Source organism: Sciurus carolinensis, chromosome 1 (genome assembly GCF_902686445.1).
Source record: "Sciurus carolinensis chromosome 1, mSciCar1.2, whole genome shotgun sequence".
NCBI classification, from domain to species: Eukaryota; Metazoa; Chordata; class Mammalia; order Rodentia; family Sciuridae; genus Sciurus; species Sciurus carolinensis.
In genome coordinates, this window is record NC_062213.1 from 89022564 (window position 1) to 89094652 (window position 72089).

Consider the following 72089-nt stretch of genomic DNA (forward strand, 5'->3'; position numbering starts at 1 on the left):
GATTTTTTTTTTTTTTTCCAGTACTGGGATTTAAATCTAGGAGTACACTATACTGAGCTACATCCCCAGCCCTTTTGATTTTTTGAGACAGGGTCTTGCTAAATTGCCCAGGCTGGCCTCAAACTTGGCGATCCTCCTGCTTCATCTTCCCCAGTAGGTAGGATTACAGGTATGCACCATCATGCTGGCTCAGGCTGGTTTTCAGAGACTCTGTGTGTGTGTGTGTGTGTGTGTATGTTACTAGGGATTAAAACTAGGGCTTCAGGAATCTTTTTGTTCTTAAGTAGACCTTCCTCCTTTCTAGACCAGACCTTTGCTCACCATTTCCTCTGTTTGGGAAACTTCCAGTCTTTAGTACCCTCTGACTTTCACAAGAATTACAAGAATGTATTTGGCAGGAGATTTGCTGGTCTCATCAAGAGGGCTTTTAAACTCAAGGAGAAGGGAGAAAAATAGCAGATAAAATTATATAACTGGATTCCATGAAGAACACAAGATGCAGGACAGTAGATAAAGCACATACCTCTAGTGTAGTATTTATTGCACTATATTATAATTTGCATTCTCCTCTAGACTGAGCTCTTTAAGTAGAGAGTTTTTTTATTTTATTGTTATGGCCAACAATGAAACCAGAACGTCTCACATATGAGATACTCATAGATGAATTTTTAGTGAGGCATTTAGTAATTCCCAAGGGAAAACGTGAGGTGAAAATTTGAAAATGGTACTCAGCAGTGCCAGCATGTTACTATGGAAAGACTAAAAGTTCTGAGAGAGTTCTGAATCTCAGTTCTGGTTTAGCACAACTGAGGTGACTTCTAGTACTTTAAACTATTTAAACTCTCACTATTCTTACTTGTAAAATGGAACTTGTTAGACTTAGCTGGATGTTGTGGAGTATGCCTGTAATCTCAGCTACCTTGGAGGCTGAGGCAGGAGGATCGCAAGTTTGAGGTTAGCTTCAGCAACTTTGTGAGACCCTTAGCAACTTAGCAAGACCCTGTCTCAAGAAATAAAATAAAATAAAAGGCCTGGGATGTAGCTCAGTAGTAAAGAACTTCTGAGTTCAATTTAATCCCCAGTACTGAGAGACAGAGAGAGAGAGAGAGAGAGAGAGAGAGAGAGAGAGAGAGAGATATTTCCTCAGATTGTTGTAAGAGTTTAATACCTATCATATAGAACATATGGATTTATAGATATATATATAAGCATATATATAATAAACAGAAAGGTAAATGCAGTAGCATAAATATCAATGAAATTTGATGGAAGAGAGCATATGATTGGTAGTGGAAAAGTATGACATAATAAAAGTAAACTATGTTTAACAAAACATAACTTGTCACAATGGCACACACCTGTAATCTCTGCTACTCAGGAAACTGAGGCAGGAGGATCAAAAGTTCAGGGTCAGCCTGGGTAACTTTTTGAGACCCTGTCCCGAAATACAAATTTAAAAAAGAGCTGGGGATGTAGCTCAGTGGTAGAGTGCTTGGTTAGCATGTACAAGGCCCTGAGCTTAATCCCTTGCAATAAAAAACAAAGTGTTGAGACTTGATTTGTGGCCATTTTTTGTAAATGGTCCATGAACACTTGAAAAGAGGGTTTATTTTGCAATTTAAGGTATTTTATATTTGTCATTCAAATTTATACTGATTTTTTGGTCTACCAGTTACTCAAGAAGGCATTATTGTCCTTTTTTTCCCCTCAGTACTGGGAATTGAACCCAGGGGCACTCTACCACTGAACTATATCCCCTGGCCTTACTTTATTTTAGTTTTGAGACATAGTCTCAAAAAACTTCCCATGTTGGTCTCCAACTTGTAATCTTCCTGCCTTAGCCTCCTGAGTAGCAGGAATTATAAGACTTGTGCCACAATGCGTGGTTCAGAGAGGCTGACTTGCTTAATTAATTAATTAATTAATTTTTGGTACCAGGGAATGAACCCAGGAGCACTTAACCACTGAGCCACATCCCCAGCCCTCTTTTTCTTTTTTTTTTTGGTGCTGGGGATGGAACCCAGGGCCTTATGCTTGCAAGGCAAGCACTCTACCAACTGAGTTATCTCCCCAGCCCCCCTCTTTTTCTTTTCTTCTCTTTTCTTTTCTCCTCCCTCCCTCCCTCCTTCTCTTTCCTTCCTTCTTCCTCCCTTCCTTTCCTTTCCCTTTCTCTTTCTCTCTCCTTCCTTCCTTCCATCCATTGCCGAAGCTGGCTTCAAACTTGTGATCCTCCTGCCTCAGCCTCTGGAGTTATTACAGGCACATGCCAACCAAGACCAGCAAGAGGCATATTTAAATCTCTCATTGTGACTGGAATTTTATTTCTCTTTTTAGTTGTCAGTTTTACTTTATAGTTGCTATGAGGCTATGTTATTTGATTGTTATTAGACATATACAAATTTAGATTTGTTGTGCTTCCTCCTGGGTAGATCCTTTTCTCAATGTATCCCTTCCCTGACTTTTTTGTGATGCTGGGGATTAAACCCAGGGTTGCTCTACCACTGAGCTACATCCCCAACCCTTTTTATTTTGAAGCTTGCTAAATTGCCCAGGCCAGCCTTTAATTTACAATTCTGCATGAATTTGCAATCCTCCTGCCTCAGCCTCCCAAATTGCTGGGATTATAGGTGTGCATCACTGCACCCAGCTGTCCTTTATTTCTAGTGATGCTTCCTTAAAATTTATTTTGTCTTATATTAGTACAACTATACCAGCTTCATTTTGGTTAGTGTTTACTTGGGGAATAGTAGATCATGCCTCTTAAATTCATATTAACTGAATGAGTTGGGAGAATTCACTAGGCACAGTTAGACACAAGAAGTAGACTATAGGAAAGCAGATTTTTAAAATCCAAAGAAAATTTAGGTTGAACTCATGGAGAATATCAGTCAAGAAAATGGAAAAATTCTCAGAAACTAGACCTGTTGGTATTTCCTAATGAGAAATCTCTAGGTTACCCATTCTACTAGTATTTTTATTCCTATTGTATTCCTTCATTTGTCATGTTCTCTAATTAATTTGCTTTATCAAAAATTCACTATTTAAGGGACTGGAGTTGTGGCTCAGTGGTAGAGCACTTGCCTGGCATGTGTGAGGCTCTGGGTTTGATAATTAGCGCCACATACAAAAAAATAAAATTGAAAAAAAGATCCATTGACAACTAAAAAGAATAAATAAAATAAAGGTATTGTGTCCATCTACAATCAAAAAAAGTTGAAAAAAAATTTCACTATTTAAGCCCAGTGTGGTGGCGCACGCCTGTAATCCCAGTGGCTTGGGAAGCAGAGGAAGGAGGATCGCAAGTTCTAAGCCAACTTCAGCAATTTAGCGAGGCCCTGAGCACTCAGTGAGACCCTGTTTCTAAATAAAATACAAAAAGGGCTGGGGATGTGGCTCAGTGGTTAAGTGCCCCTGGGTTCAATCTCTGGTACCAATAAAATAAAATAAAATAATTTATTTATTTATTTTACTGGGGAATGAACCCAAGCCTTCATGCATGTAAGTACTTCATGCAAGTATTCTACAACTGAGCTATATCCCCAGCGCATTTTTAATTTTTATTTTGAGATGGGGTCTGGTTAAGTTGCCATGGTTGGCCTTGAATCTGCAATTCTGCTTTAGACTCCCAAGTCGTTGGAATTATAGGCATGTTCCATCATGCCCCACCTTTCAATGTTTATTACTTTCTTCATCCCCTTATTTTCCTTCTAATCCAGTTTAGAGTCTAAGCACAATTCATCATTATCATCATCTTGCATACCTGTGAAATATACTTATCAAGAAAAATCAAGATGGGCACAGTGGCTCACCCTTTTAATCTCAGTTACTGGGGTGACTGAAGCAGGAGGATTGAAAGTTTGAGGTCAAGCCAGGTGCAGTGGCACATGCCTGTAATCCCAGTGATTCAGCAGCCTGAGGCAGAAGGATCTCAAGTTCAAAGCCAGCCTCAGAAACTTAATGAGGCCCTAAGCAATTCAGTGAGACCCTGTCTCTAAATATATCTCTCTGTGTGTGTGTGGGCTGGGAATGCGGCTCACTGTTAAGTTCCCCTGGGTTCAAATCCCCAGTACCAACAACAACAACAACAACAACAACAAAAAAAAAAAAAAAAAAAAAAAAAAAAAGGAAAAGAAAAGAAAGAAAGAAAGAAAGTTTAAGGCCAGTCTGGGTAATTTAGTGAGACGCTGTCTCAAAATAAAAGCTGGGCATGGTGATACACTACAATCCCAGCAATTTGGGAGGTTGAGGCAGGAGGATGGCAAGATTGAGTCCAGTCTCAGCATCTTAGTGAGACCGTGTCTCAAAATAAAAAATGCTGGGGATGTGGGTAAGTGGTTAAGCACCCCTGAGTTAAATCCCTTGAACCAAACAACAGTGACAACATGAACAAAATGGGGTGGCACACACCTGTAATCCCAGTAACTCAAGAAGGGTGAGGCAGGATGATTGGAAGTTCAAGGCCAGCCTGGGCAATTTAGCAAGACCCTGTTTCAAAATACAAAATAAAAAGGGCTGGGAATGGGGCTCAGTGGTAGAGCATCCCTGGGTTGAATCCCCAGTATTAGAGAGAGAAAAAAGAAAAAAAAAGACAAAACAATGAACAAACAAATATCCCTGAATGAACAGGTAGATGGGTTCTATACCCCATATGATATATGGGGTAAATTTCTTTTTATTTTGTAACATGGAACACTTCGTGAATTTGTGTGTCCTTGTGCAGGGGCCATGCTAATCTCCATAGCATTCTCATTTAATATATATGCAGCCAATTTTTTTTTTTTTTCTGATTTTGTCCTTAAATTTTTTCCCCCCCGTTTTGAGACTTGCTAAGTTATTCAGGCTGGCCTGGAACTTGAGATCCTCCCTCCTCAGCTCCTGAGTTGCTGGGATTGTAGGCTTGTGCCACTATCCCAGCTACAAGATAAATTTCAAATGGATCAAATATTAAATGAATGGAAACTACCAGGAATTCTTTCATTACCTTTAACTGGTGAAAACATTTGTACAAAATGTACAAAACAAACAAGCCCAAAGCATTCTTCATGATGCATGCAAACACAGGCAGGTGCTCCCACAAATATACCACTTCAGTCAAAAGACAAACAGCAAACTGGAGAAAAAATGTAACTCAGCACACATGGAGGGTTAATTCTTTGAACATATAAAGAGCAGTTACAAATAGATAAGAAAAAGACAACTTTGGTTTGATTATGGTTTGGGTGTCCCCCAAAGGTCCGTGTGTTGGAGACTTGGTCAACAGTGTGTCAGTATTGGGAGGTTCTGTGGGCCTTTAAGAGCCTGGCTTCACTTGGGGGCCCTCAAAGGGAATTAAAGTAATTATAGTATTTATCCTGTGACCCCTTGGTAATTCTGGGGAGAAGGCTATTATAAAAGGAGGAAGTCAGCCAGGCACAGTGACCCACACTTGTAATTCCAGTGGCTCAGGAGGCTAAGGAAAAAGGATTGCAAGTTCAAAGCTAGCCTAAGCAATTTAGTGAGACCCTGTCTCAAAATTTTAAAAAAGGGCTAGGAATGTGGTTCAGAGGTGAAGCACCCCAGGGTTCAATTGCCTGTACCAATAAATAATAATAATAATAATAGTAATAATAATAATAATAATAATAATAAATAAATAAATAAAAGGACAAAGCCTAAGACTGGGGAATATAGCTCAGTGGCAGAGTGCGTGAGCCCCTGGGTTCCATCTCTAGCACTGGGGAGACAAACAAAACAAAACAAAACAAAACAAAACCAAACCAAACCACCACAGTGGCACACTCCTGTAACCTCAGCTACTCTGCAAGTATAGGCAAGGGGTCTTAAATTTCAGACCAGCCTGAGCAACTTAGGCAGACTCTCTCAAAATCAAAATGAAAGGGGTTGTGGCTCAGGGCACTTGCCTGGCATGTGTGAGACCCTGGGTTCAGCCCTCAGCTGAACCACATATGAATAAAAAAAAAAAGTAAATAATAAAATTTTTATTTTTAATTTATTTTTATTGTAAACGAATGGGATACATGTTGTTTCTGTTTGTACATGAAGTAAAGGCATACCATTTGTGTAATCATACATTTACATAGGGTAATGGTGTTTGATTCATTCTGTTATTTTTTCCTCCTCCCCACCCCTCCCACCCCTCTTTTCCCTCTATTAAAATTTTTTAAAAATCAAGATGAAAAAGGGCTGGGATGAAGCTCATTGGGAGAGCACCCCTGGGTTCAAGCCCCATCACGGGGGTTGGGGGAGGGGAAGGGAGGTGGAAGTAGGACTGTCAGAAATTTTGTATAATGACAATAAGCCGACTCATATATATCCCAATAAATAAATGAGCAAAGCCTATGAAAAGGCAATTTCCAGAATACAAATTGTTCTTAAACCTAGGAAGATGTTTATCTCACACATAATGAGACAAGCAAATTAAAACCAAACTGAGGTATCAATTGCCATTTATCATATTGGCAAAAAATTAATGTTTGATAGCAGTCTTTTGGCAAGATTGTGGGAAAAGAGGCATGCTGATAGATTATGCAAATGTAAATGGTATAACCCCTAGAGAGGGCAATTTTTCAATATGAATTAAAATAATAAATGAGTGTATTCTTTAACTCGGCATTCACACTTCTGTAGATTTATTCTACAAATAAGTTATAACCATTTGTGTGAAATATATGTCTTTATTTTATTATGTTAGCAAAAGATTGAAAGTAACAAGTGTTTATAAGTTAAAACTGGCTAAATAAACATTGTAAGCATAATATAGAATATTATGTGGTTGTTTAAAAAAAAAAAAGAATGAGTAAGCTCTTGTTGTACTCATGAAAGATCTCCAAGGCACATCGTTAGGTGCAAACAATATAGTATGCTACCTTTTGTGTAAAGAAAGAGTAATATAACATGGATATATATTTGACAGTTGCTTGTATTAGCATAAAGAAGGACACAGAGGATAAAATCATTCCCTTGCAAATCTTGTTAGCATCCTTGCTGCTCTCTCCAGCACTATTTTAGACAATTCCCAACTATGATCAAGTCCAACTAACCACTTACTCTATCCTTGTGACCAAACAGCTAGTGTAAAGTTCACACTGGTAGCTCTTTAAATTTGTGTTCAAGATATCTGGTAGGAACTTAACACTACTCACCAGTTCTTTTTTTTTTTTTTTTCTTCCATCCTGTGGTGCTGGGGATTCCAACCCTGGTCCTTCCCCATGCTAGGCAAGCCCCGCCGAGATGGGCTATATCGTAAGCACTACCCACCAGTTCTTTACTTTTTATTTTTGGTACTGGGGATTGAACCCAAGGGAACTTTACAAATGAGCCAAATCCCCAACCCCAGAGTATCACTAAATTACTGAGGCTGGCCTTGAATGAATGTGCATCTCCTAGCTCAGCTTCCCAAGGCAGCTACCATGCCCATCTACTGCTCACCAATTCTAATACACTGGTCTAGAGTGTTCCTTTTTAGTCTTCACTTCTTCCCACTCTTCAGATTTCCTAAACTTCCTCTTCCTCTGTATTGTCAGCTGATAACTTTCCCTTAATATTCTCCTGAGAACAGAAGAAATTAGACTGAATTTCCAACATCTTCCCACCAACAAGGGTACTGATCACAGGACCTACTTCCTTTTTGTTATGGCATGTGGGCATTTCTGTTCTCTTTTAAGGCTAACTGGAGCTCATCTCTTTTCTGCTTGATCTTGGTACTGCAATTACCTACTCTCTTTCAAAACATATCATTAATTTATTCTTCTTTATTAAATTGTTGCCATCAGTAATACAAGTATTTTCTTCTAAGCAAAAATACCTACCCTGCCTTCTTCCAACATTCACTTCAGCTGCTGTTCCTTTGCTATGCTGCCCTTCTCAGCAAAATCTCTATAGTCATACTCTTTGCTTTTTTAATGAGGCATTCAATAATGTCTTCCAAAATTTTCTATGTTGCAAACTCACCAGTCTGTATTTTTTAAAAATAAAGTTGTAGGTGGTCACAATACCTTTATTAAATTTATTTATATGTGGTGCTGAGGATCAAACCCAGTGCCTCACACGTGCTAGGCAAGGGCTCTACTGCTAAGCCACAACCCTAGCCCTACAGTCTGTATTTTTAAAATTCACTTTTTTGAAAGACTAAAGAAAACAAATATCAATACCAATGAAATTTAAAAATTTATTCATTTAAGCAACTTTATGGGAAAATAATTTGAATGTCAAATTATTTGAATATCAAATTATTTGCAGGCTCTAAAATTACTTTTATGTTTGTAAATATGTACACAAATGTTTTATATAATAATAACTGGAATATATACTAATTGTATTTACTTTTTACCATTTAATATTGATAATTAACATTTCATGTATACTTGTCTTAATACTTCATTTTCAAAACAAATATGAAATTGAATAAATATAAATACAATATATATTTTAGTTTAAAAGCAGCTATAGAAAGCTGGGGATATGGTTCAGTGGTATAGCATTTGCTTGGCATGTGTGAGGCCCTGGATTGTAGCCCCAGCACAACAACAGACAAAAAAAAAAAAAAAAAGTACAAGTACAGGATGTGAAAGGTCCTTCACTTTTTTTTTTTCTTTTTCCTGTACTAGGGATTAGAACCCAGAACTTCACTGGTCTTAGAAAAATGTTTTACCCTGAGCTACATCTCCAGTCCTGCTCTTTGCTCTTTATACTTCATCTCTTTTCCAAAGACTTTAAATTCCTTTCAGAGTAAAGAACAGCTTTGCTTTTGGCAGGCACCCAAATACTTGTTATAATTTACTAACAAAGTATCTCTTTGGGTTACATGTTGTCTTGTTTCCTGTATTGGTCTTGGAAGTAGATGGCAAGTGATGAAGTCAAAAATTGTGGGTTCTATTTATTTGTATTTCCCTATAGCACCCAGTAGGTGCTTGATAAACATTGCTTTAAATTGGTTGGAACCAGAAGTGGAAACTGGTTCAAGAGATATGGACAAAGAAATGAAATGTAAAACGTGGCAAAGATAAAAGAGGCAAAAGTTAAAAAAAAATTTTTTAAAAAAAATCCATCTTTTAGACAAAAGTGTGGACTTTCCACTTGCAATGAGGTTTTTCAGATTGTCCCTGCCGCTAACTGGGATATACTTAACATGGTAAAAAAAAATCAAATCACTGTAAGATAGAAACCACAAATAGTGAAACTGCTGGGCAGGAATTTCAACTAAAAACGATTTAACAATATAAACATTAATAGAAAGTTTGGGAATCAACATGATCTATAGAAAAAAGGAGGTTTAGGAGAGCTGGATGTGGAGGAACACGTCTGTAATCCCAGTCACGTGGGAGGTTGAGGCAGGAGGATCGTAAATTGGAAGCTAGACTGGACAGTTTAGCAAGAATGTATCAAAATAAAAATAAAAAGGACTGGGGGTGTGGATCAGTGAAAAAGCGTCCCTGGGTTCAATTCCCAGTATTGGGGGCAGGGAAAGAGGCTTAGTCAGCACCCAGTTATTAGTCCATTAGTCACAATGACAAGCTAAATAATTCTTAAACGTAAGGTCCTGCTGACGGATCAAATATGTGTAAAGCACATATCCAGAGTCACAGAGATGTGTGTACAGCATGTGTAGCTCAGTTTCTATAAGGTTTTTTTTTGGGGGGATGGGGGAGTAGTACCGGGAATTGAACCTAAGGGCGCTTAAGCACTGAGAAAGACTGCCCTTTTTGTAATTTATTTTGGAACAGGGTCTCGCTAAGTTGCTTAGGGCCTCGCTGAGTGGTTGAGGCTGGCTTTGAACGTGTGGTCCTCCTGCCTCAGCCTCCCAAACCGCTGGGATTACAGATGTGCGCCAACAGCGCCTGGCTCTGGGTATGTTTTGTGTATATACCTACTTAATGTTCTTGAGATAACGTAATCCCGTTTTTTCCAATTTGGAGTTGAGCGCTCCCTTACCCTTTATTTTCTCTTTCCTCTCAAAGCCTAACACATAGTGAATGCGCTATTTGAGTGAACAGAGGAACCCGGTTCTGGAATGCTATCAAAGTTATCTTTCCACTTTCCCAGTTCTCCCCCGCCCCCCTATCATATTAATATGTAGTCTTCACTTGCCGAGGAATAGGATCGAAGTTTCAGCAGCAAGAAGCAATTTACATTCATGTGAACATGGGGAAAAAAAATCCGAAACAAGCCATTCTCTTGACTACCCGTGAGCGACTACCCTTGCCTCCGCCTTAAAGGTAACACTCTCATCTTCCAGCTTCAACTAAGAACCCAGCCACTCAGAGAGTCCCTACTTCAGGAACACTGCCCAATCAGGGGTCCTTTACCTGTAGCAGGTGAGGAATTCGTTGCCTTACGTGACAGTCTCCCCCGCCAATCAGAGGCAGCTGGAGCAGCGAAAGGAGCTTTGCGTCCTCAGAGGGGAGTAATGGGCGGCGTTGCACCTGGCGACGGTGAATCACTCAACGGAGCGGCGGCTCTCTTCACCAATCAGAATGTGTAGGGGCGGGGCGCCGACCAATCCGGTGTGGAGGGAAGGGCCGGGCGGGGCTCAACCTGGCGGCTGGAGTTTATCCCGGCGCTGCAGTTCCCGAAGCTGTGTGTTTCCGAGCTCTTGCTGCTGCTGTCGTGTAGGGGTCCTAAATCGTGATGGGGATGAAGGCGAAAGCCGGAAGAAAACAATTGCTTCTCTTTACATCGGCGATCCTGTGTAAGTTCCCAGAGTTTCGGGAGGAATTAGTGGGTCGGTCAGAGGTTGGAGGAAGGCGTTCCCCACGCCTCTTGCCCGCGGGGAGGGGTGGAGTTCAGAAACCTATTTGCCTTACCCTCCCAGTTCTCTTCCACCTCTGGCTCGTCCCTCTCTTTCCCATCCCCCGCCTCTTGAGAGTGGCTGGCTTCCTTCCCCCACATCGGTGGATGACCCCTCCCCTCACACAGTGGGTAGGAGCTGCCCTTTCCTCCACACACCAAAAATAACTGGTAAGGCTGACTCCACTTTCCAGCCCTCACCTAATGGCGAGGGCAGTAGGAGGCGGGCACCTTTCCCACATACATCTACCCAGCCATCCCCCTCCACACGCACCTGGAAAGGGCCATCCTGTCTTTCCAACATCCACGAAAGAGAAGCCATGAGCCTTTTAACCTCCTTATTCCCTTGGCTCCCTTAAGGCCCTCGGAGGAAAGCTAATGAAGGTGGGTGAGGTGGAAGCCTCCTTCCCTGCCTTTTGCAGAAGCGGGTCTCTAGCGCTTCCTAATCTTTGGATTCCATGGTTGCTCTGGGAAAAGTGGGTGTAGAGTCTGAGCAGAAAATGAAATCAAAATCTGATATTTTGCACAGCACAGTATTCAAAATCCCTTTCTGGAATAACTACCGAGGAATCCTTAATAAATGTTGACTAAGTGACTGTTCCCAGGGGGAAGATGTATCTTTGGTTGGCTGGCTTCTCAGAGGGCCAGAACTTTGCCCGCCTTCTGGCCGGTTATGAGAGTTTTTGTTTCCTTTGTAAACTCCCTTTCCTGAAGAACAATGAGGCTCACTTGCTGGGGCAGGCCTCTGTCTCTAGGTGTGTTGGTGTGGGGCTGAGTGTGTAGTTGGAGGTTTGTACCTTAGTGAACCTGTGTCAGCATCTGTATGTTTATCTGTCTGATTTTTTTTTTTTTTTTTTTTTTTTTTAATGTGGTGCTAGGGATCATCTCAGGGCCTTGCACATGCTTATGTCTGATACCTGTGCATGTACTTGTGTGGGTGATTGTGTCAGTATTTGTTCTGTATGAGTCTGTATTTACCCTGGAGATTCATGTTTTAGGAAATGAAAGAAAAACAGACTGTTAAAATTGGTATTGGTGTCATAAAGGAAATTCATTTTGCTCAGTTTTTGAAGAGCAGGAATAGATTTCCTGCTGTAGATGGATAGATCCACTCCTTTGTCCCTTATCACAAAAATATAAACCCTTAGGGTGGAATGGACCAGAGGGAATTGTAATTCTCTCCATTGTGCAGATAAGGAAACAGGTCTAAAAAGAGGGGAAGTGATTTTTTCAGGTTAATAAGGGGTGGAAAATTGGAATGGAACCAGTCTCCTGACTCACTTCTCTTTATTCCACTCCCAGATCCAACATTTTAGGCACCCCATGGCCCAAGAACTATCTGGGATACTGCTTGAGAATCTACTCTTTCTTGTCTCACTAGGTTCTTCTTGTCTCACTTCTCCATTTCTCTCTTTCTCTCTCTCTCTCTCTCTCTCTCTCTCTCTCTCTCTCTTTCTTTTGGGTACTGGGGATTTAACCCATTGGTGTTTAACCACTGAGCCACATCCAGCCCTTTTTATTTTTTATTTTGAGACAGGGTCTCATCAAGTTGCTTAGGGCCTTGCTGAGTTGGTGAGGCTGGCTTTGAACTTGAGATCCTCCTGCCTCAGCCTCCCAAGCCACTGGGATTACAGATGTGTGGCACTATTCCTGGCTCACTTCTCTCTTTCATTCTACTCATTTATTTCCCCTTTTTCTCAATTTCCTTTCCTTCTACTATTTTATATCTGTCCATATTTTAGAAATGCTAGTAATGGGGCTGGGGATATGGCTCAGTTGGTAGAGTGCCCGCCTCGCAAGCACAAGGCCCTGGGTTCAATTCCCAGCACTGCAAAAAAAACAAACAAAAGAAATGCTAGTAATGGCCATTTTGTGATTCTGTGTGGTACTTAGAACTTAAGTCTTGCCAACTCTTGCACTGTGTAAGTACAAACCAAATCCAGAAATTTCTTCTGGGTCAGTGACTATTAGTAACAGTTTTTGTCAGTGATAGTAGTTCTTAGGCTTATAAATTTCCTCGAGCTCCTTTCTTCTCTGTTCCTCTAATTTCCTATATTATTTAGGGTAGTCCACAATCACCACATATTGGCACTGAAAGGATTGTGATAGTACTACTTTGGCTGAGGGTGTCTTCAAGGAATAAGAAACAGCTATTCAAAATGAACCTGGAGTGATGTTGTATTAGCTTGAGTGAGAGACAGTGAGTCTCAGGAAGGAACATGTCCAGGGGATGGAGGAATGGACCTTGCAATTCTTCAATCAAGATAGACCTGGGCAAGGGGAGTGATTTGGTTTGTGCAAATGAGGATGGAAATGACAGCCAGGACACCTCATTTGGGTACTACCTTAATTTCCTCCTCTTCCTTGTTTGTGACTTTAGGCTAAGTAGCTCAGTCTTCTCATCTGTAAAAAGGAGTAATGTGTGTCTTATCCTCATTATGAGGATCATTGGGGATGATAGCTACATTACTTGTACATGAAGGGATTATTGTTGAGCAGTTATTATACCCTTTGGGTTTTGCGAGGATAAAAGAATGCTATCCCCAGCATTCAAAGGAAGCAAGGAGATTTCAAATGGCAAGAGTCAGAAAACAGGGGCTCTTTCAGTTGGGCATAGTGGTGTTCACCTGTAATCCCAATGACTTGGGAGACTTGCAAGTTTGAGACCAGCCTGGGCAACTCAGTGAAGCCCTGTCTTAACATAAAAAGGGCTGGGGATATAGCTCTGCAGTAGAGTGGCCTGGGGTTCAATCCTCAGTACTGGGGGGAGGAGAGCCGGGGCGGGGGGGGGGGGGGGGGGGGGGATGGGCACACCTGCAATCGCCGTGACTCAGGAGGCTGAGGCAGATTGAGTGTAAGTTTGAGGCCAGCAACTGAACTACATCCTGTCTAAAATTAAAAAAAAAAAAAAAAAATGTTTTTAAAGGATTGAGAATGGCCAGGTGGGGTGTCAAACACCTCTAATACCAGCAATTGGAAAGGGTAAGGCAGGAGGATCACAAGTTCCAGGCTAGCCTCAGCAACTTAGCAAGACCTAAGCAGTTTAGCAAGACCCTGTCTCAAAATAAAAAATAAAAATGGCTGGGGATGTGACTCAATGGTATTGTGCCCTGGGTTCAACCCCTGGTAAAAAATTTAGGGGCTCTTTCTTTGGTTACTGGTCTGGGTGTTTGAAGCATATGTGGGTTACTCCTGTGTTCTCCCCTCCCTCTAGGACTGTTCCTCATAGTGGGCTCTGCTATCAGGAAGGAATAAAAAGGACAAAACAGCAGGGAAGTGAAAGTCAAAGTGAAGTCCTAACACTGACCTGGGGAACTTGATGGAAAGGAAGGCCTGACCCTGCTGGGCCAGGGATCTGGAGACACCGCGAGAGCTGGGCTTGGGAAAAATAAAACTGGTTATCCATAGTACCAATTTCCCTTTCCCTGGAGAACCTGTTCTTAGAAAAGTTTAGGCTATCTCCCAGGCAGGAGAGGAATTTCTGCTTAGTAGGGTGGCCATGGCCAGTCGATGTATCAACTTTTGGTGTAATCACCTGAGATGGAATCCTGTCCTCCCCACTCCCCTGCGCTTTCCCCCTTATTCCAGTGTGGGGTTCTTACTGAGGTGTTCCAGGTGGGTGGAACTGTTGATCTGTGTCTGGGTCAATCTCCCAAGTCCTTATGTTTCCTGCTGATGTTTCTGACTCAAGCTCTTGTAAATACTTGTTTTTTTACTATTCAGGGGCAGACTTAACTGTAGATCTGTGAGTCACTCCTACTTTCCCCTCCTTCTACTCTAAGAAAAGAAATTGTTCTTTCAAACTAGAAACTAGTGAGTAATGTCATTTGGAAGTAGGAAGTGAGTGGTGTTGTGATTCTGGTATGTTAGTTTTTTTGGTTCTGGAATGCTTTTACCTTGTGATGTTTCTCTTTATCTCCTTTGTGATTAGGGCTTGTCTGGGGTCTCCAGCCTAGTACTAGGTAGAGGTACTGTGATTTAAAAAATCATTTAAAACTGGGACTATAACTCAGATATATGTGTATATATAAAATGCTGAGCATGGTGGCACATACCAGTAATCCCAGTGACTTGGGACACTGAGGCAGGATTGCCAGTCTCAGCAATTTAGCAATACCCTGTCTCAAAAAAGGGGCAGGATTGCCAGTCTCAGCAATTTAGCAATACCCTGTCTCAAAAAAGGGGGCTGGGAACTGGAGATGTAGCTCAGTGGTAAGGCACCCCTGAATTCAATCCCTAGTACTGCAAAATAAAAAATACAAATAAAATAGACAAACAAAATTATTTAGAATAGGTCAGTTTATTGGGATTTGAGATTCAAAGAGGTAGGGCATCTCATTTCCCCCTGTTATTCACCTCATTACCATCCCCCAAGTTTCTTATGTATCTTACCATTGTTTTTGTTAGGCAGATACATGTATATGAATATGTATTTAAAAAAGTATATATTTGTCTTTTGTCCCTTTGCTTACACAAAAAGAAATGTGCTGTATATATGATTACATCTTGCTTTTTTTTTTTACTTAGTGTATCCTGCAGGTTTTTATACTGCTATTATAGGGATTGTAACATTGACAATCAGTATTCACCCAACTCCATCCCCAGAGTCAGCTGGAGTTCAAGGCTCTGTTCTGTAGACATAGAATTGTCTGACCCCCTCCTAGAGATAGATGGAAGTGCTGCACACATTCCATGTAATAGATTAGGAAATGATTGGGGCTTGTTTTTCACATCTGTTAGTTTCGAGGAGAGACCCCTGGGGATCTCCACACTCAAACCTGCTTCCTTTTCAGAGCCTTCGGAAAGACCTGGATGACAAGGGCAAATGTAATTGAGGAAGAGGTTTCAGTATTATGAGGTGGTTGTGGGAGACAGTGTGAGTGGATGTAAACTGGGGTTTTCCAGGCATTGAAAACCCAGAGTCCATCTGCCTGGTACTCCCTGATAAGCAGAGTGTCTGTCTAAAGTCCAACTTGTGTTATTTGTTTCACAGTGTGGGGGTGGGATAGGAGGAAACAGCTGGCTGACAGGAAGTGGATGCCAGGCCCCTGGATTGAGTCCTGGACTGGCAGGCGTGACCTTCCCTTGCAATGGGGAGATGGGGTGGTGGGGGAGGCGGAACTAAGCAGGTAGAACTGGAAAATCTGCCGAGAGAGGGCAGAAGGGAGTTTTGGAGTGAAAGCTTTCTCTTCCACTGCCTTTTCCTTTTTTTTTTTAGAGGACTGAGCCTGCTCATTCATGTCACTGAAAGTGCAGCCAACTATGGCTGTTTAGCTATAGCCCAGCCTGTTGTTGGGCTCACAGAGCCTTCCTCTCACCCCTGTGTTCCATATCTATTGCACTCCAGCCTCAGGAAGAGCCTGCCAACTGTGGATCTTTTCTGGTGGGGTGTTACCCCTGGTTTTTACTAGTATGGCTAGTCCTTACAGGAGTTAGTTCAGCTTCTCTGGGTTTAGTGGTAGGGAGGAAAGGGCTAACTGGGATGGAAGCCCTAGGTCCAGGTTCAAATTGTATTGCAATGTCCATCCAACAAGCATTGGTGATTAGTGTGTTGTGAGCACTGTGCTAGCTAGAGATGGGGGGTGGTGTATAACACCTGCTGTCAATAAGATCTAAGGGACCTGGAGGTGTTGGTAACAGCATATATTAAGTAAACTGTGGGTACACCATAGCTGGTGGCTTCTTTAAGGTGCTTTAACTCCTTTACAGCTGGAGGGTCCTCTGAGACTCATGTACCTAGATGGGAACTTTGGATGCATTTTTAGAGAAACCGGTTGGCTAGTTTCCCTTCTATTCCTTCCTTCATTTTCTTTTTCTTTCTTACTTTTTTTTTTTCTTAGTACAAACAAATTCATGATACAAAAACAACTTCAGGAACATTCTAATAATTAACAGGTTACATACAGGAAACAAATGGTTTCCTCGTAAAGCAGTGGAAGGAAGTGTCATTTCTGTTGTGACTGGGCCCTTTCATGTACAAGGCATCCTTGTAGATGGTATCTGTTCAGTGTCCAGAGGTCTCCAACATTTGTGACCACCTTCTCATCCCAACAGTGCTTCAGAGCATTTCAGGGTCTATTTCCCCTAGGCAAGCACAGAAATAGGAACTGGGGAGGATGCAAAGGATCTTATTTGTTCCCAGGGAAGTACAGGCACATTGACTAAGAATACAGAGCTGAGTGTGCCAGGGGCTGTCATCAAAGCATAAGGGGAAGGGAGTAACTTTTTAAAGAGGTTCCCCCAACCCAGAACCAATGTTAAAGGGATACATATTCATGTAGGAAAATGGGAAAATACCAAGGACTATGGAGCAAATATAAGCACATGGAATTTTATTATCTAGAGTTAAACACTTATTACTGGTGTTTCATTGTTTCATTTTATTTTATTTATTTATTTTTTTTGGTGCTGGGGATTGAACCCAGGGCCTTGTGCTTACAAGGCAAGCACTCTACCGACTGAGCTATCTCCCCAGCCCCTTCGTTTTATTCTAATTTTAATTAATGTTATATGCCCATACTTTCAATAGTATATATGGCAAAATATGCTTTAAATAATAATATTTATTCTATAATCTTTTGTATGCACCATAATTTACGTAACTGTAAAACGGGCATCGTGGTACATTCCTGTAATCCCAGCAGCTCAGGAGGCTGAGGCAAAAGGATTACAAGTTCTAGCCCAGTCTAAGCAGTTTAGTGAGACCCTGTCTCAAAAGAAAAAAGAAAAAAGGTTGGGGATGTAGCTCAGTGGTAGAGTAGCCCTGGATTTGATCCACGAAATTAAGAAAAAAAAAATTATTTAACTATTTACCTTTTGTGGGGCATTTAGTTTTTTTTTTTTTTTTTTTTTTTTGCTTCTTTGCTGTATTAAATAACATTAAATTGTCCATGAGTATTAATCTTTACACCTACCTTTGATTATTTTCCTACACTATATTCTTAGAGATTGGGAAAAGAGACTAATTTTAATTGGGGAAAGGCATAATGGATCAAGGGATATTTGAACAGAACTTTGAAGAATGAATGGGGTTTCCTTGCTTGCCCAGTGAAAATGCAGTATAGTAAAATAGTTTTGGAGCCTCAGAATTGGGCAGACTTGAGTCAAGACTCCTACCTTGCAATTTGTATCCATGTGAATTGAGGTAATTGTTCTAAGCCTCGGTTTTCCCATCTGTAAAATGGGATTATAAAAGTTTTGTGAGAATTTAATGAGAAACTGCATATGAAGCACTAATTTTAATATATACGGTATCACTCCTAACATTGCTCTTGGCAGTCACAGAACCCTGTTTAGATTCAAGGGGAAGGAACTTAGACTCTCCTTGGTCACAAAAAAAAAACATGTAAGAGGAGATAAATGTATAGATAATTATGACCATTTTTGAAAGTACAAAGTTTTATTATTCTTTATTATTATTCATATACATGGTGATTTCCAAGAATTATAGCAACATTACAGATTTATATAGTAGTCCCTTATATCCTTGATTTCACTTTTTTTTTTGGTACTGTGAATTAAACCCAGGGTCCTTTACCACTGAGGTAAATCCCTAGCCCTTCTTATTTTTTATTTTTAGGGTCAACTAAGTTGCTGAGTCTGACCTCCTTGTGATTCTCCTGCTTCAGCCTCCCTAGTACCTTGGATTACATGCCAGTTTGAAAATATTAGATGGAAAAGTCCAGAAATAATTCACAAATTTTAAATAACTTTGATTACAGTATATTGTTATAATTGCTCTATTTTATTAAGTTATTACTAAAGTTTTACTAATATTTTGTTTCTACTTTATAAAGTATCATAAATAATTATGTATAGGAAAAAACATAATTTATATGGGGTTCAGTCCTAGCCATGTCTTCAGGCATCCATGGAATGTCTTAGAATGTATCCCCTCAGGATAAAGGGTGGTAAATGCTACCAACCCTCTCTCTTTTTCTCTCTCTCTCTTTTTGGTAGTGCTAGGGATTGAACTTGGGAACATTTTACCTTTCAGCCCCATCCCCCATCCCTTTTTAAAATTTTTTGAGACAGGTCTTGCTAAATTGTGGAGGCTGGCCTTGAATTTGATCTTCCTGCATTAGCCTCCCAAGTAGCTGGTATCATAGGAGTGTGCCACTATGACTGACTCCCAGCTGTTTTTGAAAACATCTCTTATGAGCATCTGTAGGGATTGATTTCTCTGTCAATGTCTCATGCTTATTTTGACCCATTTCCTCTTCTCTTTAAGCTCACTTTCTCATTCACATTCTCCTACCCTTGTACTGTTTCACCCACCTACCTCCTCAATCAAAGAGTCTCCAAACTATCTGTACTCTGATTTCCTTCTGTCTTTTTTTCTCCTTGAAATTTATCAGACACACATACATGCTCCAGGATCTTGATGGTGTATTCATCTCACAGTTCTTGCTTATCTATTACCTCATTTCACAAATAAACTTTTAAGTTTATTTGAACATTTGCTTCCTGGTGTACAACTATTTGGATATTTGGATATTTTGTGTTATTCCCCCCCCCCCCCCCACACACACCTTTGTGATACTATGCATTGAAGCCAGGGCCTTATGCATGCTAGGCAAGGCTCTACCACTGAGCTACATCCCTCTCCCCTTTTGGCTATTGTGTTTGCCTTTCCTTTATGACTTTGTTCCTTCTTATGATCTGTCAGATATCCTTTTTTTTTCTTCTTCTTCTTTTTTGTGGTACTGGGAATTGAACCTGGTGTACTCTGTGCTGAACTATATCCCCAAACTACTATTTTTTATTTTGAGACAGAATCTCATTAAATTGTCCAGGCTGAACTTGAACTTGCAATCTCCTATCTCAGCCTCCCAGATAGCTGAGATGACAGGCTTGAACCTTTGTACCTGGCTAACTTCCTCTTTTTAAATTCTTCTTTCCTTCACCCCTTTTCTTTAAATTATATTCTTTTTTTAAAAAATAAATATTTGTTTATTAAATTTCTTACTCTTTGTGATAATTTATAAAGAATACTATTTTGCATTTTAAAAAATTTCCCAGTTCAGTGTAACACTCTTAAGGTTACCAGTCCCATAAAATGTCGGCTGGTGGAGCAAGAGGGCAGAGGTCACCTCTGGATGAATGGTGGCCCTCCTTGACTAGATGATTACATTGGCTCTTCCAAATTTGTACATGGCACTTGGGCATACAGAAAAAAAAAATGTAAAATTTTTCCTTAAAGGTGATAAATCAAAATTAGAAGTTAAAGTTTTTTTTTTTTTGTACTAGGGATTGAACTCAGGGGCACTTGACCACCGAGCCACATCTCCAGCCCTGTTTTGTATTTTATTTAGAAACAGGGTCTCACTGAGTTGCTTAGGGCTTTTTCACTTTTGCTGAGGCTGGATTTGAACTCATGATCCTCCTGCCTCAGCCTCCTGAGCTGCTGAGATTACAAGCGTGTGCTACCATGCCCAGCAGAAATTAAAGTTTTAAGAAAAGACATTATGTGGCCTTTTGTTAATGACGCTGCTAAATTGTTTCCTTCCCATAATTAATTTTGCAATATTTGATACACTAAGACATGAGTTAACATATATTCTTGCTTATGACAGAAATAAAAGTTGCCCATGTTCTCATCTCTCAGATAATAGGTACTATCAATTGTTTGGAGTGTATTCTTACAGATTTTTTGTTTTTCGTTTTGGTACAGGAAATTCACTGAGCTACATCCCCAGTCCTTTTTATTTTTATTTTTTTTTTATTTCGATACAGGGTCTCTCTAAGTTGCCCAGGCTGGCCAGAAATTTGTGATACTGCTGCCTCAGTCTCCTGAGTCACTAGGATTACAGGCAAGAGCCACCTTGCCCAGATTCATCATGCCTTCTTCTTCTTCTTTTTCTTTTTTAAAATTTTTTTAAAGTGTAGATGGACACAATACCTTTATTTTATTTATTTGTTTTTATGTGGTGCTGAAGATTGAACCCAGTGCTTCACACATGCTGGGCAAGCGCTCTACCACTGAGCCCAACCCCAGCCCTCATCATGCCTTTGTAAATTAAGGCTGTAGTCAGTGGTGACGCCACCAGAAGGTCCACTGCTGCTTCAGAGCTTAGACCATTGTGTTAGTTTGCTAGGGCTACCATTAACAAAAGACCACAGGCTGAGTAGCTTAACAGAAGTTACTTTTCTTACAGTTCTGGAAACTAAAAGTCTTAAGATCAAGGTGTTGGTAGGATTGGTTTCCTCTGAGATTTCTCTCCTTGGTTTCCGGATCCCCCTCTTGCTATTCTTCTTATGGTCATCCCTCTGTGCAAAAACATACTCCAGTTGTCTCCCTGTATGTTCTAATCTCCTCTTCTGATAAGGACACCAGTTAGATTAGATTGGAGTATGCCCTAATGGCCTCATTTGAACTGAATTACCTCTTCAATGATTCTATCTCCAAATAATCATATTTTGAAGGACTGGGGCTTCAACATAAGACTTTAAGGGAAACAATCAGTCCATAACAATCATATACCATTTTGAAGTTTACTTCTGTAAAAGCATTAATGTTCTTTAAAAAAAAAAAAAAAAAGGAGCAATATTCCACAGGGCATTTGGTGCATGCCTGTAATACTAGCGACTCAGGAGGCTGAGGAAGTAGAATTACGTTTGGGGTCGACCTCATCTGTTTAGCCAGACTCTTTCTCAAAATATACTACTACTAATACTAATGATGATGATGATGGGCTGGGGATGTAGTTCAGTGGTAGGGTGCCCCAGGTTCAACCCCCAGTACAAAAAAAAGAGTGAGCAATGTTTTGGCCAGGGTTGTCCTTTTTAATTGACTTGGGTTTACTTGAGTTCCTCTTCTGGTCACGAAGACAGTGAAAATGTTTGAAATGGATTCACTTCTTTCCCCTACTTTCCTCCCTACCTAAATAAACTACTAATTGAGGAAAACATACACCAGAGTAGGAGGGCAGGAGCTCTCATTTGTGTTTTGAAATCCCAAGTTATCGAGTGTGATGAAATGTTTTTGCTGGCACTGGCTTTACCTTATGTGGCCAAGTGGCACTAACTCTGAGTTCTTGGTGGATCCCCCAGCCCTCACCTAACTTCCACCCTTTCTCTTTCTATCCATTTGTAAGAGTCCCTGTTGAGGTGCCAATTACAGGAGTTCTTCCCATTTCTTGCTGCCTTCTACCTTGCTTTAGAAGACCTCTTGGCACATTTGGCTCTGCACACTTTCTCTGGAGGGTCTGTAGGTGTCTGTGCACAACCAACCTGGATGCAGGAAACCAATCTCTACCATTATGCATGCAGACATCTATAGACACATTGCAGCTCTGGTGCAGACACCAGTACCATTTGCAAAATAGCAAGTGGGAATTGCTCATGTGCAGAGAACTTTGATTTTGTTTGTAAGTTGTAAAGCAAAAATGCTTTTTAAATATTTATTTTTGGCAATGTGAAGTGAAGACAGTGACATTTTACCACTGGACTATATCCCCAGACACGGTCTGGCTGAGTTGCTGAGATTGACCTGAAACTTGGGATCCTCCTGCCTCAGCCTTCTGAGTAGCTGGAATTACAGACATGTGCCACTGTGCTTAGCCTAAAAACAAAAGTAAGTTTTTAATAAAGGACTAATCGAGCCTTCATTTTTTGAAAACTGGAGAGTTTTTTAAAAAAACTATGCTAGGCTGTGTGTAGTGGCACATGCCTGTAGTACCAGCCACTTGGGAGGCTGAGACAGGATGATTGCCAAATTCTAGGCCAACCTCAGCAATGTAGTGAGACACTGTCTCAAATAACAAGAATTGGAGGTTTAACTTAGTGGTTAAACTGCCCCTGAGTGTAATTCCTAGTGCTGAAAAAAACAAACAAAAACTATGCTGGTGTTAAAAATTTTTTAAAGCTTAAGTCCAGAATCAAGGTGTTTTTTTGTTTGCTTGCTTGTTTGTTTGTTTGTTTGTTTTTGCGATACTGGGGATTGAACCCAGGGCCTTGTGCTTGAGAGGCAAGCACTCTACCAACTGAGCTATATCCCCAGCCCTTGTTTGTTTGTTTTTTTGTTTTGTTTTCCCCCCTCTTTATTTGGTCATACTCTTATCTGCCAGTTTGAAAATTGAACTTAACCTTACAAATCAACTTTAACAAGTATATATTATAGTTGACGATCTACTGTGACCTAATTTCTTAATGCTCAGTAACTAATGTTCAGCAAACATTTACTGAATGTCATCTTGTACAAGGAATTATGCTAAGGATACTCAGAATAATAAATAGCATGTGGTCTCTGCTCTCTGGGGCTTTACTATCTGGTAGGGGAGACACATGTACACAGATGATGTCAATATAATGTGGGAAGTGCTTTGACAGTGTTTTGCATGGAATAATGAAAGGCTAGGAAAGAGGTCCTAAGCTGGCTATAGTAAGGATTGAGGTGTGGTAGATCATTTCCCAGAAAATAAAGTTGATAAATATGCCAGCCAGATGAAGAGAAGAAAAGGGCATTCCACATAGTAGAAATAGCATTGAGCAAAGGCAGAGGCTGAAAAACAGCCCAATCTTTGCTGGGAAGTATAAGTAGTTTTGTATTACTAGAGGGTAAATCACAGCTGCATAGTGAGTGAGGAAAGTGATAAGCTTAACACAGGGCAATCAGTGCTAGAACTTTCTTAGTGTGCATAAAAATTTGGATTTTATAATATAGGCAGTGTGGAATCATCAAAAACTTGAAGCAAGCTGGGTACAGTGGTGTACACCTATAATCCCAGTGATTTGGGGAGGCTGACGCAGAAGAATCACAGGTTTGAGGTCAGCATGGGCAATTAGCAAAATTCTGTCTCAAAATGAAATATAAAAGGGACTGGGGATACAGCTCAGTGGTGGAATGCTGCTGGGTTCAATTCCCAGTACTACTACTACTATTACTACTAAATCTTGTAGTAGTCAGATTTGCATTGTTAGGAAAGTTGTGTAGTATAGTATAGGACAGCCTTTGCAACTGGACTGCACTGTTTTGAATTTCTACTACTACTATTTGGCCTTTAGCAAGTTTAACTGCTCTGGGCCTCTGTTTCTCCATGTAGGAAATAGGGGCAATAATAATAATACCCTTACCCACTTTTAAAGGTTGTTGAAAGGATTAAATGATAGTAAGTGTCCTGTGCTTACAACAGTTTCTGGCATATACTAAGTGCTCAGTAACTGTTAGCTCTTCATCTGGCAGTGGAATGAAAGATGGATTTTCTATACATGGACCCAAAACCTAAACATGCCAAAAAAAAAAAAAACCTGTTGATGCCTTTAACTTTGTGGTTTTTCTCATTGTGAACTTAAGAGTAAATTAAACTTCACAATGGAAAGGATAAAGTTTCCTTCTGTCTTGGTTTACCACATGCATTAGTAGGACATTTGTATGTGTGTACATAGTATGGCAAATATAGGTGCAAGGTTAAGTGCAAGAGGGGAGCTTTGGTGAAGCCAGGTAAAATATAAAATAGATGAGGAGAATGGGCAGGGAAATAGGCTGCCTTGATCTAGATGGGATTCCTTGAAGAAGAGCCCCTATCCCTGATGGTCTATCTATGAAGATTCTAGAGAAGTCAGCCTTCCCAAGGCAGTTCAGATGATAGGAGAAATATGGTTTAGCAGGCTAACATGTAAATACTTTTCAGGCACTGTTTATTACTTATTTATATGTTTTGCTAAAGAAAACTTTGCAAGGGGCTGGGGTTGTGGCTCAGTGGTAGAGTGCTTTACTGGCATTTGTGAGGCACTGGGTTCGATTCTGAACACCATATATAAATCAATCAGTCAGTCAATCAATCAATAAAATAAAGGTCCATCAACAACTACACACACACACACACACACACACACACACACACACACAAACACAAACATTTAAGTTAGAAATACATATGGAAGGGCCTATAGATTAGATGATGATAATAAGACATAATTCATATTTGGCACTTCCTGTTGGTGAGACATTGCTCTAAGTTTATTTCTATTAGTTTGTTTAACCCTCACTGTAGCCCTTTGATGTAGAAACTGTTATCGTCCCCATTTTACAGATGGGCAAACCGAGGCTCAAAGTGGCTAAGTGGCTTGCCCAAGTCGTACAGTAACACAGTTGGGATTTGAACACAGGCAATGTGGTTGTGGAGACATGTTCAGGAATAAGAGGTGAATACAAAAAGCATGGTGATGAGGCTGGACTTGCCTCAAGTGATATGCAGGCACATTAGACTTTTGAGCATTGACACAGTTGGGCCACAGCAGACAGGCAGTCTCGCATCAGAGGAAGGTGGGTGAACATTGAGGTGGAGGTCCCTGTCAATCCCCACCTCCCCTAATACTAAAAATCAAACCCAGTGTCTCATACATAGTGGACTAGCCCTCTACTACAGAGCTACATCTCCAGTCTTTTTGTTTTGTGTTGCTACTGGGAGTTGAACCCAAAGCCTCATTCATGCTAGAGAAGCACTCTGCTATTGAGTTGTATCCCCATCATTTTTTTTTTTGTGTGTGTGTGTGTGTGCTGGGGATCGAACCCAGGGCCTTGTGCTTACAAGGCAAGCACTCTACCGACTGAGCTATCTCCCCAGCCCCCCCATCATTTTTTATTTTATTTTTTTCAGATTTTGAGATAGCATCTTGCTAAATTGCCCAGGTTGGCTTCGAACCTCCAATCATCCTCCTTCAGCCTCCTGAGTTGCTCCCCTGCCTTTTTTTTTTTTTTTTTTTTGTGATACAGGGTCTCACTAAATTGCATAGGGTCTTGCCAAGTTGCTGAGGCTGGCCTTGAACTCTTGATCCTCTTGCCTTAGACTCCTGAGTTGTAGGGATTACAGGTGTTTGCCACTGCACCCAGCTAATCTGTATTTTTAACAGAAGAAAAGTCCAGAGCAGCTAATGAAGTCAGGATTAATGAGGAGAAGTGGAATATGCCTGTAGCCCATGTATTTGTGTAATTACTAAATGTGTTTTAGATCTTGTGACCTCAGTGTCCTCAAATAAGAACTTTAGCCAAAGTCAGAAGTGACAGGAATAACCATCAAATTCATTTGTTGTGAGTGTGTGTCTATTTCAGAGGCTAGTTTTTAGTTTAATTAGATGCTGCTTATTTTTTGGGTGGTGTCCCAGGTTGGGTTCCTGGGGAGCTGACTCTGAAATATCAATTATCATTCAAGACATTTATTAAGGAGTGTTCTTAGGATTCACACCTATGGAAAAGAGGGGAAGAAAATAAGATTGGACAGAGAAGTTGAGTTTTGCTGTGGTTTTAAGGAGGCTTCAGTCTACCCCACAGGGAGCTTTAGAGCAAGAAAGACCCTTCAATGATGTCTAAGGTTGGGGATTTGGGCAAGAATGTCCATAGATAAAGAAAGATTTATCTGAACCTAACAGATCTGCTTACATTGTACATTGTTATGCATTTATCTAAGAAGACAGGACTCTAAAGCACAGATGGTAAATTTGAGCTTTGATAACATGAATAAAGATCATTGTACAGGTGGCAGTTTGTGCCCCTTCTGTGAACTCTGACCACCTCGCCCCATTAATTAGCTTCTTTATTCCTCACTTCTTCCACTTGTATCCCATACCACCTTTTCTTTCTCCATTTAGTTAAGCAGGAGGTTCTAATGAGGTCATCTGAGCCCAGATCTAGTCCTAGCCCCATCTCAGCATGGGCTGTGTGATCTTAGGCACGTTTCTTTATTTCTTGTAGTCTCAGTTCCTTGTGTAAAATTGGGATAATAATACTTGTCCTGCTGATATATCATGCTTATTTCAAGGATCAAACGATGGCAATATATCTGAAAACACTTTAAAAAGCACCAAATGCTCTACAAATGTCAAGTATTATTATTATCCTCATTATTGCTCCTCCCTCCCCCTCCCTCCCTTGCCTCCAGCTTTCTGGCTTCCTTCCAGGATTGTCTTGACAAGTGGCTGCAATCCTTTGTTGAGGAGCTTTCTCTGAACCATGAAATGTCATTCTGGAAACTGCCCTTGGACTAGTGGGAATTTAATTAGATTATGGGGAGTTACAGAGGGAACCATAAAAAAAAAAAAAAAAAAAAGAAAGAAATTGCACTTGAAAGAGATGCTTTATTTCCATTGATAGAAGAAGGATTGACCTATAAACATACACGTGTGCATGCACACACTCAGAAATGAAAAGAAGGATTTAGGATATTGGTCAGAAGATGCAGCAGAAGCTGAGCTGGGAGGAGCTTGAATCTCCCTTCACCTTAGGATCTCAACCCCATCCACTGGGTCTGTTCTTCCCTCTTCATGGTGTTCATCCCTTTCTGATGGGGCCTGTCTCTTTCCTTTTCAGGTCCCCTGGTGCTGGGCAAGGGTACAGTACACATACCAGAACCTGAAGTTCGAGTTCCTGAGAATAACCGTGAGTGGAGCTGGGCTGTGTAGGGTGGGCAGGGAGGGTGTAAAAGTAAACAGGTATGAGATACCTGGGGGCCAGTAGAACATGTAACCCAGACTGTGGTTTGGGGCTGTTACCCACCTTCTCCACGTGTCACTGTTCCTTCCTCCCTCTGATTTTGATCCTCTCTTGCAGCGGTCAAGTTGCCCTGCTCCTACTCTGGTTTCTCCTCTCCCCGTGTGGAGTGGAAGTTTGTCCAAGGTGACACCACCAGTTTGGTTTGCTATAACAGCAAGATCACAGGTAAGTTGTTCCACCTCCTTCCTGATTACCAAGGTTGTGGAACAGTTGACCTGGGCCTGGATTCCAGGGGTGGGGCTCAATGCCATGGCCTTCCCATTCCTCTTTCAGGAGGAAAAAGGTGCCTGTATACTTTGGGTATCAGCTTCATCAGCGTCTCTTAGCTCTCTGTTCACTGTCTTTCTGCCTCTGCTTCCTTTTCCTGGTAGCTTCCTATGAGGACCGTGTCACCTTCTCACCAACTGGCATCACCTTCCAATCTGTGACCCGGAAAGACAATGGGATGTATACTTGTATGGTCTCTGAGGAAGGTGGCAACAATTATGGGGAGGACAGCATCCAGCTTGTTGTGATTGGTATGTGTCTTCCACGTGGGCCTGAAATCAATTGCTTCCCTTAACCTTTAGCAGACTCTACAGATGGTGAGGGGCCAGTGGCTTGGGTTATTCAGAGTCATAGTGCTAACAAGAGCAGGGATGAGGGATTAGGTGGAAATTAGGGGCATAACTGAGGGCAGCTAGAGCTAATTGGATGGGGGTGTCATCATGGTCTATTACACTCAGGCAACCAGCCCTTGTGTTCCGTGCCTTTCCCCCTCTTTCTTTGATCGCTCATTCCTAACTTGGATTCACAGGTTGGATAAGCATAATAAATTTCTTTTCATTTTTTGGTACTGGGGATTAAACTCAGGGGCACTTAACCACTGAGCCACATCCCCAGCCCTTTTTTTATAGTTTATTTTGAGACAGCATCTTGCTAAGTTGTTGAGGCTGGCTTTGAACTTGAGATCCTCCTGCCTCAGCCTCCCCTGGGATTATAGGCTTGTGCCTGGCTTGGATAAGCATGATTTCTTTTCTTTCTTTCTTATTTTTTATGGTGGTAATGGGGTTTGAGTACCGGTGTGCTATACCACCGAGCCACATCCCCAGCCCTTCTTATTTTGAGACAGGGTCTCACAAAGTTGCTGAGGCTGGCCTTGAACATGATCCTTCTGCCTCAGCCTTCTGAGTTGCTGAGATTACAGGTGTGCACCATTGCAATATACTTCAGAGCCTTTTTTCCTTCTCTCTCTCCCCAGTTCCTCCATCTAAGCCTACAGTCAACATTCCCTCCTCTGCTACCATCGGAAACCGGGCAGTGCTGACCTGCTCAGAACAAGATGGTTCCCCGCCCTCTGAATATACCTGGTTCAAGGATGGGGTACAGATGCCTACGGATCCCAAGAACAACCGTGCCTTCATCAATTCTTCCTATACTCTGAATCAGAAGTCAGGGGAGTTGGTATGCATAGGGTGGGAATAAAGATGTGCAGGGAGGGCACTGTTATAGAACTGTTGATAGTGGGGAGGAAGAACAAGCAACAAGGTGAACTTGGAGTTAAGATCAGGAGACATAAAAGATAACTACTTGATTTCTTCAAGTAGGAAGCCAGCTAGGCGAGGTGGTACACTCCTGTAATCCCAGCTACTCAGGAGGCTAAGGCAGGAAGATCTCAGCCTGGGCAACTTAGTGAGACCCTATCTCTAAAAAAAAGCTGTGGATGTAGCTCAGTGGTGGAGTGTCCCTGTACTGGGGGAAAGTGGGGGGAAGGTGAAGCCATTTTATTTTCTTCCCTCTAGGTCTTTGATCCTGTGTCGGGCTCTGACACTGGAGAATATACTTGTCAGGCACAGAATGGGTATGGGACACCCATGAAGTCAGAAGCTGTACGCATGGAAGCTGGTGAGTGAAAACATGGGCTGGGGACTGGGGGCTGCTCTGTCCTGCCACTGGCAGCATTGTCAGTACCTTGATTGAACATCCATGTGCCTGACCTCTCATTTGTATCTCACAGTGGAGCTGAATGTGGGGGGCATTGTAGCAGCTGTCCTTGTAACACTGATTCTCCTTGGAGTCTTAATTTTTGGCATCTGGTTTGCCTATACTCGAGGCTACTTTGACAGTAAGTATTTGCTTTCAGAGATTCTCCTTTGCATTGTCCCCAAATCAAGGCATGGTTTGTGAGTGCCATTGAAGTATAAGCCCTGATACTGCACCCCTATGTGCTGGGGCTTTCCCCTTCAGGAGCATAGATTATTTGATCTAACCTATATCAAGTGTACTAGTCCTGGGGCTGGGGATGTAGCTTAGTTGGTAGAGTACTTGCCTTGCAAGGCCCTGGGTTCAATCCCCAGCACCATGAAAAAAAAAAAAAGTGTACTAGTCCCCCACCTTCTTATGCCATGCTGTGTCCTATCTTGCTAATACTCATGGTATCCTTTTTTCTCTTTCAGGAACAAAGAAAGGGTGAGTGAGGTGCTGTTCCATGTGGTTTGAAACTGAGATGTGCCTGGGGGATGGGTCAGAGGTAGAGGTGACCAACTCTTGGAGGGAAGACAATTCGATTTTCTATTTCTTTTGCTTTTCTTTCTTTCTTTCTTTCTTTTTTTTTTTTTTTTTTTTGTGCTGGGGTTTGAACCCAGGGCCTTATGCATGGTAGGCAAGCATTGTATCCCTGAACTACATCCCCAGCCTGACTGACAACTATATTTCTACCCCTGTTCACCCTGGGCATGTCCTTTTTCCCTCTGCCCACCTACACCTCCCTACCATACACTCTGTGCTTCTGTGAAGTTTTCAGTTCTGACCTCTAAAATGGGCAAGGAGAGGTTAATGAGCACCTAGGGGACTGAGTGTCTTCATCTTCTGGCTTGTCCACAGGACTTCAAGTAAGAAGGTGATTTACAGCCAGCCTGCTGCTCGAAGTGAAGTGAGTAAGCCTGCCTGGGAGGAGAGGGGTTCCAAGCCTGTGTTTATATGGTTGGGAATTTATTAGCTAAACAAGACTATAGAATTGACCAGATCCTTTATTTCCCTAGGGGGAATTCAAACAGACCTCGTCATTCCTGGTGTGACCTGGCCTGGCTCATCACCTGTCCTCTGTGCTTGCCCTACTCAGGTGCTGCCAGACTCTGGTCCCTAGTGTCAAGTTTCACAGGATGCCTTATTAGTCCTCTAGACCCCACAGGACACTCTACTTTTATCTTAGTTAGAATGTGATTTTAATAACGTCAGCTATGTGCCCTCCCTCTTTCCTGTCTTCCCTACCTTTCTTACCACTGTTGAGTGGCCTGAGACTTGTGTAATTTTTAATTCCCTGTCCCTAGCAGGGAGCAGGCAGAAATTCTTGGCATGCCTCTGTTGACCCTCCCTTTCTAAGTAGACAGCAAGAGTGGCATGGTTTACAGGAATTTGAAATCACTACCTGGCTTGTAATGGCCTTTGAATAAGGATCTTAAGCCTAATTCCTAGGCTTTCTCCTGCCATAATGAGAACTGGTGCCAGCTGCTCTGGAGTGGGGACAAGAGAGCAGAGCAACTGAAGTGGTTGTTTGGTGATGATATTCTCTTTCATCTCTGGAGCCCACTCTTCTGTCTTCCCACGAAAAGTGCCACTGGGATCCTCCTTGCTGCCTCCTCCTCCTGAACACAAGCAGACTGACACTGTGTCTATAGGAAAGTGGGAGGGCATAGTGAACTTTCAGGGGACTTGGAGCAAAGACTTAAAATCACTGATGGAAACAAAAGAAAGCTGTTTGTGCAAGCCATCACCTTTTCCTGAGCTGGAATAACTGGACAGACCCTTTAAAGATGTCTGTAGAGCTGTGAGGGTGTGTATGTGTATTAGTCTTGGCTCTTTGCTGAGTATGTGTGTGTGTGTGTGTGTGTGGTCTAAGCTGTATGCTGAAATCAGGAGATGTGTTGGAGGGCTATCTAGCTCCTCTGTGAGATTGTGCTTCTGTGTGTTCGTATTAACCAGATGTTACTGGAAATAAAAACTTGGTTTATCAAAGCTTCTTTTTGTTGGGGATGGGAGAAATTAGATCTTGGAGGGTCCCTGGGCTCCTTCTTTGTACATAGAGGAAAATGGCCTCAAAACCCTACTTCCTAGCACATTAGGGCCAGTCCCTTGGGCCCTCTCTTGTCTCTGTATGCTACCCCTTCCTGGTTCTTAACTCAGGGCAGAGCTTCTGGATTTAAGATTTTCATTCCAGAGCATCCCGTGGCCAGGACTTCCTCTCTTGTGGGAGGGTACCTAGGATGAAGCTGATACCGTGCTCAAGGGTTGTACTTGGCCCAACTAAGAGGACAAAGTGTCCAGCCTCCTGCCCAACTGGGTATTTATGTACTTTCCTGAGACTGTAGGGAAAGAGACTGCCAAAGGGGATTTCTCAGATCACTGGGAGAATCCCTTCTTCACTAATAGCTTCAAGTAGTAACTATTACATTATTTAGCAAGTGGGTTTCAGAGAAGGTATTTTGAGACAGGAGCAGAAATGAGCAAGATCGGCCTGGTGGTCATCACTTTCCTTCTCACATTTGGACACTTTTCTGCCCTTAAATTTCTCTTTGTCACATAGCACAATCCCCCAATCTGTTTATTAACTAGCAAGAGGGCAAAGAAGGTACCTAGGTTTGATTTTGCTTATTTCTATCTTTGGAGGACAGTGTCACTTTGTCATATTCTGTCTTCTTATGTAAAAGCTTCTAACAATTATATTTTCTACCAAGGATCTAAAGAAGAAAATAAAACCATTAGTTAAGGGTCATGTACCAGTAAAAAAATTTTCCAGAGGAAATAAAATTCATTAGATAATAAAAAATTATGAGACAGTTCAGTACAGATGAAATTTTTGAAGTATGTTTCAGTTCTTTGTCATGGTTGGAGGACGTGATGGGAGGAGTATGGAGGAAAAACCACAACAGAACTGGTGATTTGTGGCCTCTGTAGGTTTGAGGTGAATGTTTCCTCACTTAGCCACTTGTGATGAGTTATCTCTCCAGCTTACTAAAGCCCTTTAGAATTGGAAAACACCGTGTCTGCTTTCATTTTAGAAGGTCAAAGCTTATTTTTCTAATAAATGTTTATTTTTCAAGTCAGGTTTGTTTAAATCTGGAAGTTCTACATTAAGAAGAGAATTGTGACTCTTTGAGGGCCTTCAAAATTCAAAATCTTCCTGATAGTCTTGTTAATTGAGATTAGGGGTCTCTTTCCATACAGCTGGGTGGTTAACATTTTATTTTTAGATATTTATTTATTTGGTACCAGGGATTGAACCCAGAAGCACTTTACCATTGAGCCACATTCCCAGCCCTTTTTATTTTTCTTTTGAAATAGTGTCTCAGTTGCTGAGGGCATCACTAAGTTGCCTGGACTTGCCTTGAACTTGTGATCCTGCCTCAGTCTCCCCAGTTGCTGGAACTATAGACATGCACCATAGTGCCCACCTCCCATGGTATATTAATCACAGAGCTACCACTTGTTTACTACGATGGTGTAAATTTTGATAAGTTTCTTAGCATTTCTATGACTACTTTTCCTATATGTGAAAAATAGTACCTAGTAAGTAAGTTAGAGAATAAGAAAAATGTTTCATTAGACATCAGATTTTCACAGTACCAGAGAAGAAGGGGTAAAGCACTGGAGGAGCTTGAGAATTACAGCTGTTTTTAAAGCTAAAAATTGTACTTTTTCTTCATTCATCCACTTTAATAAGCTGTCATATGCCCGATGGAACATACTTTTCCTCTCTATTCAAAAAGACTAACTCGTACACCTGTAATCCCCACTACTAGGGAGGCTGATGCAGGAAGATCACAAGTTTGACACTAGCCCAGGCGAATTGATGAAACCCTGTCTGAAAATAAATATAAAAAAGGGCTGGAGCTGGGCCAGGTCACATAGGCCTGTAATCCCAGTGACTCGGGAGGCTGAGGCAGGGGGATCATGATTTCAAAACCAGTCTCAGCAATTTAGGCCTAAGCAACTCAGCAAGATCTAGTCTCTAAATAAAATATGAAAAAAAGTTGGGGATGTGGCTCAGTGGATAAGTGTCCCTGGGTTCAATCCCTGGTGCCTCCCCCCCCAAAATGGGGGGGAGCGGCTGTAGTTCAGTGGTAGAGCATCCCTGGTGTCCATTACCAGTACTTCCCCTTCCCATCCCCCCAAAAAAAGAAGGAAAGAAAAAAATAAACTAAATTTTCTTCCACTATTCCCTCCTCTGGCCTAAATCTGCAGATCCCATGAAGACACTAGCTATGGTCAAAGCAAGTTCTGGGTATCTAAGATAGAACATAGTGATCTGTCTTAGATGTCGAATGTTAAGAGGACTAAAACCAAATATGTTTAGAGGGCTGGGGAGATAGCTCAGATGGTAGAGCACAAGGCCCTTGGTTCAATCCCCAAACCGCAAAAAAAAACAACAAAAAATATGTTTAGACAATGTTATCTAGGTGGGAAGGGACCTAAAACTATGCTACATAGAAACTTCTGAAAGAATCAGTGTCAAAGACCAGGCATGGTGGCACACATCTGTAATTCCAGCAATTCAGTAGGCTGACGAAAGAGAACCACAAGTTAAAGACCAGCCTCAGCAATTTAATCAAGCCCTGTCTCAAAATGAAAAATAAAGGCTGGCGATGTAGCTCGGTGGTAGAGTACCCCTGGGTTCAATCCTTACTACTGCAAAAATGGCAGGGGGGTGGGTTGTGGCAAGACAAAATTGCAGCCTAGATATTTGAAGGTTACAGTATGGATGACCTCAAGGGAGACAGAATGAATGGATGGATACCCAAGGGAATTTGGTCATTCATAATCCATTGTCCTCAAGTGCAGGCCATAATCCCTTGTCCTCAGAGGCTTGGGGAGAAGGTATTGCACAGTGTGAAGATTTCCAGACTCTTCTGTGACTGTGGGAAAGTTTTGTCTCAGCCTCAATTTTTTTCATCTAAAAAATGGCGATAATAACTATCCTATGAAGTTTTGATATATAAATTGATCAAGATTTTAAATTGCAATATGTCACAAAAAAAGCTGTTCATGGTCAATTTCAAACAGGAAATTATAGGTGGGGAAAAAATTACAGGCAGAGGTTGGCAGGTTTTCTGTATAAGTCCAGAGATTCTTTTTTTAAATTATAATTTTTAATTATTTTTATTGAGGATTGATTCCAGGGGCGCTCTATCTCTCGTCCTCTCTATTTTTTATTTTGAGATGGGATCTCACTGAGTTGCCCAGGCTGGCCTCAAACTTGCAATCCTCCTGCATCAGCTTCCTTAGTAGTTGGGATTACAGGTGTGTGCCACTACCAGTTTCTCTTTCTAGTTGATTCTCAGAGCAAATAATGTGGTAAAAACAATATAATAGCCCTCAAGGATACATCTGGTATTACTTATGGCTCCTTAATTGTTGTCACTAACTTTCTTGAGTGCAGGGGTCTTGTGTTCATTCTATCAATAATTAAATGAGAAAGAATAAGTATCAAATCCCAAACTCTGAATGAGACAAACTGAGATAACTAAGGAGCTTCTCTGTCACCAGCATTATCACCTGTTATTGGTATGCAAGCCTAATGAAAATAAGCATGGGCATAAGAATGCAGTTCTCTACCATGGAACAACATCCTTATCCCTTCAAATCCTGAATATTTAAATCTCGTCACTGAAGGAGTTAGGGACATGCATACCATCTCAAAATATGCTAAATTATTACATTGAGTATTTTAAATCGAAATCATTTTAAGGTATTGTGATTTTTCAAGAAAGGGCCATTTGACTTGTCTTACGTGCAACAAGATGTACAGGTTTTTTTTTTTTTTTTTTAAGTTGGGAGCCCCACCTAGGCATATTTAAAAACAAAAAACAACAAGGTGTTTGATTACAGGTGGCACACAACTGTAATCCCAGTGACTTGGGAGACTAAGGCAGGAAAAAAAAAAAACAAGTTCAAAGTCAACCTCAGCAATTTAGCAACATCCAAAGCAATTTAGCAGGACCCTGTTTCAAAATTAAAAAAAAAAAAAAAAAAAAAAAAAAAAAGGGCGGGGGATGTCGGGGATGTGACTCTGTGGTTAAGCGTCCCTGGGTCAATCCTGGTACAACAAAACAAACAACACAAAGAACTGTCCAGTTTTCAAAAAATGAAGACTCTAAACAGGTGCAGGAAGGAGTCTGGAATCGTCCTCAGCTCTCTGGTACATGCTGGTAATCCCAGCAATTCCAGAGGCTGAGGTCTGAGAACCACAAGTTGAAGGCCAGTCTGGGCAATTTAGTGAGAACTTGTTTCAAAATAAAACATAAAAAAGACTGGGGAAGCAACTTAGTAGTGGAGTGTCCCCGGGTTCAGTCCCCAGTACTGCAAATAAAGTAAAAAAGAACAAACAAATGTAGATGCTGGCCCCAGAAATTCTAAGTTTCCTTTGATGTGAGGAGGAGTGAACAGAGACTCAAGAGTGGGAGGCACTCTTGAAAAACATGACCCCCACCTGGCACATGAATTTCCTGCTTTGGGTGCAACTGTACCCCCTTTTCTTTTATAAAGGCTTTTAGTGTCCCTGAGCCCCCTGAAGATGGTGATTTGATAGGGTTGGGGATGTAGCTCAGTGGCCAACTATTTACCCAACATATACAAGGCCTTGAGTTCAATCCCTAGTATAAAAAAATAAAATTGGGGATTTGGAACGAAAAAGTTTCCTATTTTCCTCTGTACTAGCTTTGAATAAACTGTTCTTCCACCAGCTTCTGTATCAGTTTTGGTTGAGTGAGAGCCGCCCAACTTCTGATTCAGGTAACATAAAGATATTTATTAGGTTGGTATGTCTAGTTATTTGCAATTTCATCAAGTTTGAAGTGTGGTTCATGCTGCAATCCAAAAGAAAGGTGTTAGGATACTGTTTTTTTTTTTTTTGTTTGTTTGTTTTGGGTGCTGGGGATCAAACCCAGGGCCTTGTGCTTACAAGGCAAGCACTCTACCAACTGAGCTATCTCCCCAGTCCCCTGGTTTTGTTTTAATTTAGGAAAAAGGGGGCAGGAATTTTAATAGGTAAAAGTCAATACTGTGAAGGGAACTTTTCTTGCAATCACATGTACTACCTGCAGGTGGAACTAGATTCTTCTGGCATCTAAACAATGATGCTAGGTTACTTGCCTGATTTGCTGGCAGTTAAGTATGGGGTTGAAAATAACATCACCTATCTGATTGGCAAAAATTCAAAAGCTTGACAATGCACTCTATTGGCAAGGCTATGGGGAAACAAACAAGCGCTGTCATATATTGTTGGAAGGAATACAAAAAGATATAACTGATGAAGGGCAATTTGGCAGTATCTTAATAAAAGTACACACACATTCAACATTTGACCTGGGCAATCTCATGTCTAGGAATTTACCCTGAAGATATACCCCTACCAATATGCACATTGGTATGCATATGCACAAAGTTACTTGCAACATTTATAATTACAACATATTAGAAACTAAAAATTTTCAAATACAGGAAATTAGTTCAATAAACTATGGTATATTCTCAATGAAATACTGTACAACTGTAAAAATAACAAGGAAGGTCTCTACAAACTAATTTGAAATATTTCCCAGGATATATTGTTAAAGGTAAAATAGCAAAGCAACCTGTTTGATAAGAAAAGAGGGAATGGGTGCAGTGGTGCATGCCTGCAATCCCAGAGATTTGGGAGGCTGAGGCAGGGGGATTGCACGTTCAAATCTAGCCTTAGCAACTTAGTGAGGCCTTAGGTAACTTAGGGAAATCCTGTCTCTACATACACACACACAAGGGCTGGGAATGTGACTCCAGTGGTTAAGTGCCCCTGGGCTTAATCCCAGATACCAAAAAAGAAAAAGAGAGATACATGTTGGATTCTCACTTCTCTGTATCATTTTGTCTAGTTAAGACTTTTGGAAACATGTTTTATACATTAAAAAATTAACAAGAATGCAATGCCGCCTGCCTATAACCCCAGCTACTCCGAAGGCTGAGGGAGGAGGATCCCAAGTTTGAGCAAGTCCAGCCTGAGCAAATTAGCAAGACTCTCAAAAATAAAAATAAACATTTTATTTATTTTGCTATTTTTATACATTATTTAAAAAATAATTTTGAAAAAATGACAAGGTGTCAGATCTGGCACACACCTGTAATTCCAGCTATTTGGGAGGCTAAAGCAGGAGAATTTCAAGGTCAAGGCCATCCTGGACAATTTAGTGAAACCCTCTCAAAAAACAAAACAAAAACTTTAAAAGTGCTGAAGATAGGTTGGGTGTAAGTGCAAAAGGACAGGATGCAGACCTCAATGGATTCAGAAAGGCCTTTATTCATTTAAGGACTCAGGCACCTTTGGCCTCATTTTCCGAAGGTGAAAATGACCCTCAGTTACAGAGGGGATTTTGGTTTTATAAGGTGCAATGAGGATGACATAATCATTGGAAGTTCTGCGCATGCAGTTTTGATCATCAGGGGCTAGTTGTAAAGGTTAAGACTCTAATTTAGGAGGGTAGTTATTAAAAGGTTGAAACTTGTCTGGAGAGATAAGGGTCCAGATCCCAAGGGATGAGTACTCAAATCTTGCCCATTGTTATTTGCTGTGCCTCCATTTAGGACTAATTTGCCATGGGGAAGGTCAGGGTTTAGGACCCAGCATTCAGTATCCCCACTTTCCCCCAGGGCTGCTGGGAGGTTAATCTTTGTTTAGTTTCTGCTCCCTCCTCCCAAGCTGCCCCTCTCTCCATTTTTCTTCAGGAGCTATCTTGCAGGAATATTATTTCCCATAACCCTTCACTGGGGATGTAACTCAGTGGTAAAATGCTTACCTAATAAGCACGAGGCCCTGGGTTCAATCCCCAGTAGCACACAAAAGGTGCTGGAGATGAGCACAGTCTTACAGCTCTTGCTGCAGGCATGAGGTCCTGGGGTCAATCTCCAGTCACGAAACAAAAACAAAAATAAGGAAAACAAATGTATAACATAGAAGTGCTTCTAAAAAAGAGGTTTCTACAACAGCACAAAGAAATTGGGGTTGATCATACTTGAGATACTTAATGAAATAGTAGTAAAAAGACAAATAGAATAGCATGACTGCTGGATGTACTGAAAGGTTTGAGTGTTAAGGGGAGTTGCACCTTGTGAACAGATCATCTGGGCTTTTTAATTGGTGCTTAACTAGATGAGAAAGAAACTATCTCTTTTATTTTTGGTACTGGGGACTGAACCCAGGGGTGCTCTACCACCTCTCTACCTCTACTAGCCCTTTTAATATTTTATGCTGAGATAGGGTCTTGCTAAGTTGCTAAGGCTGGCCTCAAACTTAGATCCTCCTGCCTCCACAGTTGCTGGGATTACAGTTGTGTGCTATCATACCCAGCTACAAATCTCTATCTTTACACAGTGGTACAAGAGTTAGAGCATTGTGCCCATCTGACTGAGGGCTAGAGAAAGAGTTATGTCCTTGAATGTTTGCATTCCAAAGAGGTGGCTTTCAGGTCCTTGAGAAGACAGGTGGTATAAGATTTACTTTTCAAGGGGCCAGAGAAAGAATTTTTAAAATGGCAACCCTTCTGAGGTACTTGCTCTTTGAGAGGGCTTAGGGGACTATGTCTATTACCAGGTTTTGACTGGAACAAATGGGCATTGAATTTTTTTCAGGCAAACCATTTTAAGGAGGGGACCTGGAACCTGCCTAGGGATATGGTCTCAAATTGCTAGAAGTCATACTAGAATTTGGTCAAGGAGATTAGTCTTGCCAGGAGTGGTCGTGCATGCCTGTAATCCAGGTGACTTAGCAGGCTGAGGCAAGTGGATAATAAGTTTGCGGCCTGTCGGTTCAATTTAGTGAGACCCTGTCTCAAAATTAAAAAAAAAAAAAAGGAACTGGGAATGTGGCTTAGTTTTAGTGCACCTTTAGGTTCAATAATAGAAGGCTTAAAAAAAAATTAGAGTCCTTATCACCTGGCACTTCTGGGGAGTAAGATCTCAGTGCCTTAAAACAGTTGAGTGGTGGGGTGCATAGTGATAGTAATTCATGTATCTAATTCATTGCATTAGCAATCAACCAAAAGCAGGACTGCTTTTAGATGCTTTTGGGAAGCAGTTCCACAAGTTGTAGGTCACCAAGATTCAGAAGACTGGGACTGGGAGGGAGGTTCAGTGGGGAACAATATACTTAGGAAAAAAATTTAAAATGTGTAATTTTTTTTGCTATCCAAATTTTCATTAATTAAGGAAAAACTGTGAGAGATTCTTTCAAAATTGTGAAGTTGACAAATATAGGCATCCCTTCAATGGAATTCTAGGCTCTCCAGACTAGAGGACGCGTCTGTGGTTTTCTGATTCTCGAGGGGTCTATATGCTTCACTGTCTTTGCCTTTAAGTCCCCCTCTTCTATATTGGTTGTTTTTGACTATTTTGCGACTCTGTTGAGAAAGAATTTGTGGAAACTGATAGTGATGTAAATGATCCCTGTTCATAAAAATGCAAATGAATTTTGTCTGGTAGAGATACAATTTATTTCCTCTTTGTAAGGAAATTAAGATGATTCTAGAAATTAAATTTTGCTCTAGGTTAATTAAAGAGTTAATTAATTGTTAACATGTATTCATTTTATAGTACCATAGAAGTCATGATTTTTACCTTATTAAAGTTTATTTTAATTGACAAATACCAATCGTAAATATTTAGTAAGTAAAAACTGATGTCTTTGAGACAGGGGTAAAAGAAAAAGAGACCTCTAATAAATGTGTCAGGAGAGAAGACATCTCCTAAGAAGGGTTTGAGGAGTTCCCAGAGAGAAGGGGGAATTTGACTCAGGACCAGTAGGATTCTTGGCATACGTGACATGACAGGAAAGACTTTCAACATGCATCAAAGGCACAGGCAGAGGTTTATTTATGGAGTAGATACACATTCAAGGGAGAATGTGGGCGATCTTGAGAGTGAGTTGTCCCTCCTTGGGGTAGGGCTTCAATATTTATAGACAGGATGTAGTTAGGGGCTGAACTGGAGGTGGAACCAGGGTGGAGCCACACCATTTCCCTGCACTTGCACATTTTCCTCGTTTTACAAGGAGTCACACAATTTCACTTCAGTTTTACAAGGGTCTGGGTCAAGGGCATGTCACTCAGTAGCTACAATTACTCCTGAGCATTTTTTTCATTTCAATGACTCATGGACATTTCCTTTGAGACAGTCTCTCTCTCTCTTTTTCTCAAATTCCTATCTCAGAGACCTAATTCTATGAGCAATGACATTCATTCCTGTCCCTTTAGTTAGATGAACAGAACCTCCTGAGTATGCTTGTAATAGATCAACTAGAACAAAAACATAAATCAATATAAATGTCACCAGATTCAGATGTGCCCACAACTGATTTATTGCTTAGCCAAAAAGAAACATTCTGATCCCCAAATATCAAATGATTGTTACAGGATTTGATTTTCAAAGAAACTTGCCTGAGAACCTGTATTTTTTCCCCAAGGAAAATCATATATATGATAAGAGTTCAACCATGGGTGTGTCACTTGTTTTCTCTGATAGACCAGAAGCTTCTGTGCCCTGTCTTTGGGAGTGTGTATGCTTTTGCTGTCCTTAAATAAATCTGTTTGTGCCTTGCTTTTCTAGAAAAAATATTTATTTATTTAGAGACAGGGTCTTGCTAAATTGCCTGCAGGCCTCAAACTTGAAATCCTCCTGCCTCAGCCTCCCGAGTTACTGGGATTACAGGTGTGTGCCACTAGACTTGGCTATTTGTGCCTTGTTTTTGATGCATCCTGGAATCTTTTCAGTGGCATAAGTCAAGAACCTCCCAGGTCTACTTGAAGTACCGTTGCCTCCTTGGAAATGAAGCCAGATCTAAAGACACACAGTTAAGTGTTGATGATGATCAGATGGAATGGAGAAAATGGAGGTCGGTTAGGATCCTGGAAGTTGGAGGGAGACTGCCCCTGGGGAGATTGGAATATTAATATCTCCAGAACCCTTTGATTACCAAGATCATCTGCCTATACACCCTCCCCCCCCAAAAAAAAAAAAAAAGATTTTAGACGGAGTTATTAATTAATGCCTCCTGGGCTGCTACCTGCCTGGATCACTCCATTTGCCTTTTGGCCATCCTAATAGCATCTCCTGGGCCTAGTCAGGTAGGTAGGAAGTAGAGAGGTAAGGGGGTGGGGGGAGCAGGAGAACAAAGACTGTAAAAGTGTGTAAAAGGGGAAAAACACTCTTACTTCTTGGGATACCAGAATACCAACCATGGCCCCCTTCTTCCTCCCAGAAGTCTGTGTTACTTCCTTTGAATAAAACCTGCTTTATATGCTTGCCTTGGCGTGCTTCTCTAACGTTCAAACTTCAACATTTGAGGAAACACAACTCATCACAGATAAACTGTGGTATCAGAAGGACCTTCTCAGACCCCCATCGGGTGACATCTTGATACATTATAAATTGTGAAATAATAAAATCAGAGTAATTAACATCACCTCAAATACTGCCACCCTAACCATGTGCTGGAATAGAAGCCTTGAGCATGCTAGGCGAGTGCTCAACTCCTGAGCTACATACCTAGTCCTTCAAATACTTCTGTTAGGTAGCTAGGCAACCATGAATGGGTGAGCAGGACAATGAAGGGCAACTGAAAACCACTGGGAGCCTTACCTGACAGAAAAGGACCTGGAAGATGGTGGTGTGGGGGGTTGGGGAGGCTAGGTAGTTTAAAACCTCCCCCAGCCATCATTATATCTCCTTAAGAAAAACTATCCTTTCAAGATCATGTCATAGCCTACCAGGTGGACAGGACCTTCCCTTATCATGGAAACTATGTCACAACCCCCAATCACCCTGGCAAACAAAATATCAAACCCTCACAAAGAAAGCTTGCTGAGGGCTATTCAGAGGGGGAGGAAGTTGAGGCAAAAACAGGGGGACTCAATTTCCTTAAAAACTTCAACTCTAGTTGGGCACAGAAACTCACACCTGGAATCCCAGCAACTCACGAAGCAGAGGCAGGAGAATGGAAAGTTGGAGGCCAGCCTTAGCAATTTAGTGGGTTCCCTAAGCAACTTAGACCCTGTCCCAAAATAAAAATAAAAAGGGCTGGGGTATAGCTCAATGGCTCAGTGGTTAAGTACTCCAGGGTTGTTCAATCCCTGATACATAAATAAATAAATAAATACATACATATACATAAATACATAAATAAATAAATAGAAAGAAAGAAAAGAGAAAGAAAAAAGAAAAAACAGAAAAGGACTTTGGAAGGGATACTGAAACTTAAACTTCTTTCTTTTCTTTGGTACTGGGGATCTGTAACAGGGGTCCACTTCATGCTTTGAATATAGTTCTTGCTGCTCTGCCACTGCAGTGTATTTTTAAAATGGTCATGTTTCTTTCTTTTCCTCTCTCCCTGTTCCTCCCTAATTTCTCCCCCCAACCCCCAATCTCAGGGGAAACAGGATTACCTTTCTTCCCCATCCTAGGCAGAGTTAACTGTTCTTGAGCACACACTTCCCATAGGAACTAAGTCATTTAGACTAAGGGGATGGTATCAGAAGATCTGAAATGACTATCTCAAGTTAACAAGTGAATTACAACTCCAACAGAGAACATGTAGAATGTAACCTTTGAATCACCTCTTTAAAAGTTCCCTGTTCTTGCTGATGGGCAGAATCAGAACTTTTGGGACAGGAGACTCCTGTGTTTTCTCCTTTGCTAACAAAGCAATAAACCTTTTTTCTTTTTCTCAAAACCATGTCCTCGTTATTGGATTGGCATTGGAGACAGAATAGAGCTTTTGGTAACAGATTGAGTCCAGGGGGCTTAACCACTGAGCCACATTCCCAGCCCCTTTTATTTTTTATTTTGAGACAGGTTCTCTCTTTGTTGCTTAAGTCCTCACTAAGTAGCTGAGGCTGGCCTCAAACTTGTGATTTTCCTTAGCCCCCAGGTGTCTTGGATTACAGGCATGCATCGCCATGTCTGGCTACTTGAACTTCTTTAACCAATGCCAAAAGATAGTTTTCAGAAAAAGGTGAAATCATAAATCTTACCCAGATATGAAAAAAAATGAACCTGGGTTAAAGACTTTATTTTACTCATATGAGAGAACCACATAGAAGTTATTAAGGGTTAAATCAGAAGAGGAAAAAAATATATGGAGAGGAAAAAAATGTTGAAATACAAATGAAGGGAAAAATTGGTTGGGGGTACGGAGAGGGTGGAGGAAGTAATAGAATTTACATTTGTCACAGAATTTGTGTGTCTATCAATTAACTCCAACTTGCAATAACTCAAAGAACAAAAGGCTTGAGGTGTATTACAAGGCATCACATTTAGGCAAGAAAGATGGTCCACACCTGTAATCTCTGTGGTTCAGTTGGCTGAAGCAGGAGGATTGAGAGTTCAAAGCCAGCCTCAGCAATTTAGTGAGGCCCTAAGTAATTTAGTAAGACCCTGTATCAAAAAAAAAAAAAAAAAAAAAAAAAAAAAAAAAGGACTGGGGATGTGGCTCAGTAGTTAGGCACCCCTGGGTTTAATTCCTGGTTAAAAAAACAAAAACAAAAACAAAAACAAAACTAGAGGGCTGGAGTTGTAGCTCAGTGGTAGAGCGCTTACCTCACATTTGTAAGGCACTGGGTTCAATCCTCAGCACCACATAAATAAATAAAATAAAGGTATTGTGTTCATCTACAACTAAAAACAAAAAAAATTTAAAAAGCTAGACTCTGATACCCTGGAAGATGATAGGCAATTCATGGAAATACACATTCTTTTCTACAAGAACTTGAGAGGGCTCCCTTCCCTGAGGATGTGTGTCTTTGGGACCTTGGGATCCTTCAGCCTCAGTACTGGCCACTGGGATTATAGGAGTAGGCCACCTTTCTTGCCTAAATGTGATGCCTTGATGTTTACATTGTAAACATTGAGAGAAACGCAGGCCTGTCTCCATTCCCAAAAGAGGAAGCATTCAGATGTGAGGTTCCGGCAAATGGGCCAGTTATTTAGGTCCCACTAGGGCCCACTCCTCACTGCGCTGGTTGAGGCCTCAGACAGGAGACCACGACCCCTAATCTGCTTCGACGGGGCCCAAGTGTGCCATAAGGGGAGCCACCGTGGCCACCAAGACCGTGGCCTCGTCCTTGAACCCCAGTAAGGGATGAAAGAACACTGAAACTTTTTGGACGGTTGGGGAAGTCTAGCCCAGACCGGCATGGTTTGGATATGGCAAAGGGGGACATCTAGTGGCCGCTTGTGTTCTTGGTTTCTTTTCCATACAGAGACCTAATTATGGAGGGGATTTAATTCACAGGCTTCGCTAATTTTAAGGAATGGTTTCCGCATCTGTGTGAGAAGAGAGCCTGTTTGGGGTGCCTTCAAGTCACACAGAGAAACCGTCTGCTGGGGTAGAAAAGTGCGGAGAGGTTGCCGGCTGCACAGAAAAGTGGCAGCGGGGAACGCACTGGGGAATTATACAGCACCTCTTCCAGGGGCGGAAAAGAACTCGGAGGTCGGGGGTCTGGGAAAGGAACTTGACTGTTATTCACCCCTCCAGTTACCTAACCCTGCAAGGAGAACCTAGGCTTCTTGGGCTACACCTTTATGATACCTTACCCCGCCCTCAACCCCACCTTCCAATTGCGGGAGAGTAGATCCTGGTCAGACCGGTTCTGAACTATTGTGATGCTGTATTTTAGAGAGTGCTGAAGTGAAAAGGTAGCAGGAAGTAAGGTATTTATTGGGAAGTTTACTTGAATCCGCATTCCAAAGCACTGGGCGGGGGAAGCAGCCCCTGGGGATTAAAGGGGAGTGATCTATGGGTGAAGGGAGCGGGATGGGAGAAAATAAGGGAAAAGAGAAAGATTATGGAAGGTGTTAACTGAGATTAAGGATTATTTTCCTTCAGCGTCCTTTAGGAGGCAGTATAGGGGGATTCCCACCCCCTCATTATTTTTTGCTTATTTGGATTGTGATTTTTTTTTTTTTTGACCTTAATAATCTTACCAGTTTTGGAGCTTTTGACTAAGTATAAAATTATAACAAATATTAACACTGTTATGGTCTGAATTTTACCTCCCTCCAATTCATATTTGTTGCCAAAAGCTCAGTTCTTTTCCCTGATGCCAATCCAATAAGGAGGACACGGTTTGGAGTAAAAGGAAAGACTTATTGCTTTGCTAGCAAAGGAGAAACACAGGGGACTCCTGTCCCAAATGCTGTGATTCTGCCCATCAGCAGGAACTTTTAAAGAATTGATGATTCAAAGGCTACATTCTCCATTGGGGTTGTAATTCACTTGTTAATTTGGGAGGTAGTCTTTTCTGAGATCTTCTGGTGCATCTGCAAAATCTGGTTTACTTCATTCCTATGGTGGGTGTGTACTCAAGGACAGAGAACTCTTGTCTAGGATGGGGAAGAAAGGTATTCCTGTTTTCCCTGAGATTAGGGAGGGGGAGAAATTAGGGAAGGGTAGGGAGAGAGGAAGAGAAATAAACATGTCCATTTAAAAAATAAGTTGTAATGACAGAACAGCAAGAGCTATATTCAAAGCAAAAAGTGGACCACTGTTACATTTCCCCATTGTCAATTTCTCCTTTCCATTTCTATGGAAAAATGGGTGATGACATCTCTAATCTGCTTCCTGCTAAAAGAGGGCAAAGTTGGGGGAAGTAACCCAAAGTCCTTGTTCTCTATTAGATGGGGCATGGACAGCTAAGGGTATTCAACATTAGAACAGTCCAGAGGTCCACAGTGGCAGGTGACAGATTAAAATGTAAAAGAAACAAAGTAATGCCATTTTCTTCTGACCTGACTCCATTTTATTGCTGCTTCCTGACAGCTATATCTATGTTGACAATACAGTAGGACCTTCCCATGTCTCTGACTATGACCCTGATGTATAGCAAAATGACTCTAAAATGTATAATCAAAACAATTCCCTCATGTAATAAAAATATCTGTCTCATCAGGGTCTTTCTGACCTACATGTACCTCAGTTGTTCTTGTGGGTTTGCTTTTAAAAACTCTGTATTTCCAGAATTCAGGGACTGGGGGTTCTTTGAGGTACTAGCCTGCTCCCAGACACTTGCCTGGTATGCTTATTAAAGGACCTTTTCCCCTTCCAATTTGGCTCAGTATGCATGGTAGTTTGTAATTCTTGCACAGTCTGTAACAAGATGACTGGACAAAGTATACCTAGGGCAGGGATCATACTAAGCCAACAATAAACAAGACAGCAAAACATTATTTTTTTTGTAAACAATTAGCACAAAAGCAGTTAGTATTTCAGTCAGTTTCTGAAAATCATGAAGATAGTAACTCAATCATATCAGTGAAAAACAGATCAAATTTATCAATGTTAGGAGGTTAGGAAGATTTGTAGGTCTGAGATCAGGCTCAAATCAACTCAGGACAAACTTGCAATTCTAGAGTCCTTTGTGATCATTATTGGTAGGCACTGCCACACAAGAACCCTTCCATTATGGCCTCCAACTTTATTTACTTTTGATAGGACTGACAAAAGTGTATATCTTAAGTTATATTGAAAAATACCATTGTTTTTTATTTTAAATGTCCCTGTAGGCCTGTGCTTAGGCTATACTCTCTTGCCAGGTGTTTAAGACCAAGTTGGTCAAAATTGGCCTTGTTCCTATCTAACTCTTTTTTTTTTTTTTTTTTTTTTTTTTTGCGGTGCTGGGGATTGAACCCAGGGCCTTGTGCATACAAGGCAAGTACTCTACTGACTGAGCTATCTCCCCAGCCCTCCTATCTAACTCTTAAAAGTCAGCTGAGATTCCTCAGAGATTACTTTGGGGGGATGTGTGTTAAGCCTCTTGGCTACTCTTGGAAGCATTAAGGACCTTCCCCTCCAATTACCCTCCTCTTTGCAGAATGCGCACTGGTTGGCTTCCTGTTCTCTAGGGTCCTCTCAATCTTCCTGATTGGCAGGTTGGGTTAATCACCAGAGTTGCAGTGCCCAGAGAGGGGTACCATTGTTCTCTGGGCCCTGTCTGACCTTAGAGGGCATGGGCCAAAATGTTGGCTGCTTTTTCCTTGCCCCACCCCCCTTTTTTGGGTAATGGGGATTGAACTCAGGGGCACTTGACCATTGAACCACATCCCCAGCCCTATTTTTTTGTATTTTATTTAGAGGCAGGGTCTCACTGAATTATTTAGCACCTCACTTTTCCTGAGGCTGGCTTTTGAACTCACACTCCTCCTACCTTAGCCTTTCTAGCTGCTGATATTACAGGTATGGGCCACCATGCCCAGTTTCCTTGGCCCTTTAACTTCCTTGACTTTGGTCTAAGTTTTTGGTTTTAAACATTCAGTAGGCCAGTTTTACCAGTTTTAAAGTGGGAATAATGGGGTATAACTGCAATATCTATAATTTTACAATTACCCCTTTCATTTAATCAAAGTCAGTACTGGTACTATAAGTCAGCATTATATCCTGTCTTGTAGGTGATGGCTTATTGTCTCAAATTAATTCAGGTTGTTTTATTAGAAGCAGTACCTCTGCAAAACACCAATAGGCAACAGTTATAAAGTTTACAAGGAAAATACAAAATGAATGAACAGAGCAAAAACATATTCAGTTTGTGTAATAGCTATAAACCAAGAAAAATTATTTTATAATCTTAAATCTTTACTTAGTTATACATTGTATCCTATTTATTTTGAGATCACAGTAATCTTTACAACAAAAATATATCTTTTGAACACAACTTTAAATAAGTTAAATTCTAACCTACTTCAGAGTCATCCTAACATGAATAAGGGCAAGAGACAGAGCCTTAACTCAGGTGAGGCTGGCCTCTTTGAAGGAGGTGGAGACTTATAATCCCTTGGGGGAAAAAGGAAACTGAGGACTCTGACCTTTTGCAGTTTCCCTTATCTGCCAAAGTTCCCCTGCCCACCAAAAGTGACAAACTCCTCCCATGATGTGGCCCTGCTAAACCCCATAAAATGTGGACTCTTTTTGTAGCCAGTCTCCATCTTCCCCTTGAAAATGTGCCCCTCTGTTGCTTAATAAAGCATCACTGGTTTGTTGAGGTCTGTCTCCTTTTCGTTTTCTTTTTATATTCTCTTTCATTTGCTTTCACTCTTGACACATCTTAAAAATTGTTTTATTTCTGAATCTGACCTTTGCCCCTTTTTAAAGTGTCATTCTGCAAAGTTCTCATGTATTGTTTCCTGAGTCCCTGAATATCAGTTAATATAATACCACTTACATCTGACATAATGAAACAGAAAGGTTGAGAGAGATTTTAACTTCCCTTTTGTGGAAAAGTGGTAGAATGCTTTTATGTTCCATATTGTTAACCTTTGAACAAATCAGGATCTCCTTAATACCTTCCAAAAATGCATTGAAATTTCCATCCCAGTGTAAAGAGAAACACAAAATATTACACATAATATATAAAACATTAAATGGCACAAATAAATACCAATCAATTTTGTTATTTCCATACAAATCTGAAGGGGACTACTGCTACAGATAATTTTAGCTTGGAGAACACCAACTTGGCAAAGTGCTCTCCTAAGTTTTAATTTAACTAAGATTAACTTTCAAAGTACAATTTAGAATCCAGAGTTTATAGTAACAATAATCACAGGTCTGGATGGGTTAGCAAAAATCAAAGGATAATCTTAAATTTTTTATACATTTAGGAAACAGTGTTAATGATCAGAAATTAAATTAGTCAAAACAAACAGACATAAGATAGCTCTTCAAATGAGAATGTGACCCTTCTATGTCAGATACAATGTATAAAAGAGAGCACTTACTGGTTATCTTGCCAGTAAACTTACATAAACTTTTATATAGCACTTAGATAAGGCTTAGACAGATACAGTTCTCAGATGTATTCATATACCTACTCACATATATTTAGGGTGCCAACTATATTGTAATAACCTAAATAGCAGTTATGAAGTAATCATTTAAGAATTTAAAATGGGCACAAATCCTAATTCCTTTAAGACTTAGTTTTCCCAAGTAATAAAACCTAACAAATGCAAGAAAATTATCTTGATAGATAAGAGAAGATCAATGTTTCAGACTTTACTTCATATCAGTACATTAAAGTTCAAATAATTTTGACTGTGCTCATTATAGCCAATTAAAACACAAACAAAAACTTTTTGAGATTTATCTTCTGCAAACCTTCTGATACTTAAAAACTCACAACTTGTTTATATCCTTAGTTTTGTCTTCTTTCATCTTGAACTTCAGCACAAGAATAATACTTTACCAGACAAAATAACTTCCTCATCCAGAAACATTTCTTTTACCTTCTAATTTTCCATACAAAAATATTTCCATCCCTATAACTTTCTATTTTCTAGTTTCAGACCCTTTCTTAAATTCATATTCTGTATTCTCTCTGATATGCAGATGCTGACTGATAATAGGTGAGTAGGGGAGGGAGAAATGGGGGTTCACTGGATTGGACAGGGGGGAAGGGAGGGGTTTGGGAATGGGAAAGACAGAATGAATTGGACATAACTTTCCTTTGTTATTATATATGAATAAGGACCAGTGTAACTCCACATCATGTACAACCACAAGAATGGGAAGTTATACTCCGTGTATGACTGATATGTCAAATACATTCTACCGTCATGTATAACTAAACAGAACAACAACAACAAAAAATCAACAAATGGGATGGTATCAAACTAAAGAGCTTCTTCACAGCAAATTAAACAATCAAGAACGTGAAGAGAGAGCCTACAGATTGGGAGAAAATCTTTGTCATCTTCCCCTCAGACAGACCATTAAACTCCAGGATATATAAAGAACCCAAAAAACTTAACACTAAAAACAAAATAAAACAAACCCAATCAATAAATGGGCAAAGGAACTGACCAGACATTTCACAAAGATAGATGATCAGCCAACAGGCCTATGAAAAAATGTTTGAAATTTCTAGCAATTAGAGAAATACAAATTAAAACTATACTGAGGGACTGGGGATAGAGCTCAGTTGGTAGGGTGCTTGCCTAGCATGCAGAAGGCCCTGGGTTCAATCCCCAGCACCATTACCAGAAAACAAAACAAAACAAAACTACACATTTCATCTTGATCCTGCCAGAATGGCAATTATCAAGAATACAAGTATTAAGAAATGTTGGTGAGGGTGTGGGGAAAAAAAGTACACTCCTACATTGCTCATAGGACTGCAAATTGGTGCAAGTACTCTGGAAAGCAGCAATAAGGAGTTGCCTCAGAAAACTTGAAATGGAACCACCATTTGACCTAATAATCCCACTCCTTGATAGTGATGTGGCCACATCAATGTTTATAGCAGCTCAATTCATAATAGTTAAGCTATGGAACCAATCTAGGTACCCTTCAACAGAAGAATGGATGAAGAAAATGTGATACATATATACAATGGAATATAATGCAGCCACAAATAAGAATGAAATTATGGCATTTGCCAGTAAATGGATGGAACTGGAAGTTAAATAAGTCAATCCCCCCAAAACCAAAGGCTGAATGTTCTCTCTGGTATGCAGATGCTGACTCACAATAGTGCTGAGGGGAGAGGGAGAGGTTCCCCAGATTGGACAGAGTGGGGAAGGAATGGGGGATGAAAATGGGAAAGACAATGAATGAATCAGATATAACTTTCCTATGGTCATATTTGAATACATGACCTAACTCCATATCATATACAATTATAATTCATGTATGTATAATGTCAAAATACATTCTGCTGTCTTGTATAAATAAAAAGAACTAATAAAAATTTTAAAAATATTTGTATTCTGAATCAATCCTTATGAATGTTACCTGTGCATTTAATTTACACAATAAATTTCATCCCAGGAGAGTGTTGGACAATCAAGCATATACAAAAACTGTACCTTAATCTTTTACTCCCAGGTTGCATTTAAGTGGTTGGCACACAGGATATTTTTGAGCCTGACCTGTCTCCCTTATCATTATCACAATGCCATCAACTTTAAGTGAGTTCCCCACTGTCGATTGTAACCAGAGTCTCCTTTGGGGACTTTTTCTTATACTAGGCATATTGGTATGCAACAGAGGAGGCGCTTTCTATTCCTTTCTTTAGGTTTCCTTTAAGATCCTTTTGCAGAGCCTGCCTACCAAGCACGGGTTGGCCCTAGTTTCTGTCTTTTTCTTTTCTGGGTGCAGTTGTTCATTCTGCCAGTCTCCCCATGCATTAAGTTTGATGGGATACTATTACAGGAAGACTTGCTTTGCCCCAGTGATGAATATTCCCTGGCCAAATGGGGTGTCTTGTCAGATCTTAAAAGGGGAGACTATTCCTGTCTCCAGGTCATAAACTAACAGTGCTGGAATCTACTGCCACATCCTTTGTGGTCAGCAGCATCCACCCCCCAGGGGCTAAAGGGACTGGAAAGCAGGACAGAGGACAGAGGCCGGGTTCTCTTTGACCATTTTTCTACAGCCCAGGCAGGTTTTCTGGGAGATTTTTCCCCCCAGCTTAGAGTTAGTGTCTTTGACCCACAGCGAGATGATCTGCCATTGCCTAGGACCAGACTGAGAAAGTGTTGGGAGTGCCAGCACTGGGTTTAAAAGATTTAAATCTTATTTTCAAACTCTTTCTTCTGGTTTCCTGCTCTCTTGCAAACCACAGGCAGTGACTTTTGGCAACTTCAACTTAGTTCCTGACTGTTCAGACCCCTTATTATTCAACTGCATAAGTGCCTGTACATACAGAATCTCTTTTGAATACTTTACACCTGACAGACCAACTTCAACTTCAAGATAATCCAGAAAAACCATTAAAAGGCCAGATTGTGTTATAGTAAACTGTCTTTCTCTTATACCTATAGGTAACCCACTCAGCCAAGATCTCTCTACTCAACAGAGTACAGGTACCATCAATGCAGCATGGCCCATGTCTTAAAGTGCCAGTAACAGATACAAAAAAACAAACAAACAAACAAACAAAAACAACAACAACAACAAAAAAAAAACAAAAAACCACGAGCAGATAACCAAAACTGGGATTGACAGATAGGAACCTTTAAAACAGATAGACCTGCAAATACAAATTTCTTACACTTTACCTTTGACAGACCAACTCCAACTCCAACTGCAAGATTGTATAATAATCCAGAAAGCTATTCAAAAACTATTTCAAAAAGCTATTCAGGCTTACATTTATATAGGTGGCCCTTTCTTCAACTTACTTTATCTCTAATAGAACAACTCCAATTGCAAAAGAAACAACCAGAGAGAGACAACCAGAGAGGAACCCCAAAACCATGGCCGATAGATGGGAACCTTTAAAACGGACCAGCCAAGACCTTTCTCAAGAGACTACTTATAGGATCAATGTAGTATTGGCCATGTCTTAAAATTGGCAGTAACAGATATAAACAAAACAAAAACATAGGCAGACAACCAGAGGGAATTCCCAAACCCCTCCAGACCAAAAAACAAATGAGAACCTAGAACACACCAGAAGGGAGTAAATATCCCTAGGTTCTTGAGTCCTGCTTAACCATGACCCCTACACCAATGGCACCACAGATGTCCCCACAAAGAGGAACCAGATGTGTAGAATCAAGGGTCTTGGCAGGCACATCAGGGGACTTACGAGATGGCCAAGGTTTTCACGACTTTCCTGAGTTCAGTTTCCTTTTTCTCAAAGTGGACCATGATGGAGCAACCTGTACAATTCAGGGAGAGAAGGCGGGTGTTCCCCTGAAGCAAAAGGAGCTTCCGCAGCTGCTGGGATGTTCCTCAGTCCCTCCCCTTACTCACAGGAACATCTCAGTTTGCCACCTGAGGCAAACTCACCCATCTCCTAACTCTCCTTCAACTGGCTCTCAACAAGTTTGCCAGCCACTTTGTATTTTCAGCATGGAAGTGGGGTTCCTTGGAGAGCCAGTCCTGCTGGAGTGGGAGCTGCTCATGGGTCCCACCTGGGAAGCTCGGTCTTTGTCCCTGATGCCAATTCAATATCAAGGACACAGTTTTGAGAAAAAGGGAAAAGGTTTATTGCTTTGCTAGCAAAGGAGAAAACACAGGGGACTCCTGTCCCAAATGCTGTGATTCTGCCCATCACCAGAAACAGGGGGCTTTTGAAGAGGTGATTCAAAGGCTACATTCTCCATTGGGGTTGTAATTCACTTGTTAACTTGGGAGGTAGTTATTTCTGAGATCTTCTGGTGCATCTGCAAAATCTGGATTACTTCATTCCTATGGTGGGTGTGTACTCAAGGACAGAGAACTCTGTCTAGGATGGGGAAGAAAGGTACTTCTGTTTCCCTGCGATTAGGGAAGGGGAGAGATTAGGGAGGAACAGGGAGAGAGGAAGAGAAAGAAACATGTCTGCTTTAAAAATAAGTTGCAAAAATAAATAAATAAATTGCAGTGGCAGAGCAGCGAGGGCTATATTCAAAGCTTAAGTGGACCAGTGTTCTGATATGTGGAAGTTCTAACTCCTCAGTACCTGCAAATGCAACTTCATTTGGAGATGGGGCCTTTTAAGGAGATAATAAAGGTTAAATGAGATCATCATGGTGGGTGCTCATCAAATGCGCTTGGTGTCTTTATAAAAAGAGGAGGTCGGGTCACATATATGGACTAAGGGTCAACAATGTGAGGGTACAGCAGTAAGGTGCCCATCCACAAACCAGGAAATGGGCCTTAGAAGAAACTAAACTGACAACACTGAGGGCTTGGACTTCTGGCATTTAGAATTGTGAGATAATAAATTTCAACTAAGTCAGTTAGTCTTTTTAATTTTGTTATGGCAGCACTAGCAGACTGATATTGCTGTATTTAAGGATGATGGCAACTAAGCATGCTTTTAACTTGTACAAGAAAAATAATCTGGGCCTTAACTGCATTCATCCTTGACAGTGTTTTACTCATAACAGCATCTTACTTTACCCACAGCCTCTGGTCCACCTTTGAATCTCTGAATCCTGTTTTGGAGTCATATCCTGAAGGGGCTCATACTTTTCTCTTTGACTCTAATGCTTTTTTTTTTTTTCCTATCAAAACCTCCTGCAGCTCACATTCCTACTAGGTTGATCTCATGGTAATTGAGGTTTATGTGGCAGTTTGTTGTGACTGTTTTTATTTAGGCAAAAAAGACATAGCAGAAAGCAGAAAATAAGCAGAATTTATGTTGAGAATCCATTTATTAATTTGTAGCCAAAAAAAAAAAAAAAAAAAACAAACTAAAACCAAAACAAACAAACAAAAAACCCAAAACAGAAAGCAGAAAACAAACCAAAACAAGTAACAAAGCCACTGTATCACTGTGGCAGGAAACTTTAGGGAAACAGGTAGATTGATAGACTACTGGTAATCAAAAACTTCTTTTTTTAAAGTTAAAAAGTTGTGCTGGGGTTGTGACTCAGTGGTAAAGCACTCGCCTTTCATGTGTAAGGCACTGGGTTTGATTCTCAGCACCACATATAAATAAGTGAAGTTCCTTTAGCAGCTAAAAAAAAAAAAATCATCTTAAAAAAAGTTAAAAAGTCTATTATTATAATTTTCCCCAAAGTTTTAACCGACTTTTAACCGACTTTTTAACCGACAGATTACTCAATTACTGAAAGAACACCTACAATTAAACCAATTCTTATTGATTACCTATTCTGAAAAAAAGAAAACAAACACACAAACAATCCCTTCCCAAACTATATGAGGCACTATAGAGAAATATAAAGAATGACCAAAATTTGTTCAGATTCTTAAGTTGTTCTTCCTACTTCCTATTTTAACCATTCATTGAGTGGCAATTTTTCATTATAGGATAAGAATTGAAGGGGATAATAGGAAAACCTCCAATCAGTCAACACTTTGCTTTTTTACAAGTGAAATGGATTAGAGGAAAAGCAGAGCTAGGGAGGAGATTGTAAAGAAATGACAGTAAAGGAGATTTCTTAGAGTTGGGCAAATAACAATTTTTTAAAATTTTCTTAATTCATTGCTAGGGTCTAGCTGACTTCAGCTGCCCTGTGTCTCAGCTTAGGTAGAAGTCTTAGCATTCACCAGGCCCTTTCCTTTTTATCTCCCTGTTTTTTCTGCTTGGGGCTTCCTTCTCTTGTGGACCCATCTCCTCTCCCAGTCAACTAAGTTCCTGCCTTTCCTCTTTCACTTTCCATCTTCCTTCCTCATCCACTCTCTTTTGCCTTTCTCTCCTGAGGACTCATTCATTTGCCTCAGGCCTCACTTGCCTTCCTGTGCTGCTGGGCGCAGGTTTCAGGAGCCATGGTGGAGGCAATCTGGTCAGCATTTTGGCTGTCTGCAGAACTTGGTGCCATCCTGGCTGCTTAGCCCTGGTAGAATCACTCCTGTGGGGAGCCTTTTGTGATCCCAAATGCCACTCCTGTCCAGTTCTTTGACCCTGACCCTGTACCTCCTCCTGTATGTAACAGGGGTTCACTTGACACTTTGACTATATCCCTTTTGGTTTTGAAACGTACATGTGTTTTTCTTTTTCTCAACTTTCTTCTCCCTGATCTTCTCCTCTCTGATCTTCTTTTCCCAGATTTTCTCTTTCCTGATCTCTCCTCCCTAATCTTGTTTTCTCTGAATCGCCTTTTAAAAGCTCTGTGTTTCTGCTGATGGGTAGAATCACAGCCTCTGGGACAGGAGTCCCCCATGTTTCTCCTTTGCTAGCAAAGCAATAAACCTTCTTTTTCCTTTTCCTAATAAATAAATAAATAAATAAAAATTTTCTTAGCATGTCCTCTAAGTTTGAAGTACTATTAAAGAAATATGGCATAGTTTAGTCTAAAAACTCTGGGCTAGTAGCTGAGAAACCTGGCTCCTAACTGTGGCTTTGATACTAATGAGTTGTATCTTAGTTCCCTAATTTATAAATGAGAGACTGATTAGTTCATCTTTAAATTAGGTGTTATAAAGATGATCTAGTGTTTTACATGTTTACAATGAAGATTTTAGGCCACTGGGGGCTAGAGAACTGTATACAATGTTCCTAACATCTTCTCACGTAATATAACTGATCTTCAGGTATTAGAGATAAACCATTGAAAGTGACAATGAGATCCCACAAAACCTTTTTTGAATCACATAACAGCAGCATATTTCAATGGCCATAACATTGTTCACACCCTGAAGTTCAGCAATCCCTCTCAAGGGAATAAGCCCTGAGGAAATAATTAAACAAATAAAAGTTATATACGTATATATGAAAGATGTTCATTGTAGCATGGTTTGTAAAAGTTCTCAACAATAAGTAAATTGTTAAGTTAAAGCACATAAACCAATGGAATAGTGTGGGAAGTCATCCACATCTAGCAGAATCAGACATGGTTGAGCCATGGGACATTGAGGCCTGACTCCCAGGAACTGGCAGCCGTGCGGGACTGTTCCATATCACTAGGGATTAGGTGGCCCTGTGTGGGAGCAGTTTATTGTCTGGTTATATGATAGTTTCCCTGAGCAAATGGCTTCCCTAACTCCACCCCATCCTGTCTATAACAGAAGAAGTCCCTCCTGGTCTGGGTCTTTTTACCTGTGTGACTATAAAATAAAGGAGAGTTGGGCTACTCCATCTTGTTAAAGGCCAGATTTGGTATGGCCTGGTCCATCACACCCCCTCTCATTTGAAAAGAGTATTGGCTCTCATATGTTTATTTATTAGATAAGTTTATGGGTTTATTAATTGATTTATAGCCAACATCATCCTCCAGCAGTTAACCCTTTTCTCATCCACATGGCTGAAACCTCAACAGAATAGTATGCAGCTATTAAAAATGATAATAACTTATTATCCTTTTTCTCACTGTGCAACCTGCTTCAGTGCCAATAGCCTACAGGCACAGAAGCCAGGCAATGGTTTGGGACCACAGTTTGTTCTGGTAGGTGACACAAGAGAGGTACAAAAGCCCAGGTAAAAATGATTATGAAGAACATGTAGAAACTGTTAGGTTGGGACTTGAGTGGCTGCATGAGAGAGAGCAAAATGACTGAGGCAGTGGACAGGTGCCAAACAGCGACCAATCAAACAGGGACAGATAAACTCCACTGACCCTTATATTCACCTGTCACTCAGCAAAACCCCCACCTATTCTGGCCTATAAAGACCCTGGGCAGTCGGGCCATGCGCGGTTTTCTCTGGCTTTCCATCCTGACCTGTACCCCGGGGGGCTGGGAATTTCACCTGAGAGCCAAATTCCAATAAAGCTTGCTTCTGCTGCTTTCTGCCTGCTTTTGTCTGGCCACCAGCCCTTGCCCTCAAGCTTACAGAAACATGAAAAATGTTTATGATTTTTGGGTACACATGTCTATTAAGAAAAAGCAGAATGCAAAATAATATTTATTTTATGATTACAGCTATGTGAAAAATATCACATAGACAAAAATGGACAAAGGATAAGAAATAAAAACAGGGCTGGGAATATAGCTCAGTTCGCAGAGTGCTTGCCTGTTAAGCACAAGGCTCTGGGTTCAATCTCCAACACTGCCAAAAAAATAAATAAATAAAAATAACAATTTAAAAAATATTTACTTATTTAACTGGGTGCTGTGGCACATGCCTGTAATCCCAGAGACTCAGGCAGGAGGATTAGTGAAGCCCTAAGCAACTTGGAAAGGCCCTGTCTCAAAATAAAAAATAAAAAGGGATGGGAGTTTGACTCAGTGGTTAAGTGTCCTCAGGTTCAATCCCTAGTGCCTGCCCCCCCAAAAGAAGCTCTACTGCTGAACTACACCCCCAGCTCCAAAACAATTCTCTTAGGATAGTAAGTCTATACATTTTTTAAAAATAAATTTTATTTAAAGTATATATTTTACATATATATTTTGTCTTTTATTTTGAGACAGGGTCTCAGCCAGTTGCTGAGGCTGGCCTTGAACTTATGATCCTTCTGCCTTAATTTCCCATGTCACTGGGATTAGAGGTGTATACCACTATGCCTGGCTCAGACATAAATTTTAAACAACAAAGTTCTTGAGTTTTGTTTCAGGAAAAGCCCCTGGAACCCACTTAAGGATAGTATGAAACTGGCTTTTCAAGAAGGGACATTCGCTAGGCACAGTGGTACAAACCTCTAATCTCAGTGATGCAGGAGGATCACAAATTTGAGGTCAACCTAGGCAATTTAGTGAGATCCTGTCTATGAGAAACAGAAAGTTTGGTGGTCCATTTTCAAAATATAGTAGTTAGTCTTAATTGGGATATAAGATCCAGTTGTAGTCATTTTGAGATCCAATTATAGTCATTTTAACAGTAATCATTCCCTTTGTCCACCCCAATTTTAAAATTAGCCAATCCTGTATATTGTAACTCGGAACTCCTCTTATGAGAGCAAGCGGTGATACTGTGTTAGGGATAAAAACAGGTGGACTGTGTAATGTACAAAGCTGCTCTCCCTACCCTATCCATTGTAGCCATTTCCCTGCCTCCCAATTACTGTCAGTCTGTGAACATCCTAGCTAGCTATTGGTTCATCAGTCAGCTTGCAAGTATCCTTCTCCGTTATTAGTCCCCTGTTAGCCCCACAGAATTTAACTGCTTAAGGGTGGCTACCCCGCCATCTTTTTTCTCTTGCTTTTCTCTCCCCCTGACTCACTTTCTTTCTCCTCCTTGCTTTCCACTCTCTCTAGCATGCACCCTTTCTCTTTCCTTTCTCTTTTCCTCTCATTTTCTCTCTTACCCTGCAAGACAGGGATGTGGGGATGAAGCTCAGTAGCAGAGCGCCCCTGGGTTTAACTCCATATATACATAAAGTTGACATAAAATAGTTAACAGGAGAAAAACAATTTTAATTCATGGAAATTGTGGGAAGAAGCTGTGCTCTGCTCAGAGTTACTGCAAAATAGGCTGTACCTAAACCTGAGTTACTCTGTTTTATACAATAGTATTTGGCCATGAGCTACTCCATTTTGAGTTTAAGTGCTGAGGTGGAATGACTCTATACCTTGTTTGTACAAGTAAACAATCACCAACTGCCTGACCCAACCACAAGGCACCAACTGATAAGTTAGTCATGCTAATAAAAATGACGAACTGTATTGGCATCAGATCTGCTATTTTGCTGCCTCCAGTATCCTGCACCCCCCCACACCATTTTACAACCCAGATCCCCTCACCAGTCATTGGTTCGTTGTTATGAGTCTGCGAAATTCCACTACTTAAGAATAGCTCCTCAGCTATTTTCTCTCCCAGCCGTGAGAGCGGACACTCTGGTCATCTGCCTAATAAAATCTCCTGTGTGAGTTCTCACATCCGGAGTGGTTTTCTAGGTGCATTCATTGGAGCTGCAACTCAGACTGGGCACCCCAGAGTATTTGCTCCCCTGGATTCAAGGGTCTGAGCTGCCTTGGTACCAGAACTGAGCCACATATTTCTTACAACCTGTGAACTTACTGAATTAATCAGATGAATGCTCATATCAAACTCATGTGGAAAAAACCCAGTTCCATGAGCTTATGGAACACACTGGACCACTGAATGAAACAATCCCCTCGCTCATGGGCCATAAAAGGAGACTAAACACAGGGGCACCTCACCTTGACCCTGCCATCTGGTCACTCATCACCAGCCACCAGTGTTTCCTCAGGCTTTAGCAGAGTGCAGTTTCTCCTGCCCTTGACACCACACCTGGCCCACTCCAAGCAGACATCTCAAGCTGACACTCCAAGCTAACTTTGTGAAACTGCCATCCTCTGGACCTTGGCCTAGAATAAGTTCCAGTGCTTTGCAACTCTAAGTTCTGAACAAGTTCTTCAGCTGTTTTGAAACCTTATCTGACTATCTATAGTGACTCTTTGCATTTGTATCTGCTCTCTGCCTTTGCTCTCATTTCAGCTTCCTGAACCCCTGTGGCTGCCTTAACCTTTCTTAGTCTGTCTGTAATACATAGTTAATACATACATACATATGTCATCCTGAGCTACAGAAATAAAAAAAGATTTGGGGTTTTTGGGGGTAGTGCAGACAAATTATGGGAAGGGGAGGGGAGAAAATGGTGAATAATACAGAAAAAAGTTAATACTTTTTATAATACAGATAAAAGTTTCTCGGGTAATAAAAGTTCTTGGGTTAGCTCTTTTTGATACAGATAATTCACAGAAAATCTTTATATATATATATGTACATATATATATATACACACACACACACACACATATATAAATATATACATATTTATATATATATATATTTCTTTAGAAGAGAAGGGGTTTTGAAATGTTACCCAGCCTGGCCTTAAACTACCAGTTTCAAGTGATCCTCTTGCCTCCAGCTTCTTTAATATCTGAGATTATAGGTATATACCAACTCATCTGGCAAGGAAATTTTTTTTTTTAACTTTTTTTTCTTTTTGTGATATTGGGGCTCAAACCCAGGACCTCATGCACGCAAAGCATATGCTCTTCCACTGAGCTACACCCCAGACCTCCAATAGTTTATTCATTTATCAGTTGATGGACACGGGGGTTATTTCTGTGGATCCTGTGTGTCGACTGAACCATATAGTGCCAGCTGGGTCACTTGTGAGTCTGCAGGAGCTGGGAGCTAGTCAAGGCCTCCTCAGCTCTCCTCAACATGCCTCTCTTTCCATGTGGTGTGCCCTCCCTCCAGGGCCTTATCATGAGTCACACCTCTGTATCCCATGGCTCAGCCAAGCCTGCCTAGCATGTGTGAGGCACTTGGTTCGATTCTTAGCACCAAATAAAAATAAATGAATAAAATAAAGGTCGATCAACATCTAAAACATATATAAAATAAAAGAGTTAGTCCCATTAAGCCTTTTCTTTGACATATTTTCCCATTAGCTCCATTTGTCTGGGAAGGAAGATTCCTTTAGTAGAGCAGGTGCACTAAGGTAACTTCTGACCAATTATTTACCCCAGCACCCACATTAACAGGGGATTAACTTATGGATGAAGCCCCCCTAAATAGGATGGCCTCTGTGACAGTTCAAACTCCACTGCCTGAAAGCGAAGGGGGAATTGAACACCTGATAGGCAAAGAGTAGAAGGTGGTCCCCAGTCCTGTTAAACATTAAACAGTAACAAATTTGGAGACCACATTGTCTCCTTTGTTGTTCTCAGCCCACTCTCTCTTTTGAGAGAGTGCTCTCTGTTTAAGTCTTACTTTGCTTTTAATTTACTTTCACCTATAATAAAGTTCTCTTGCATGGCTTTTTGGTGTCTGACGTTAAACTTTCTTTCTTTGGAACACAAGAACTGAGTTTTGGAGTTTCAGCTCCTTGTTTTCCTGTGACAAGGATCTTGCTGAGTTGCTTTGGGTCTTACTAAGTTGCTGAGGCTGGCTTTGAACTTGCTATCCTCCTGCCTCAACCTCCGAAACTGCTGGATACAGGCATGCACCACTGTATCCAACTGATCAATTGAAGTTTTTAATCTATTAAAAAAATTTTTTTTTACAGTTTTAAAAACGTTAATTTTGAGAAATATTTTTTTAATTGGAAGAAATTTTGCAAATACATATTTTTTGCGTGAATAATTTTTGAAGTCCAATTTTAATTTGTCATTATCAGGAGACACTGCAATATTTTACTCCAATCCCAATCTATTTATTTCTTTATTTAATTTTGGGTACTGGGATTTTCCCCAGGGGTGCTTTACCACTGAGCTACATCCCCAGCCCTAAAGTTTTTTCATTTTGAGACAGGGTCTCACTAAATTACAGAGGCTGGCCTCAAATTTGTAATCCTCCTGACACACCCTCTTGAGTAACAGGGGTTACAGGAGTGCACCACTGTACCCAACATCCAATCCCAATCTTGGCGAAGGTCTAGCATTAACTAGGAACCACAAGGATCAATAAGTGACTACTAGAAATAGGAACTATTTTGAACTTCAAAGGATGTCCTAGGCCCCTGGGGAAACCTCCTCAGGTCCAGCTTCTGGAGGATGTCCTCTCTGTCCCTCTTCTTCCTCCTGACCCTTGGGAACATTTGTACAACAAGGCTCATTCATGCAAATGTGGGTTGACTGAGGACCCTCTTTGATGTCACAATATCTGGGGAGCAGGCACTAGGGAGCAGATGGTGTGTTTTATAATTTCGAAGAAGATAATGTTGCCTAGTGTTTTTATAATGTTTGATAACTTACAAAGTGTTATTGATAAACCATCTCATTTGATCCTCATTATAGTCCTGTGAGAGGTGTTAAAGAAAATATGGTATATATACACAATGGAATATTACTCAGTCTTAAAGGAGAATAAATTTATGGCATTTACAGATAAATTGATGGAACTTGAGAATATCACTGTAAGTGAAATAAGCCAATCCCCAAAAAAACAAAGACTGAATATCTTCTCTGATATGCAGATACTAATTCACAATGGGGGACCAGGGGGGCTAGGGGGAAATACAGGTACTTTGGATTAGGCAGAGGGGAGTGAAGAGAGGGGAGGAGGTATAAGGGTAAGAAGGATAGTAGAATGAATCTGACATTATTACCCTGTGTACATATATTATTACATGACTAGGATGATTCTATATCATGTACAACTAGAAGAATGTGAAGTTATATTCCATTTATGTATGATGTGTCAAAATAGACACATTTTGTCTATTGTCATTAATAATTCTATTGTCATTAATAATTAATTAGAACAACAACAAAAAAATCCTCACTTTATAACTGAGGACATAGAGCTTCCCCAAGGGGATGATCAGGGTTTACTTTTCTAGCCATGCTTCTATACTATCTTGCTCCAATTCCTGCTTCTGGTTCTTTATTCCTGGGTCTTTATCCTTGCATGTGTGTGTGCTCAGGGGAACCTCTTGGATCTGGGTTTTCCTTTGCTTTTTTCTCAGGAACAGGTACTTCTGCTTTGTTTTCTACCCTCTGAGGCTGCATCAAGGGTCTTTGCCAGGCAGCTGTAGGTTCTGCTGTACTCTGGATAGGATCTTTGACTGAGAAAATTCTCTTTCAACTTGGAGTAAAAATTGAAAATGTAGCCAGACATGGTGGTGCATGCCTATAATCCCACCACAATACTGAGGCAGTATTGTGAGTTCAAAGCCAACCTTAGCAACTTAGTGAGGCCCTAAGCAACATAGCTAGACCCTGTCTCAAAATAAAAATAAAAGGGACTAGGGATGTGGCTCAGTGGTTAAGTGGACCTGGGTTCAATCCCTGGTTCCATAAATAAATAAATAAATAAGTAAAATTGAAAATGTAGCTAGGAATACAAGCCTATAATTCCAACTCCTCTTCAGGCTGAGGCAGGAGGATCACAAGTTCAGGGATGTTCTTGGCAACCTAGTGACACCCTGTTTCAAAGTAAACAGAAAAGGGGAGAGTTGGGTGTTGTGTCTTGGTGGTCGAGCACCCCTGGGTTCAATCCCTAGTATGAAAAAAACTGAAGATGTGTCTCCCAAATACACTATGATGTTTGTTGGATAAGAGTAACAAGAACTCCTGGGATAACAGTGAGGCCATGGGTAGACCAGCCCCTGGGTTCTCTAGTGCATCCTTGAAGGTTACTCTTGCATTTTCCTCATCTTTCTTATTCTCATCGAATGTCAAACCCCTTCTTTCTACTTCTTGGTCAGAATAGTGATATCTTTGGAAGTCAAGTGACCAGTCTGAGTTCATCAATTAGGTAGAATCAAGGATGAATATTTTCCCCAAAACTCCTCTTTCCAGCCCAACCAAATGCCAGTGGAAAGAAATGCACAAAAATTAGAGATAGAATGAATTTTCATGGTGAGTCTTGTTCTAAGATGCAATGTGTTCTATTTTCTCAATTTTCAGGGCACACTTTATAATTTGCATAAGAATTATGATTTTCCAGTTTTTGTCACAGGTAAATCATTTAGTAATACCAAGTTGTATTGAAACATTTGATAATAAATATTTTTTCTAAATATGCATTCTTGAAATTTATTTTCATGCTTTAATAATTTTTGTTTACTTATTTTTCATGCAACTGTTATCACTTTAGTTTTTGAAGATGTTCTTTTTTTGTTTTAATTTAATTAAAATTTATTTTGTGGTACTAGGGATTGAACTAGGGGTGCTCTACTACTACATCCCCAGTACATTTTATTTTTCATTTTGAGACAAGGTCTTGTTAAGTCACTGAGCCTGGCCTGGAACTTGTCATTTTTGTGATCTTCCTGCCTCAGCTGGGAACTGCTGGGATTATAGGCATTCACCACTGTGCCTGGCTAGAAGAATTTATATTGCAGAATAACTAAGGATCTTTGAATCCTGTTAAAAATTGTGTTTTATTACTAGAAAATATTTAGGAATTTGAACTGGCATCATCATGATAATTTACAGTCATGGGAAGGAACTGACCTTACGAACTTAAAGGACCAATTGTTGATTCCCAGAAACAGGGCGTTTTGTGACATGCAGAGTAGACCTTGGGGTCAGTGGTGGTTGTGCCTGGCATTACTGTCATCCACATCGCTTCCTCCCAGCTCCACCAGTCATTTGACACAAAAGACACATTCAGGAGGGCTTGCTTTTACTTTCCCTTGATGCCACACTATCTGGGGAGCAGGCATTCCTTAGCAGATGGTGAGCCAGCCCAACACTTACAAAGAATTTGATATGATCTAATGTTTTCTCAGTGTTTTACAGTGTACAAAGTGCTCATGACCATTTCTTATCTTGTTTTGAACCTTTTAACACTCTTATCAGGTCAGTACAAATCTATAATTCCTAATCCATAATTCCATAATTAAAAAAAAACCTATACCATATTCAATTATAAGGGCTACCGTAGATTCTGCTAGAGATGTTGAGCTCTATATAGTATGTTCAACCAATTTCTTTTTTTCCTTTTCCTTTGTTTTGCTTTTGATACTGAGGATTGACCTCAGGGGCACTTTACCACTGAGTTACACCCCCACCCCTTTTAATTTTTATTTTGGAGCAGGGTCTCACTAAGTTGCCTAGACCTGCATCTAACTTATGATCCTCTTGCCTCAGTCTCTAGAGTCACTGAGTTTATAGGTGTGCACCACCATGCTTGTCTCAACCTATTTTTTTCTAAAAATGCTTAAATTTTTGAATTCTAATATTCATCTGGTGCTGAGTTTTGGATAAAGAATTGTGGACTTGAATTCCTGTTTCTACCTTACCGGTGGGAAAACCAAGGTATTTCAAAGGGACAGTCTCTTCACTTATAGGTTCTTGGGCAGATGGAGGGTGATTACTATGAGCAGATGGTAGGGAAGGTTCTAGGTGAGGGGAATTCTTTTTTCTTCCTTTGGTGCTGGAGAATGAACCGAGTGCCTTCTAAGCATGGGATATACCACCTAGCTACATCCCAGCCCTGTGAGGGTAACTTTGTTCTCTTTACTTCTCTCATTATTTCCTGGTCTAAGAGACTCTGGAGACAAAGGTGGTTGTATTTTAAGCAACCAGGGGCTATTCCACCTCCAGTGTCTTCAATTATCTATCTTTCAGTAGGAATGGGCCACTGAAAAGGTGTGGGTGCCTCCCAAGAATTTTGCATTTTTCATCCTAGACAATCTGAATGCTATCAATGGAGGATTTATTTATTTATTTATTTTTACAAAGAAGTACCACAATAATTAAGCCTCAGTAAGGAGAAAATTAATTTAGCATGCTGAGATCAGAGTCGTTCTTTTAGAAGACATACTGACAGTCTACTGCAGGCCTAGTCATATGCTAAATTCCAGGAGGAAGCAGGTGGGTGGGAAAACAAGGGAATAACTCAATGTCATAATCTTGTCTTCAAGAACAGAGTTTGGCAATTGTGGCTCACAGCCTGGTTTTGTATGGTCAGCAAGCTAAGAATGATTTTTACATATTCAGAGATTGTTAAAAATAAGCAAGCAAGCAAGTAGACAAACACAAAATGAAGAATATGCAAAAAAGACTTATGTGGTCAAAAGGTCTATAGTGTTTATTGTCTGGTTCTTTGCAAAGAAAAATTGTGATACCTACTCAAGATAATCTATCTAAAGGGGAAATTAGACACATAAAAATAATTAGCTCTAAACTATATAAAGAAAAATATCTGTAAATAGGGATTGATAAATAAATACAGAGAAAAAACAAAGTTCATATTAGGATTAATATTTGAAGCTGGGTACAGTGGCATGTACCTGTAGTCCCAGCAGTTTGGGAGGCTGAGGAAAGAGGATAGTAAATTCAGGGTCAATCTCGACAACATAGTGAGGCCCTAAGTAACTAAGTGAGACTGTGTCTTAAAATAAAAAATAAAAAGGGCTGGGAATGTAGCTCAGTGGTAAAGCACCACTGGGTTCAATCCCCAGTAAACCCCCAACCCCACTGACCCCCAAATATTGTTCCTAAATTACTTTCTATATTTAATGCAACTCAGAACAAAATAACAACAACAAAAAAATCACTAATATTCAAACAAAGAAATGCAAAGTATAAGTTTGCTTTTAAAACATTTCAAATTGACCAAAACTCAGTAAATCTTAATTTCTGGCTGTAAACACAGCTCATCATTACAACCTCAGTTTTCCCTTCCTTTCTTCTAATGTTGTTAGCAAAATATTAATATTCCCAGCCCCCTAGTAGCTAGGGATGCTTTCTTTTTCTTTCTCCCTGGAATACAAATGTAATGTCCAGAGAGACAGTAGTTATCTATCCTGAGGCTGATAATTATATACAAAGGATGGTGAAGCAGGAAGATTAAAGTGACAAATACCTTCTTAACATCGTTAATTCCCACACCAGTCCTGGGTAACCTACACTTGGAATTTTTGTTTTGTGACAAATAATCCCTTACCTATTTAAGTTACTATGGTAAGGTTTTCTATTATTTTCATCCAAATATATATCCTTATTGATACACTAACATTGGCCTTTGTTCATTTCTAGTGGAAGTAAAAATTGGCAGAAGTTATCAGGAGAACAATAAAGATGACTTCAAAAAGTGTTCATACTATTTTGCACAGAAATTTCACTTCTAGACATTTATGTCTGGGAAATAATTATATGTATAAATAAAGATATATGTATAAGAATGTTTATTGCAGTTATTTATTATAGTAAAAACTTGGAAATATCTTAACAGTTCAACAATGAGACAGTTAAATTATTAAAAAAATTAATGCAACTGAATATTTGGTGATTAAAAATCTTGTTTTCAAAGAATATGTGATAACACAGCAAAAGGCCTAGCAGTTTTGTAAATGTAAATAAGTAACCAACTCAGGATATATGTATTCTTCTTTCTGTTTATTTATTTGTGGTACCGGGGATCGAACCTAGGACCTTGTGCAAGTTAGGCAAGTATTCTAACTCTGAGCTATACCCACAGCCCTCTTTATTTGTATGTGATTGGAAGTTAGTGGGAGCTATCTTTGGTAAAGTGTGGTAAAGAGGAATTATTTTTGCGGTGCTGAGGATCCAACCCAGGGCCTTATGCTTGCAAGGCAAGCACTCTACCAACTGAGCTATCTCTCCAGCCCAAGAAGAATTTTTCATTGATTTCAAAAGTTATTCTGAAATAAATATACAGGAAAGAAAAGCAAATAAACATTTAATAAGATTTTACATAATAAATATTTACTATATATATGTGAATGAGGCTATTTAGTCTTTCTTGGTATCAAAATATATTATGAAGGTATAATAATTTAAACAGCATAGTACCAGTGTAAAAACAGTTAAGTTGATCCTAAGGCTGCTTAGTGCCTATAAAAGCATTAATTGTGGTAAAAAACAATCCATAAATAACACTGGGAAAAGAAATTTAAATGTAGAAAAACATCAATTTAGATCTTCAACTCACATCATACAAGAAAATTAATTCCACAGATATTTAAAAATGAAATAAAAATTTCCAGATTTTACAAAAAAAAAAAAAAAAAAAGTAGATAAGACACATTTGTAAACACACAGTTTAAGTACAAGATCTTCTTTCTTCCAGTCTCTTGGGCTCCCATTTTCCCGGACATGGCAGGAGTTCTGGTACTGGAAATCTATCAGCACAGTTGCCAGTATGACTTAAGAGTCCCAAGGAAGTCTGTGTTTCTCCTGTGTAAATCTGCATTTCAGTCAGGACCTTGGCTCTCACCTACTCCATTTTTTTTGGTGGGGGGTCCTACTGGGGATTTAACTTGGGCTGCATCCCAAGTTCTTCTTATTTTTTGTTTTGAGATAGGATCTTGCTAAATTGCCAAGACTGGCCATAAACTTGTCTTTGTCCTTCATCAGCTTCCCCAGTTGATGGCATTACAGGTGTGTGCCACTGTGCCTAGCTTCATCTACTTCTTTATCACCCATCAGCCTGGGGATACCATAGTTTTTTTCTGGATTGTTTTGTCCCAAATAGGACACTACATTTCTTCCTTTGTCTCCTGAAAAGCACTGCAAATATCAGGTTGTTGTGTGTCCTAGAACATTAGCCGTTTTGACGGTGGAAGCATGGCAGGGAGTAATTAAGCAAAGAGGAGAAAACTTTCAGTTTATCTTATTTTTTTTTGTAGTACTTATTGGCATAAGATCTGCTATTTTGCTGCTGCCATTATTCTCCCTCCCTCACACCACTTTACAATCCAGATTGTTAGCCCGAACCTCTTCGCCAGTCATTGGTCCGTTGTTTTTAGGCCATGAAATTCCACTACTTAAGAATAGCTCTCCCGCCATTTTCTCTCTCTCCTCCATGCTTTCACTCTCTCTCTCCTCCTCACTCTCTCTCCCTCTCTCTATCACCCTGTGGGCAGACCCTCTGCCTGTCTGCTTAATAAAGTCTCTTGTGGGAGTTCACACGTCTGGAGTGTTTTCTGGGTGCTTTCAGTACTCATGATTGGAACCAGGGTTTCATGTATGCTAGGCAAGTGGTTCACCACTGAGTTACATCCCTAGCCACCCCTTGCCCAACTTTTTCAAAAAATTTGAGACAAGATCTCACTAAATTTCCTAGGCTGGCTTGGAAGTTCTAATTCTCCTGTTTCAACCTCCTAAACCGTTGGGATTGCAGACATGGCACTATTACTCCTGGCTTAAATTTTTGTTTTATTTTTACTTTTTTGTTACTAGGGATTAAACCCAGAGCCTCACATGTGCTAATCACATACTCTGCCTCTGAGATACACCCATAGCAGGACTTTTACATTTTGCCTTGAACATTATTCTTTTTAGAAATTTGTTGAGCTAGTGTGGTGGTGCATACTTGTAATCCCAGTGACTTGAGAGTCTGAGGCAGGAAGATTGCAAGTTTGGGGACAGTCTGGGCAACTTAGTGAGACTCTGTCTTGAAATAAGAAATTTTAAAAAGGGTTGGGAATGTAGTTCAGAGGTAGAACACCCCTGGGTTCAATACTGAAAACACACACACACACACACACATGCACACACACACACACACACACACAAAACAAACAAACAAAAAAACAGAAAAGACATTAAACTAATGATTTTTTTTTGTGTGTGTGTGGCAATACTGGGGATCAAACCAGGGCCATGCACATACTAGGCAAGTGTTCTACCACTGAGCTATGCCACCAGCCCCTTAAATAATGAATATTGAAGATCTTTTATATGCAAGGCATTTTGTGTACACCTGGAGTCATGGTGACCAGCCTTGCATCTGTTCCTGTCCTCATGGAGGAGGAGACCCGTATTAAGCAAGCACTTATACAAAAACTTAAATTAAAAGATCCAGACAATTCCTGAAAAGAAACTCACACAATCATTTAGTATTTCAGGGTTCTAACATCAGTGTCAGATCAGAGTGTCACAGGTAAGCAGAAAGCTGAAACTCCAAACCTCAGTTCTTGTGTTCAGATGAAAGAAAATTTAAAATCAGACACCAAAAGCCATGCAAGAGAAATTCATTATAAGTGAAAGTAAAGTAAAAGCAAAGTGAGGTCAAGTAGAGAGCACTCTCAAGAGAGAGTGGGCCATCTTCCAGCAGAGAACAACAAAGGAGACAATGCTGTCTCCAAATTTATTAGTTTAATGTTTACCAAGAGAACTGGGGGCCACCTTCTGTATTCTTTGCCAATCAGGTGTTCAACTCCTCCTTCACGTGAGGTGGTGGAGTTTGTGACATTACTTGGTTCTCTCTGGATGGTGGCCATCCTATTTGGGGGGCTTCACCTATAAGTCAATCCCATGTTAATGTGGGCAGTGGGGTCAATAGCTGGTCAGAAGTCACCTTAGTGCACCTGCCCTATTAAAGACATCTTCCTTCCCAGACAGATGGAAACACCTATAGTCATAATGCCTAGTTTCACATCAATCTCAGTAGACCCTGTCAAGAGTTAGTTCAATTAATCCTTTTCTCTTGACATGTTTTCCAAATAGCTCCCTTGCTTTTGTTTATTTTCTACAGATTAACTGCCACCATTTGATTTCTCATCCACTCTGAGGATAGTTTAAAGAAGACCCTAAAGTAATTTAAAGAACACCTAGCACCTTAAAGAATGACCTTGCATTTCACTGCTCATTGCTAACTATTGCCTAACATGAGTATAGCGTAGTGTCCTTCAGCTTTGTCCTCCATCCTCACCTCCTTTGACTCCTGTCTGGGTCCAGGAGATAGCAATGTGCAAGAAACACTACAAAAACAGTTTCCCTGAGGTCACCCAGACACACAGCAAGTCCTGCTTTGGTGCCATGGACAGAGCAGTCAGTTTACTCCCACAACACTGACCAAGGTGGGTGGCTCCTGTGCCCTGGATGACAATGAGATGTGCTGGTGACTGAAGAGGAAGCAGTGTCTCGAACATCAGCAACTTTTCCCTCACACCAGGCTCAGCATCAGAGGCAGCAGGGCCACCATATCACACAGGCAGTGGTCAGCTGGGGCCTCAGCAGTGAGCAGTACTGAGAGGAATCAGGGTGGGCTGGAGTTTGTGTAGGATGGAGAATTCTTGTTTGTTAGCACACACAAAACATCCCCTGGGGATTATGGATTTCAAAGAGGACCATGAGTCTCCTTATAATGGGAGGGGATGAAAGCCAGAGAACTTTCAGTGCCATTAATACAAACCCAGCATAATCTCTGGGCTGGTGTACCCTAGGGAAATATCAGTTATGCTGAAGAATTAATGATACGCTAGGTGTGGCGGTGCACACCTGTAATCCCAGCAACTCAGGAGGTTGAGGCAGGAGATTGCAAATTCAAGACCAGCATAAGCAACTTAGCAAGGCCTTAAGTAACTTAGAACCTGTCTCAAATAAAAAAATGAAAAGGGACAGGGGATGTGGCTCAGTGGCTAAGCACCCCTGGGTTCAATCCCCAGTACCAAAAAAAAAAAAAAAAAAAAAAAAAAAAAAAATCAATGATATGAAATTGTTGGTTGTACTATGGTTATATGTGAGAATAATTGTTAGAAGACATTTATTTAGGGCTAAATGTCCATGTTAGAAGACATATTTATTTAGAGTTAAAGGTCCATGTTATATGTAATTTACTGTCAAATGGTTCAGAAAAAAAGTGTGTGTGTGTGTGTGTGTGTGTGTGTGTGTGTGTATGGAATGAAAGAGAATAAATAAATGATAAGGAGATGGGTGAATATTAAGAATAGGTAAAAAAAGAATAGGTGAACCTAGGAAAAGGATATATGTGTGTTTTTATATTATTTTAATTTTTGCAACAGTTTGTAAATTTTAAGTAATTTCTAAAATAGTAAAACGATGGAATTGTGGTGAGATCTGTGTAATAATTAGTGTTTGAACAACGTGGAGTGGGAGGACAAAGGAAGAAGCCATCAGCTTTGGGTGGGAATCTCAGGGAAGAGGTCTCAGAGAAATTTAAGGAGAGACTTGAAACATAATATGTGGACAGAGATATGTCTGGGGTGCTGGAGCATCAGACTGAGGTGGGAGGGTATGAGGCAGGGAAGGACTGTAAGGTCTGATGTTCCCCAAGAGTCTGATGACATACTATTA

At 40.5% G+C, this 72089-nt stretch overlaps 1 protein-coding gene and 1 non-coding gene across 2 annotated transcripts; one reads left to right on the forward strand and one right to left on the reverse strand.

The window, feature by feature from the left end:
* Positions 1-10531: 10531 nt before the first annotated feature.
* Positions 10532-32355, forward strand: F11r (F11 receptor). The gene is made up of 10 exons (XM_047541887.1): positions 10532-10687; positions 27092-27160; positions 27332-27439; positions 27646-27792; positions 28515-28717; positions 29056-29158; positions 29271-29378; positions 29710-29722; positions 30137-30185; positions 30295-32355. The coding sequence occupies exons 1-10, from the start codon at positions 10627-10629 to the stop codon at positions 30328-30330; spliced, it is 897 nt and encodes a 298-aa protein (XP_047397843.1). The 5' UTR covers positions 10532-10626; the 3' UTR covers positions 30331-32355.
* Trnae-cuc (transfer RNA glutamic acid (anticodon CUC)) lies at positions 22712-22785 on the reverse strand. Its single transcript has one exon. It is a non-coding gene; the product is annotated as a tRNA-Glu (tRNA).
* Positions 32356-72089: the final 39734 nt, after the last annotated feature.

What these genes read in the sequence shown, in the direction of transcription:
- F11r (XM_047541887.1), top strand. Translation starts at nt 10,627, where the DNA reads ATGGGGATGAAGGCGAAAGCCGGAAGAAAACAATTGCTTCTCTTTACA. An exon ending in CATCCAGCTTGTTGTGATTG is followed by an intron (nt 27,793 to 28,514) that starts GTATGTGTCTTC and finishes CTCTCTCCCCAG; the next exon opens with TTCCTCCATCTAAGCCTACA. An exon ending in AGCCTGCTGCTCGAAGTGAA is followed by an intron (nt 30,186 to 30,294) that starts GTGAGTAAGCCT and finishes TTATTTCCCTAG; the next exon opens with GGGGAATTCAAACAGACCTC.